At 40.5% G+C, this 72,089-nt stretch overlaps 4 protein-coding genes across 4 annotated transcripts in view; 1 reads left to right on the top strand and 3 right to left on the bottom strand.

The window, feature by feature from the left end:
- frmd5a (FERM domain containing 5a) overlaps positions 1-12,233 on the top strand; it is an 88,039-nt gene extending 75,806 nt beyond the window's left edge. The window contains exons 7-14 of the mRNA XM_030766239.1: positions 724-811; positions 1,054-1,142; positions 2,657-2,720; positions 2,866-2,957; positions 5,214-5,288; positions 6,643-6,711; positions 6,873-6,979; positions 11,641-12,233. Of these exons, the coding sequence (XP_030622099.1) occupies positions 724-811; positions 1,054-1,142; positions 2,657-2,720; positions 2,866-2,957; positions 5,214-5,288; positions 6,643-6,711; positions 6,873-6,979; positions 11,641-12,233 (1,177 nt within the window). The remainder of the gene's footprint in view (positions 1-723; positions 812-1,053; positions 1,143-2,656; positions 2,721-2,865; positions 2,958-5,213; positions 5,289-6,642; positions 6,712-6,872; positions 6,980-11,640) is intronic.
- Positions 12,234-18,472: 6,239 nt separating this feature from the next.
- Positions 18,473-33,141, bottom strand: blm (BLM RecQ like helicase). Its single transcript, XM_030765333.1, has 22 exons — positions 33,041-33,141; positions 31,953-32,701; positions 30,285-30,527; positions 28,751-28,889; positions 28,474-28,529; positions 27,979-28,099; positions 27,129-27,880; positions 26,672-26,848; positions 26,179-26,297; positions 25,950-26,063; positions 25,257-25,355; positions 24,931-25,079; positions 24,135-24,241; positions 23,692-23,852; positions 22,732-22,927; positions 22,254-22,444; positions 21,585-21,729; positions 21,130-21,329; positions 20,521-20,716; positions 19,892-20,014; positions 19,250-19,445; positions 18,473-18,677 (listed from the first exon to the last, which is right to left on the bottom strand). Exons 1-22 carry the CDS (start codon positions 33,139-33,141, stop codon positions 18,473-18,475), a joined length of 4,539 nt encoding a protein of 1,512 aa, XP_030621193.1.
- Positions 33,142-33,956: 815 nt separating this feature from the next.
- Positions 33,957-38,498, bottom strand: ctsh (cathepsin H). The gene is made up of 12 exons (XM_030765823.1): positions 38,361-38,498; positions 37,959-37,990; positions 37,683-37,788; positions 37,474-37,544; positions 37,271-37,375; positions 36,945-37,031; positions 36,687-36,742; positions 36,034-36,115; positions 35,593-35,661; positions 35,400-35,506; positions 34,477-34,602; positions 33,957-34,386 (listed from the first exon to the last, which is right to left on the bottom strand). Exons 1-12 carry the CDS (start codon positions 38,434-38,436, stop codon positions 34,317-34,319), a joined length of 987 nt encoding a protein of 328 aa, XP_030621683.1. The 5' UTR covers positions 38,437-38,498; the 3' UTR covers positions 33,957-34,316.
- A 3,748-nt stretch (positions 38,499-42,246) lies between these two features.
- Positions 42,247-69,327, bottom strand: rasgrf1 (Ras protein specific guanine nucleotide releasing factor 1). Its single transcript, XM_030765858.1, has 27 exons — positions 69,052-69,327; positions 62,078-62,184; positions 60,260-60,407; positions 59,297-59,389; positions 58,378-58,631; positions 57,883-57,962; positions 57,561-57,754; positions 56,910-57,019; positions 55,915-56,033; positions 55,261-55,421; positions 54,459-54,522; positions 53,847-53,989; positions 53,592-53,674; positions 52,899-53,147; positions 50,187-50,557; positions 49,699-49,818; positions 47,991-48,161; positions 47,779-47,885; positions 47,547-47,659; positions 45,930-45,990; positions 45,556-45,659; positions 45,201-45,285; positions 44,272-44,469; positions 43,681-43,760; positions 43,180-43,297; positions 42,715-42,783; positions 42,247-42,339 (listed from the first exon to the last, which is right to left on the bottom strand). Exons 1-27 carry the CDS (start codon positions 69,325-69,327, stop codon positions 42,247-42,249), a joined length of 3,771 nt encoding a protein of 1,256 aa, XP_030621718.1.
- Positions 69,328-72,089: the final 2,762 nt, after the last annotated feature.

Below are 72,089 nucleotides of genomic sequence, written 5' to 3'. Positions count from 1 at the left end.
GCCAAAGAGGCCCAGGTGACCCAGTGTGGGTTTTTCCAGTGTTGTATATTGAGATACATGTCAAGAGGCTCCTATTGCATGAAGCTATTGTATGTTGGATGGTCAACGTTGAATAATACATGAATTGGTAAATGAATCCCTGATCAATTATGCTAGAACAGTCTGGAAAGCTGATTAGGATTCTATGGTCAGCTCATCCAAGCCGAAATGCAAGATCTAGAGCTGTTGTTAGAAATCACATCCCAAGGATTTTATGTCTATAAATTAATCCTCAACATAAATAAAGGGCTTTAAAGAACTTTACATTTCCTTTGTATGTTGTAACATATTTAGATGTTTTAAAAAATGTGTCTATTAATGGCTCAGTGGTAATGGTATTAATGGCCCAGGGTTGAGGAGGGCATTTGATCTAAAGTTGCTCCCAGACATCTGACATGTAGAGAGATATGATCTGGATAAGAGGTATATGAATAAATATAATGCCTATTTACCAGTTTGTTTTTACATGCCCATACAGAGTCAGGGCAACATCTCTGAAAAGAACTCGAACTGACTTCAATATGCTATTATAAATATAATAATACACTCATAAAGGATATCTAATACAAAATGGGGACTGCAGTGTTTTGTCTGCAGTCTGTGGGTTAGAGAGAGAGAGAGGGAGAGAGAGATGTTGTATGGATCTGACTGTGTTTGAACAGATGTGTTATTTCTGTTTCATAGTGGGCAGAGTCCTGAAACGTCAGAGCGGAATTTCCTCCAGAAAGCCCAGATGCTGGAAACATACGGTGTGGATCCTCATCCGTGCAAGGTGACAAGTTGTCTCTCTCAAACACTCACATCCCACTCACTCACGCACTGTAGTCGACCCTCATATTGACACATCGAACTCTTCTTCGTAGTTTTGTGTAACGATCGCTTATCTTTGGAAATCGTGAGCTTGCAGGAGCCAGCTCCTCTCTTATTTGCTGGTTGGCTGTTATTAGGGCCATACTTGTTCATTCAGAGAGGGAGTTAAGTGTCTCTGTTATTCTAAAATATATTTTTTGACAGGACGTGTCTGGAAACCCAGCCTTTCTCGCCTTCACCCCATTTGGCTTTGTTGTGCTTCAGGGAAACAGGAGAGTACATTTTCTCAAATGGTGAGCGAAGCAGGATTTCCTGTTTACTGTTTTTCCTTCTTGATATTCAGTATTTCTCCTTTCAGCACAAACACGCGCACACACACACACACACACACACACACAGACACACACACAAACTTCACTCCATAAGGACAATAGAAGGTGAAATGATGACTCATTCATTCGGAGAGACAAAAGGCTACGTCTGAATCCCTGTATAAACAAATCACAGCTGGTTCTATTATATTGTACGTTATAGATCCAGTCAGTGGGGCCCGGCCATCTGGCTCTCTATGGGCTGTCTGAGCAGACAGGTGTCCAATTATGTCTCATCAGCTCAACCTGAGTCCAACCTGCCATGCCTGCTTAGTCACCTGGGCACCAACTGTTTGTGCACCAAATGCACTCAAAGTGGACAGGGACAAGCCGCACCTTGTTACACAGTCTTGTTCTCTCTGCATGCAGTACCTTGGCTGCTTTATTCATAGCCAAGTCGGCTTTGGGTCATATGCTTATCTAGGCAAAGGGCTCAGAGAACCACTGCTCTTAGAACATTCTACAAATTGACCAGATTTAAGCTCCTGTCAGTAGATAAACAGGCTTGCACTCATCAGGACTATTATACACATAGATTTCTTTAGTGGGAGGATTGGGAAATTGAGAAGATCAAATATATTCCATTTTTGATCTTCCTAATTTTTGGTGTCCAGCTACTCATTATCCGGTAAGTCTCTTTCTCACAGAGAAGCGAATTTAGTTGGTTTGAGTGAAGCTGCTACAGGTGTTCCAAGACTAATTAAGCCAGAAGCTGCATTTTCCTCACTGGCAGTATGAGAATCAATACGAGAGAAAATGTTTCTGTTGAAGCGTGCTCTTCATCTCACTCTAATCATAAGCACATAACTGTCTAACGGTCAGTGAACAGTTAAACAACATGAAATTTAAAAGATTTAAAAGATTTAAGTGAGCCCGCCCATGCAGCCATACCCAAATCAGTTCTCTTAAGCTCACAGCTGGGGTTTGAACCTTGAATCCCAGATGCAGGACACAGGATTGAAGTCCATACTCTAACACTCCTGTAGAAGAAATAATTGCACAGAAAGGGCCCACAGAGTTACCAGTGGGGTTTTTATTTTATCTCTTGTCTAGCATAGTAAGAAAATCTCAAACATATTCCTCACTGATATGAAAGGCTAGAATGAGACTAAAGGCTAGAATAAGACTGCTCCTCCTAACAGTGTAAGTTTTTCCTGACTGGAATCTGTATGTCTTGCGCTGCATTTGTTTGTTTGTGTTAGTCCTAAAATGCAGAGCAGCAAACAGCTCCACTCCCAAGTGTACCTCTGCCATGAATCAGTGTTCTGTCGGAGTAACATGGAGCACCAATGCGGCTTGTGTGATCTGCTGGCAGTTTTGATGAATATTTAAAGACATCACGGCTTTTCGTATACGTGGTATCACACTTACTCTCATTCTCTCACTCTTTTCTCTTTCTCTCTCTCTCTCTCTCTCTCTCTCCTTCTCTTGGACAGGAGCGAGGTGACCAAACTGAAGTTCGAAGGAAAGACATTCCATATATATGCAAATCAGAAAGAGGTTAGATCATGAATTATGAATGAATCAGCTGCTGGTGACTAAAACTACTGATCCCATGATAGCACTACCTGTAGACTGTTTGAATACTGCAATCTACTAGCTCTGTGTAAATATGCATTTTTTGTTTTGGCTCACCAATGGTTAGGACAAGAAGATTATCTTGACGTACTTTGCACCGACGCCTGAGGCATGTAAGCACTTATGGAAGTGTGGTGTGGAGAACCAAGCCTTCTACAAGTGAGTTTTTCTTTCAAAAACTGCTTCGAGGTTCTTCCACTTCAATTCACATATGCATTTCTCTCCCCACTAACAAATACAGTAGAGAGTAGTACTGAATTGCAAAAGTTCACTTGTCATTTTTTGTCCGAGGCTTCTAATTAAAGCCAGATTTCTTTGCAGCAGGACTTCTTGGTCTAATGGCTAGAGACGGTTCTTGTTCCAAAAACACTGATACTATTGCTTTCTCTTGACGTTGGAATGACAGAAAAACTGTATTGCAGAAGTTGGTGCCCTATAGGAAGTTCTGCATAGGGACGTGCCCCTTTTTCACATCTTCTTGGAACTTCAGCTCTTTACCGTTTAGATTAAGCTCAGGGACAGAAATGTTTAATAGTTGGCCTCGTAGAATTTGATTTATGTCATAACATAATCAGTATCTCATTTACTAGTGTGTCATATCTGAAAACTGATTCTGGAATGTTTTTGCTGATACTTCACCTCAGAGAGGGGAGTCATCTAATGGAGGAGGCGCGTGGAGGCGTGTGTCTGAGGTGACCTTTCTGTGAGGAATAGGAGAGGGGGAGAGAGAGAGAGAGAGAGAGAGAGAGAGAGAGAGAGAAATACTGGAGAGCTTCTGTAGGGTGAAGAGCAAAGCTGTTTCAGACATGACAGATAGTATATACCCTCTCTCCTTTCACCTTGGGGAGGTGTGTTAAAAGCAGGCCCCCACCACCACAATGACAACCACACACACACACACACACACACACACACACATACACACAGATACTTACGGCGGCATGGGGCAGCCTGTATCATAATGGATGAGCGGAGAGGTTGAAGGTTTCTGAGCAGAGAATGTGTTTTATCATGAGTGCTCAGGTGCAGCAGGGACCTGCAGCAAGAAGAAGGCTGGAGGAGGGAGGTAGGGAGGGAGAGAGAGTGAGAAAACGCAGAGACAGCTCAGCATGAGCTGAGGGATAAATGGTTTTTGGACAGTAAATCATGATGCTGTCTTTGTGGAAAGGTTTTAGTGTATTGAGTAGAGGTAGTAGGAGTGAGGCTTGTTTTGGAAGTCAGGGGCTGTCCAATCATTACTACGAAGCATAACGCACATATACACATAAATATTCTCCTTACATGCACACCCACACACACATACACACACTCACACACACACACACACACACACACACACACACACACACACACACACATTCACAAACACACAGATGCACAGACACACACACAGAACTATCATCCATTCCCTAGCAGACACACTCCCAGGTAGATATTTTTAGGTCTTTAATCAAATAAATCTTATTATTCCTTATTCATATTCCCAAAGATGATAATATCCATTCTAATGCCTTTCTCATAAATGAAAATTAAACTTCTCCTCTGGCAGTTGTAGAGCTGTGAGAAACTCTAGTGCGCTGAATAAGCCTCAGTCTAGTGCAGGGTTGGTACATCCAGGCTTCCTGCAGTCACAGGCTCCTGTGTGGAGGGAGGGGGAATGCATAATTGAAAGGCTGGGTGTTTGTTTCCAGTGACGGAATGGAGTTTGTTTGAAAACAGATTTTGTGCCTGACTGATAAGAACCCAGGAACAAAGTGTTCCCCAGAGATCCGTCCTGTCCTGTACTAAGAGCTAGAGCACCAGAATTTACATCTCTGTAGACTGAAGTGTGCAGATGGAGGTACACAGAAAGAGTAAAATGATAGAATAAATAAATAGTAAAAAAAAAAAAATTGGAAACATTCTACAGTATTTAAAAAGTAAGAAAAGTAATTCACCTTGTGCTACAAGACTTGAGTTCAGCATCTAAAATAGCACACAGGCTGAGACATAAAGACAGATGGAACAATAGTTCAGAAATACACATTATTATGAGCTGGGGATGCTGTGCATTTAAAAGTTGGAGGTAAATTGTTGAGGAGTGAGCAAAGACTTTTCTGCTTCAGAAAAGGAAAGTACAAGTGGATGTCAAATGTGTGTGAATGAAAAATTACTGTGGACTCATCTCCATTATAACTGTTATCTGCCGCCCCTTATCTGTTCAAGAGGGTATCTGTTATTGTTGGTGTTTTTGTCATTGTTTTCCTATGACTCAGCGAAAGATGTTTCATTTTGTAATAAATTGTTTGTTTGTTTTTTTCCTGATGTGTTTACTTCCTGGTTCTCTGATTTCCTGACATATTTCAAATGTTTAGTGTTTATAAATTATTATTCTCTTTTTAAAACCCACTGCATTCTGTCTCCTCTGTTGCTCAGGTTGGAGAAGTCGAGTCAGGTGCGCACAGTGTCCAGCAGCAACCTGTTTTTCAAGGGCAGTCGTTTCCGCTACAGGTGAGATCTGACAGCTGTGAAAAGGTCAATGCAGATAGAGGACAGCTGTAGAGAAATGAAGAAGCCTTTCAAGAAGGAATCAACCTGACTTACCTCCCCCACCACACACACACACAGACACACACACATACATACACACGTACACACATACACACACATACACACACTTGCACACACACACACACGCACACACACACACACACACTCACACACACACACACACATACACACACACATACATACACACACGCACACACATACACAGAGGCCTTGTCCTGGTTTGAATCTAGTCTCAGTACCTCAGTACCATGCCAGTACACAGGGAATTTAACATATAAATCTGTTACAATTGTGACTGATATTTTCAGACAATTTTGAATTTAATTTATTTTTCTTAAAATACTGAAGTTTGCGTAGTGAGGTTCACAGAAAGCAAAAAGTAAAATGACAGGATAAGTAAAGAGAGAAATAAAATGTGTCTTATAGAACAGAAATAATCTTAATCTTAACAGAAATACATCTTGAAACCTTTCAAAAAAATCTCAAAGCTGATGATTAGAAAGTCTAAATAAAGTGCCATTTTAAGGCAGATTGTTCGGGTCATAATATTTGCTGGTTTTGTTTTGTTGTGGCTATAATGTTTGACAGTTTAGAGGATTTAAGTGAGACCTCTTGCTACATGTTCCCCTTCTTCTCAGTAGGAGGTCAAATAGAGGGTGGTCAGGATTGAGCATCTCACTCATGAAACTGTCCTCATAAATAAATAAAGGACTTTTACGTTTGCTATGCAATAGTAAGTGACTCATAAAAGTGAATAATACAAAACAGACTGAAAATAGAGAAGGTACTTTTCTTTTTGTGCTTAGTAGTGGCTCTTTTGAAAGAGCAGTTTGTCTGTCCCGTGGGTCTCGGAGGCGAGTAAATTGAGTTTGAGAGAGGAGTGAAGAAGGTTAATCTAATCTCGGCACTAATCTTGGACTTGTGCAGAAGAGTATGGCCATCACTCACTGGCAGTCTGGACTTCATCTGCTCTCATCAGTTCAGTGGAAATGCCCAGAGGCTGATGGGACTCTTTGCGGAGCCAGTTTGCTTGTGTTAAATTAACTCTGAAGGGTGTTCACTGGAACACTTTTTAGTGTTTATAATTTACACTCATTAAAATAAATACAATTAAAGCAGTGCTCATAAATCAGTGGCTTCTCATAATTGCAGCAATGTGAGCAGTAGTGACTGTAAAACACCTGAAATTTTGCATACTCAGATTTGCTGTGTAATAGCAGGCATTAGTGAGAATATGTAGTACAGTTGATGCCAACATTAAAATAAACCCACTGTGATTTTTCTCCGATTACAGCGGACGGGTCGCTAAAGAGGTGATGGAACAGAGTGCAAAAATCAAACGAGATCCACCCGAAATACACAGGTACTGTTATGTGTGTGTTCGTGCGTGCGTGAGTGTGAGTGTGTTCGTTAAATTCTGTATATACTGGAATTTGTTGATGTAGTGTGTAGAGTGTGTTGTACTATATGGTCTGTCATGTACTGATGCATGTTTTCTCTGCGTGTGTGTATGTATGTCCTCAGAGCTGGCCTGGTGCCCAGCAGGAGCTGTCCATCCATCACTCATGGTCCAAGGCTCAGCAGCGTGCCACGGACCCGCAGGAGAGCAGTCCACATATCCATCATGGAAGGTGAGACTCTTTTACAATCCCTGAGCAGCCCTTGGAGCAAATTTCTCTCTCTCTCTCTCTCTCTCTCTCTCCCTCTCTCTCTAACACTTAAACAATCTTGCTCTCCCAGGAGCAAGCTTCACACAGAATCTGTTACTTCATTAAGAGATGCCTGGACCAAACACGGCAAGACCCAGGCTACTCTCACAGAAGCCACTCTGAACCGATGATGTTGCCTTTCAGATGTACTGTCTGTCCCAACATGTTCATTCCACACATTGTGTGCTACTGCTCCTGAATCCAGCGCCTTCAGGAAGAATTTACACACTTTTTTGCATTATCGACTGAATGCAAATTAGAAATAAAAAACTGCAATCAATCATTCATCACTCAAGTATTCAGACCCTTTATTCAGTGGCCTTTAGGTCCTTTGGCAGCAGTTACACCTGTGAGTCTTCTTTGCTTTACTTCTACCAACTTTGCACACCTGGATTTGGAAAGTTTCTCCCATTTTTCCTTTCAGATCTTGCTGAACTGCAATGTTCCTGCCACCACCATGCTTCACTCTGTGTTGTATTAGTTGTATTAGGTGGTGAGAGGTGCCTGGTTTCTGTTAGACATGGCAGTTGGCATGCAGCCCAAAGAGTTCAATTTTTATCTCTTCAGACCAGAGAATCTTTTTCGTCATGCTCTCAGAGTCCATAAAGTGCTATTTGGCAAATTCGGGGTGGGCTGTCATCTGTCTTTTGCTCAGGACTGGCTTCTGTCTTATATAGACAGGTGTGTGCCTCTCTGTATCATGGTCCAGTGATTTTGCCACAGGTGGACTACGGTCAAGTTCTGGTAGACGTCACAAGGTTGACCAAAAGAAACAGGATGCATCTGAGCTCAGTTTGAAGTGTCACAATAAAGGGTCTGAATACTTATGCAAAAAAGAGATTTCAGTTTTTTAAGTTTTATTAAATTTGCGAAAATTTATTTCTAAAAATGTATTATTTCTAAAAGTGTGTTTTCACTTTGTCATTATGGGGTATTGTTTGTTGATTAAATTAAGTCGATAATACAAGGAAGCGCAGAGAAATGAAAGGGGTCTGAATACTTTCTCTGAAAGAAGTATAAATGTTTTCTGCCACATTACCATGATGATCACTTAAATCACTGCTCATCTATCAAACCAGAGTGTGTGGTCTTAAACTAAAGTGTCTAGCAATGGCCCTTCACAGTCGTTATTGTGGTAGCTGTGCGTTCCACATAGAGAACAGCTGGATGCAATACATCTCAAAACCCAAGGTCAGGGGAAGAGTAGATGCGGCATGGAGAAGCAGTTGTGGAACACGTTCACGTACACTTTGATGCAGTATTGATTATGCCGCCTCCATTACTTTTCTGACTGAAAAGGGGTCTCTATAGAGCAACACACATGAGACTAGACAGTTTTCACAGAATGATTAACTGCATAACTGAACCTTGTCTTAAGTACTGCTCTTGGTTTGTGTGTAATACAGTTCTGTTTTAGTGTGTTGTGCACTTAAAATTTCAAAACATCTCATAATTATCTGCAAAAGAAGAACACAAGACTATAATTTTAATATGGAGGTGATACTGAGTGGCTGTTGGGAATCCTTGCTAAGGAACTCCTTCACTTTTTCCACATTGGTAGTGTGTATACACATACACACACACACACACACACACACACACACACACACTGTAACTTGAGCATGGCTCTCTCAACAGTGAGAGGAGTGGAGTGCCAGGTGTCTGTGTCAGTCAGACCACTCTATTTCAGTTTCTCTCTCTCTCTCTCCCCCTCTGCTATAAATGTTATGGACAAGCAAGTTAGCCACTAGCAAGGGTATACCCCACCCATTCCACCTGCCCTCAGCCTACACCTCTAAACCTCCTGATCACTGAGACTCTACACCAGTAGCACCATCTCAGAAACAAAATCAACAGCTGACACAGCCAGACAAACAGACATACTACTACGGTGGAGTAGATGGGGTTTGCTCTTCACCTGCTCTGCAATAGGCTAGATCCATGTCTCCATGTGTACTGTCAGGTTTTGGGTCAGGTAGATCTGATGTGGAGAGATAAGAGATTGAGAAGATGGTGATGGAGTTTTGAAAGGCAGTGCTGCTGAGAGAGGCTGAGGGAGAGGTCTGCGTTTCCCATGTGCTGACACCGTGTCTTTAAGGAGTATTAATACCCCTTTTCTGAAAATAGTCAGGGCCTTCCTCTCCTTGTATGTCACTTGCGGTGTGAGGCGGGGCAGGTGCTGGGTGGGGCTTGGTGTTGTGTGTGAGGACCGTGGCTGAGCAAGAGGACACTGTCTCCTGCTTCTTTTTTATGCTCACTGCCTATAGCACCTGGAACCACAGCCCTGCTAAAGCTAGAAGGGACCACTACCTGAACACATTTACACACACACACACACACACACATACACATACACACACAAAAGCATACACATACACTCACGAGCGCTAAGGATCCAGACCAGTGCGAAGAAGGTTTGCTCTTTAAGGCCGTCACCATGGTGAAGTGCCTGATCCGCATTACCACGCGGGTGAACGTGCACCTGCGTATGATCAACCACTGTTATCGGGATGTGAAAGTGCGTGTGCTGAGTCTTGGGCCTCGTATGCTAGGCAAAGCTCTGGGTGTCCTGCCACTTTACCCAGCTCTGGCTGCACACCAGGAGCAGGCTGGGGCATCTTCTCTATCTGCCAAACCGATCAGTACAGCCTATATGCCGCCTAGCACCCCCACAGGTAAAGCCCTGTGTGTGTGTGTGTGTGTGTGTGTGTGTGTGTGTGTGTGTGGTGTGTGGTGTGTGTGTGTGTGTGCACGTGTGTGTGGTGTGTGCGTGCATGTGTTACAGTACATGTCAAACATGATGAGCATCTTAAATCACATGCTGACCATTAAATCTGACAGAATGGTGAACGCTGGTGCACCTCACCATGTCTTTGCTTTAAATGATTGATGTTCACAGGCTGGGAGAGAAAAGCCTTTGATATCCTTTCTTTAAGCTTGGATTCTGAAGTAAAGACACTTGTTTGAAATCTTTGGATTGCTTTGCTTTGCTTTGTTTTGAGTCCGACGTCCCCTCATGTAGCTTTTATTTTAAAATCTTTTTTCTTTTTTCAGGTTTAAAGAATTTTGTTTGTTTATGTGAGTGGTTTTGGTCAGTCATATCAGACATTTGTGGTCAGTGAGGCAGAACATTTGGCATTTGATACGTTGCTGTTGTTGTTGTTTATCATGGATTTTGAAAAATTAAGGCTGACTGACAATATTCTGAATATTTTGCAGAAGTAGTGCAAAAAGTATTTTTTGCATTGTACCATTAAAACATGTAGAAGTTTTGTAATAGCATTTAGTACTCTGCTGTGCTAGTTAGCAAGCTACTTAGCATTTGCCCAAAATGACCTGAGATAAATGGTGCTTTTGAAATTTCTGTCAGCTCCAGTAAACCAATCATAATTCCTGTCTGCGTTTTGCTCTTTTGGAGGCCATTTTAATGTTGTGAATGAGGGGCTCAAGCATAAGCAATAATAACATGCTATTTTGTGAGGAGATGAAATCCAAATCCTCTCTTCATCAGAATGACGGTATTAAATGTCTGCAAGGACTCTCACAGGAATCCTCAACTCAGCGAAAGCTCATATTTTTCACCCTCTCTGCTGTGTCCACTTCGCATTCTTGAGCAAAAAGGGCATGCAAAGTTATGTGTGGATTATTTACGTTTTAATATGCTGTGGATGTCCAAAAAACCCTTTGCTGCTCTGATAACCCAGGACTGTGTGCGCTAGTTTACAGTAGCCACATACTCTTCTAGAGAGTTCTGTTGTAATTTCTGGTCAGTTGATTATTATTTTGTTGATTTTTTTAAAGTCCATGTTGTGATTGGACAATTAAGAACTCCTCTCTGTAGCCTACATTCCAGTATTTAATGAGTTCCAACAGATAATGTGATGATTAAATTTGATTTGTTGATGCTGAGTGTTGATAATTTGTACTGAACTGCTAATTGTTAAACCAAGCTCTGTCAATTAACAACTTGAAGATCAGAGTTGTTTAGGCTGAGAGTAGAAACCACCGTGTCTGTCGGAGGAGTAAATAAGATCAGGGATGAAGTGCTTTCTCTCCACATTAGCGCCTCCCTTTCCCAAGGTCAGATCAAATCGCTCCCTTCAAGTTCTCTTAACTGTGGGGCATCTGTGATCAGGTTTCTGATAGCAGTCCAGCACTGGCAGTCCACACCTTTCTGTTTTAGACCTCTTATCTTTGAAATCGAATTGTTCAGTCAAAGTAAAAAATGTCTTGTCAAATAAAATTGTCTCTGTAGCAACTGTGTGTGATTTATCAGGATTTGCTATGGTTTAAGAGAGTGGACGTTCGTCTTTTGAATGAAAAACTTTTGTGCTTCTTTCTCTTGCTGTATTCTGTTAAAAGGCACACGGTTCCCTATCAAATGAATTTATAACTGCACTTAATGTTTATGACTGCTTTAACCCACTCTGCTATAGAGATATCAGCTTTTAGCACATTTTCAATGACAGAAATGTTGTCATTTGCGCAGTTCCACTCTTTTCAAAATAATTCAGAATTTAAATTGTTACTTCTCATTTTTTGTTCTCTTCTTCTCTCTCACTTGCTTTCCCTTTCCTGTCCAGGCTTGGAGTCCCTGCGTGACAGCGCCCACTCCACACCTGTGCGCTCCGTTTCCCACGGCGAATCTTTCATACCGCGCTCCCGTAGCCAGGCAACGGACGCTAGCGATGGGGCAGCAGTAATTTCGGATGAGACCTACAGCCCCTCAGACAGCGTGCTGCCCACCCCTGTGGCCGACCATAGCTTGGAGCTCGCCGTCTCGCGCCAGATTAACGGCGCCCCCTGCAGCATCGAGGAGGAGATTGAGCCGGAGGCCGGTACGCCCTCGGCGGGCGAGGCGGGAGATTTGGGAGCGGACGGTCGAGCGTCGGGCCCCGCGGCAGGCTCGGGCGGGGCTACGGCGCTCAGCGAAGCGGAACAGGTGAATAAGTTTGTTTTAAGTGTCCTCCGTCTGCTTCTTGTGACCATTGGACTCCTTTTTGTTTTGCTCCTCCTCCTCATCATCCTCACTGAGTCCGACCTTGACGTTGCATTCTTACGTGATATCCGTCAGACCCCCGAGTTTGAACAGTTCCATTACGAATACTTTTGTCCCCTCAGGCGATGGTTTGCCTGCAAGCTTCGTTGGGTGGGCGGGCTGCTCATTAACAAGTGAAGTATGAGGCGGTACTGTTCGTAGGCCTGTTCGTACGGGGGAACTTGACAAGACGATTAAACGCAACGGAGAGATGGAGGGCGTGGCGACGTCCCCAAAAACATGAACCCAGCTTCTCTCATGCCACCACTGCTGAAGCGCCCTGGACCACCAGGCCAGGAGCGACCTCCTCTCCTCCTCCTCCATTTTCAGGGTTTGTTTTTTGCTACGTTTTTTTTTTTTTTTCCTTTTTTTTTTGCTCCCCTCTCCTGTTTGCGTTTTTTACGTCTTCCCCCTTTGATCTTTTTTTCGGTTTATTTTTATAAAGACAAAAGACATTTTTCCATGGTTTTTTTTTCCTTCCCTTTTTTTTGGAATTTCGGGTCATTTCAGGTATTTTATTTTTACAGAAACGAATTAAGAACAAAGAAAGAAATCTACATAAGACTTCAAAGAAACCGATGAACACTCTGCTCCTTAATAAGGATGATAATATTTTATTGCAACAAAAGGAAGTTGCCTTCATTTACTTATTTATTGCATTTAACATTAATAATAATTATGTTTTTTGTAAGCAAATGTGAAGGGTAGAGAACAGGAAAGCCACAAAGCTTGTTGGTGCAGTAAAGTAAAACGAAGAGTGTGTGTGAAGTGAAGCCTAGTGTACAACCAAGGCCTTTAGGTTCGTAAATCTTAACCGTCCATCTTTTCAACGTTAACCAGACGGCTAAATGTAAGCTGCTCTATGCGAAAACTCCAAATATGAGGAAACCATTGATCAGATCTGCTTTGAGAGTGAAATTGTACACAGTGAGAGATTGTGCAAGTTGTTTGAAAAGAGGAATATTAACAGAAAGATTGCTGAGGGGGAAACCTTGCTTCAGTAAAAGCTCTCGGTCTTGTGAGAGCAATTGTTTTGTATTTGGTGATTGATTTGAGAATTGACTCATGTTTTTTAGGACTATAATTATGTTTAAGCGGTAGAAAGCTGTGAAGTAGAATTCGAATTGTTAAAAAAATATGATTAAAGATATGCTGAAGTGAACCAGTAACAATGGTGAAACGTCATGTGATTCAGTAGTATCAGTATGTTAGAGAAACTGTCATGGCTGACCTCATAAAACCACCTAGAATCCATAGATCCAGTCTAGCTAGATGTGCAATATTGTAAAATTATGGGGATTTTTCTTGTTTAGTTTTTTTGTTTTGTTTGTTTTTTAAACAGATACATAAAAGAATATTTTGCAAGCGTGCTTTTTCATTTTCTTTTGATCCATTTTTTTTAATGTGTTAATTGAGCTAGGACTTGAAAGATATCTTGTGTAAAGAGAGAATCATTTGTTTTCCTTGTCTAATTTACTCTTATGTTTATATCATGTGGATATCATGCTACTGTTAGACTTAACAATAACAATGCTGTACTTTTTGTACAAAGTAGTTAGTTTCCTAATAGATTGACAGTTTTTTTCCATGTATATTCTTACAGGACTCAAATGTTATTTTGTTATTGAAAATTAAATTATACCTTTTTTAGCTCTGTGTTTCAGGTGAGGTCTAGAATTTATGGAATAATTGGTGGGGGAGACACAAGAAGGATTTTTTTTCTTATCCAGCTCCATAACCTGGTCACTCTGTATCTTATCCTGTCAGTAGTACTACAGCCTCCTCTGTACTTGAGTAGAGGTTTGATACATTGGAGACACTGTAAATATTGTTGTTTGAAGATTACAGGTACCGACCATCACAAACAGACACTGACCTATACAAAGACCTTGTACATTTCTGTATTCCCAGTGTAAGTGTCACAGGCAATATTAACAATGAACAGTCTTTGCTGGATGTTTAAAGCTTGAAAAGGTGGTTCCTGCCCAAAGTTTAATATCTTCACTCCAATGAGTGTTGGACTGGTTTAAAAAAAAAAAAAGGTCTGTGTCTAGACCCCCCCCTCCCACCAAACCTGGAATAGGTGAGTGTCTGTATGTATGTGTGTGTTTGTGTGTGCTTGAAAAAGATTGTTAGAGATGAAAAGATCGAAGCTGATAATGTAATGGTGGTAAAACACTGAGAGATGTTGATGGAAAGTCTTATTTTTTTGTGAAGAGGAGAAAAGAATGGTATATGTGAGGCTTCAGGAAGGTTCGTTTAGCATCAAATCCAAAAAAAAAGGACAGCCAAGGGAACCTACACATCAACGTGACGCTGTTTAGAATCAAAATGCCAGACTTCTACACTAAGACTTCTCTGAATCTGCTCCACTTATGTATCATAGCGCTGAGTAAGGAATTCTGGCATAATCAGACCACTGTGCCTTCTGACCATGATTTCCACGTTAACCATACGTGTGCTCTGGGCACTGGCTACCAGCTTTTGTCTGAACAGCTGCAGAACCTCGCACTGAGGTCTGCTGTGGTCTGGCTAGGTCAGTACAATAGACAGATAATTACTGAAAGTTCAGTAGTTGCATATTCTTACAGTAGTGAATGCAAACAGTACTTATTTGGGCACTTGTTTTTTGGTGGATGGATGCTGCAATTTCTTCATTACGCTGTCAGACATTTGTAGACTGTTCACTGTCAGTTAGTTACAGTTGCTTGTATAATGTAAATGGTTGTTTCTTTGGCAAAGCCATGCAGTGTCTTGTATGATCTTTGAGATGGCAGTTTTCAGTTCTCAGTAACTCGAGAGAAAAACGTTTGAGGAACAATGTTATTGGATTCATGAATATTATATGGAAGTGGCATTTCAACAGTTAAGAGTTAGGGTGTGGTAACACTCGAGGCAAAAAAGGTCTGAAAATGTATAAGACAATTTTGCATGCTTCTTACTTTGAAAAAAAAAAAAGTATCCATGCATGCATTTTCAACATCTCTTATGTGCCAGAAATTAACAGTAACAGTGTAATGGCAAAGCTGGTTGTGAATTTCTTTCCTATGACCTGACGGGGACAGTCTGGTTTTGGCAATACAATGACAACAGTGTTCATTGGTTTAATCTGTTCAGTTGTTTTTATGTTTTACGTAATGATCATACATATTATTGTCATAACTTATACAAAAGTCAGATTAGCTTCACCGTGACCCGTGTAATAACGGTTATGTAATATACAAAGTGAAGAAAGCAGCATTGTGAGTTGACGATCTACACTCTTAATTCAACAGCATTATGTAGCCTCCAGGGGCCGTCATGGAAACAGCCAATACAGCAGGCAGCACCACACTAAGAGCAATAATCAGTTGAACTGTAACATAAAATGGATCTGCACAAGAAATATTCATGTCTCTTTATATTGTGAGGGGTACTGTGTTACTGAAAAGCCAGGGTCAGACTACCTGAATATTTTCTGATTGTGGGAAATTTAGTTTTCATATCATTAATACTGGAACTGGTTGAAGTTTCAAAAGGTTTTTATTTCTACAGATTTACTCTCGGAGTTATTGTCAATATGTGCTACATATCTGTATAAATCTCAACCACTTTTACTTGAGTTTATCAGTTTTTTTGTTGTACTTGCATTTTGTTTATGTTTTGCCTCCCTCCCGCTTCAAAAAACGATTTATCTCTGAGAACCAAACCAAAATGACAGTAAGTGAAGGGAATGACATAAATGGTGTAAAGTCACAATACTCACTGTCTTTTTCAATCCACAAACCTACAGTAAAATCAGCAAAAAATGTTTCTTTGTTTCCTATTCTTAAACCTTCTCAGCAGCTCTCTTTAACTCCTCAGAATCGTAAAAGCAACGCGATCTGACATGTTGCCACTTAAATCCCTTTTTTTCTGTTTGTTTTTGTTTTTGTTTTAGGCAATTATGTTTTCATTGCGTTATTTAAAGTAGTCTTTCTCCTGGAAACTGGTTGTTGTGTTTTATTTGTTTGCTGGATGTTCTGTGCTTCTGGCTGAAGCTGTTGTGAAAAGAAAGAGAACTGCCTTCAAACGTGTTTGGACATCTGCCATATGCCACTGAGACACAAGTTGGCAATCATTCTACGGTTGTGCGTTCTCAAATGCTTTAGAAAACTGCATTGCAGATATCTCTACACTGTACTGGCATCACAAACCAAACTAAACGGTAGTGAGCGTTAACTAATACGACATTATTAATGTAAAGCATTCCAGCAGACTGTATTCCCACTAAAAATACATCCTGTGAAGTGAGTACTGAGGCTATTTTGAGATGGTGGGAAATAAAAAGGCAGATCTCTGAGACTTAAATGGAGTGGCCAAAACAAGGCTCTCTTTTGCCTGTCAGTATACTGTAACATAAGCTGTGGAGATTTTGACACTGATCTTGCTGTTTAGAATAGCCCTAACTTAAACTACTTTGGCAATGAGGGTATCACATAGATGTGGCTCGGCCACTCTCTTCTCCAATCTTGATACCAAATCAGCAAGAGCTCACAAAATGGTGATGTGATGGCCACATAATGGTTGTAGGTCTGGTGTCCTGTCATGTTTGGAAGGGCAGTTGTACTAAGAGGCACTCTTACATTCACGGGTAACAGGATTGAAACACCTGCTCTCCTATTGGACTTAAGCCTTCGCCAGGCGCTCAGTAACGCAGATCATTGCACTTATATGGAAGACAGATATACAGGAACCATCTTTCTGAAGGCCCAAGGGCCCAGTGGCCTTTCCTAGCTCAGTAGACCAGTGACCACCCCAGTAAAACTCTGTAAGGCACACAGCATGTAATCACCATGGTCGCCAGTAGTTTGCCTGAAGCTGATTCTTACCGTGCCCAAAGAATTCAAACCCTTTTTTTTCTCTAGTAGGAATGTATAGATATATGTTTTATTTGGATCATAGCCTAAACAGGCTCGCTGTGAGTGACCCCACCCCAAACCTTTCAGATCTTTCTTGGTCAGGCCACAGCAGAGCTGAAACAGAGCGAGGGAGGACAGGGAACTGTAACCGGCTTTGTGTACTATACCGTGCTTTCTGTCTGTTTTCCAGCTCCCAGCCACCTCTGCTGCACAGCTATGAATTTACATAGAGATATGTACTCAAGCATAGATGTGCCTGTAGATGTGTTATGTTTATTTTTTTTCTTTGCATTCTGCATCTTATAAAACTTGGAATTGGAGGTTGCTGTTTAGTTAACTAAATATATAAATAGATAAACAAATATATTCTAAATTTTTGTGCCAAAAATCAGTTCCCGTTGAGTCTGATTCATTCCAAAACCATCTTTGTACTGTAGGAGAACCTTCCGTCTGAAACAGTATGAAATATTGTTTCTCTGATAGTCCCTTGTAACTGGTGCCATGGAAATATTCAAACTTGAAATAAACATTGAAAAAAATGTGTTTAAGAGGTATACCATTGTCTCTGTGCTTCAATGAGTTCTCACTGTGTCTAATTCTTAACCTCAGCAGTTTATATAACCACAAGTACCTAACAGCACAGGCGATATCTTTATGCTTCATACACTTCATTACACATTCAAAGTATATATTTTAGATTTTGCCATACACTGCCCCCTTGAGGTGAACCTGATACACAGCAAGTAACAATGATCATACTGATTCAAAGACAGCTCTGAGTTTAATAGTGTTTAAAAGTCCCTGTACATTCTGTACAAAACCAGTGGAACCATAGAAGACAGTAGGAAAAACAGAAAAGGAATCATTAAGACAAAACAAGTCCAACTACCACATAATACAAAAACATTTCTAAAACAATTTTTATTGACATACAGCAAACATCTATAAATAAAACAGTAAAGAAAAGTCTTCCTTCATTTTACAAATGTACAGATAACTGAGGTACGGTGGCAGAAAAACAAAAACAAAAATGAATCCACTGAGCCATAGCCCAGTTAAGACCTAAAGGGACTGGTATCAGGAGAGAAAGGGGTAGGTCTTGGATTTGGTCACTCCAGGTGCAAGCTCAGATTAGGGTCACTCTGAGGGAAGAGTCAGTCCAGGTGTGTGTGGGGTGGGATGAGGGTTACTCTGAAGAGAGGGTCAGTCCAGGTGTGTGTGGGGTGGGATGAGGGTTACTCTGAAGACAGGGTCAGTCCAGGTGTGTGTGGGGTGGGATGAGGGTTACTCTGAAGAGAGGGTAGGTCCAGGTGTGTGTGGGGTGGGATGAGGGTTACTCTGAAGAGAGGGCCAGTCCAGGTGTGTGTGGGGTGGGATGAGGGTTATTCTGGGGAGAGGGTCAGTCCAGGTGTTTGTGGGCTGGGATGAGGGTTACACTGATGGAAGAGTCAGTCCAGGTGTGTGTGGTCTGGGATGAGGGTTACTCTGGGGGGAGGGTCAGTCCAGGTGTGAGAAGGCTGGTTTTAGGAATGGTCGTGGGTTGTACTGAGGTGTAGGTAAAGACATAAAGCCTGGCCTTCTTCCTGTTGGTCCTGTGGGTGCAGATTTGGAGTTCCTCTGTCCCCTTCCAGAGCCCTGGCCTCCACCTTTAGCACCCCTTCTATAACTGCCTCCAGACGAGGACCACGTGTTCCCGTTGTACCTATTATAATAACAAACCTGAGTGTGAGTGTTTGAAACAGAGCTAAAATGTTAGCTGATGCATTTTCACATTATGTCTGTGGTGTTTAAAGAGTAAAAAAAAAAAAAGAAAAAAAAGTCAGAGAGAAAATGGTCTTAAATTTTATGCATAAGCACTTTAGCTGAAAAGCTTTTTTTTTCTTTCTTTTTAAACAAAACTGACTAACACTGTGAGAACCCACACACAAACTGCTGTCACACTTTAAGGAAGGTGTCTTCAGAAAGTGCTAGTGGTGTTGTGGGGAAAAAAAAAGAAAAAAAGCTTTAGCTGAAGAGCATTTTTTTAAACAAAACTGACTAAAACTGTGACACAACAAACGGCAGTCACGCTGTAAGGAAGCCGTCTTCGTCAGGCACTGCTGGTGGCGTTCTGAAAAGAAATCTGCTTTAGCTGAGTAGCATTTTTTAGGCATGGTAAACCGTTGTGAAAATCCACACACGTTTGCCATTCTGCCCATACACGTCTCCACGCCATGCGAGTGGTGCTGAGAAAGAAAACATTTCCCTAATACGGAGCAGTCGTATCATACACACCCTTTAGAGGAGTTCTGACTGGAGGATCCTCTCTGTCTTTTGGGTTTCCTGGAAAAGGGAGCCTTCTTTCTCTTCGCCCCCCTGCCGCTGTTTTCGAAATACGCTGATGACATTCCATCATCATCAACATCTTCCTCATTGTCACCATTACCTCGTGTGGTGTCTATCCATCCAGAACTCTCTGTCTGTTCCTCCACTGTGAGGGATGAAAGATCAAACTCTTATCATTGAAAATACCATATAAGTACTTTTGCATGGCATGATGGGATTTGGGAAGGCAGGAATGACAGAAAGGTCACTATTACATTCTTACTTTTGCATTCCAATGGCCACTAGAGCTAGTGTTTCAAGGCTCTCATGACTGGTTGACTTAGCTGGAAACAATGAGAGTATACAAGGACATGATTTGGCTAGCTCTAATCTTGACCCTATTACTGTCATTGTTTCAAGCTGTTTGCAGACACTGATGTTAGGGATCTCAGCCATCACAGCCAATGGAACACAATAAAACCTCGCTTTGATTGTTTTCAGGTAAGAATATGATGGTGGAAAAATAATTTTAAAAAGGACTGTTAAAAAAGCCAAAAGATGTCAGTTATAAAGAAGAGTGTGTATGTGTGTGTGTAAAACGTAGCTCCTCACCAGGCAGCTGCCACTCAGAGTATTTCTGCAGCAGCTCAATCAGCTCAGCTCCATACTTCTCCAGTTTGTCTTCAGTCACGCCATCAATCTGTAGCAGAACCTCTGGATCAGCAGACAACGTCTCTGCAACGCAAACACACAAATACACACCCCTCAGCACAGCTCCGAGAGCTTTATATCAGAGCCAAAATGAACGTAGGCAGCAAAACAACAGGGCACTGTAAGCAAGATGGTATAGCAGTCAGAGAGTCGTAAGACTGAGTCCAGTACATGTTGGAGGAGAAACTGGATGATCCCTGAAGGCAACAGCCAGTCCAAGTTTCCCCTCACACTGAAGACTGTTACTGCTGCCACTGAGCAAGGCAACTAAAGTAAAGGACTGGTCCCAAGGTGTGCAACTTCTCAGATTCATAAATCTCAATTTAAGTCACACAGTTATATGGTAAATGCATATGTTAAAACAAATTGAAGAACGATGCCATTCCATGAAAATACTTAGGAGCCATACATAACCACTAGCTTATCAGATCACTGTTATGACAAATATTTCCTTAGGGTTAAACCATTCAAATGCAGTAGCAAGTCAGTGTGAGGTGAAGGCAGTTAACTTTGAGGGACCTGTGTCTTACCTGCAATCTTTTTCAGAGTCGCTGTGGAGAAGATATTGTAGTAATGGATGCCAAACACTTTGCCCAGTTTCTTGCACAGGCTGTTGAGTTCTTCCAGGCACTTCTTGACCATCTCCTCCCTCTTCGACATGTTCTTTGTCACAGCGGCTTTGTGTTTCCTGATGCTGGATGCGCTCTCTGTTTCATGGAACTCTACCTGCACCGGAAAAAAAAAGTCTTTTAGTGGACTCCTGGTGACAGAATCGCGTACTGGAAGCACGTGGGTTATAACTGGTTTACCAGTCACTTTCAAACAGAGAATCTCTATTCAGAATGCACTTTAGCCCAAACCTTGTCTAACAAATCATCTAGCATCAATGATACTTTCTTTGTTCATCACCGTTACCAAATCTTTCCAAAACAACAAAGGCAACATACACTACAGTGAAGAGACGCCCACCTTAAACACATCAAAACACCAAAATAAACATCAAAAAACCAGTTGAAGTTGTTGAGGGGAATAGTATATGGAAAAAAAAAACAACAACTATTTCTTGGTGAGATGCACATGCCCTACTCTTTGGTCAATGCATTCCTCATATAACAGGTATGAGAGAAGCTCTGTCTAACCTGCATGCTTCCACTGAGGACACTCATGGCTTTGGGCCCAGCAGAGATGTACGCTACAGCCTGGCCGTTATTAGTGATGTACAGATCCTCCATCAGCACGCAGTCCAATACCAGCTTCTTAAAGAGCCGCTCAGCATTGTGTCTGGAGTACGCTGCCCCTATCCCAAACATCCCTGACTGGACACGAGCACTTTTGGAGCCTGTTGGGAGAAGTGTTGTACACCTTTTTGTAAAATGGAACAGACAACGCGTCACCTGTCACTGTCCCCACTAACTTTGGACTTCAGATTACCATTTGAAAGTAGATGACAATTAACACTACAAAGATGGGTAGACATTCTCTCCTCCACACAGACTGAGAATCTGATAGGAAATAAATCTTAAATCTATGGTTTTCATATTATCGTCAATCCTCACCATCATTACGTAACACTGGGCTCTAGCAGACTACTTACCCAGAAAAATGTCGACCAGCATATTTAGAGTGAGTCGGTTTTGCTGGGAGGACCGTCCATATCGGCCTCCAACTTTCTCGCAGTTCTCCTGTACAAACCGTACAACCTTCTTCACGTCCTCCGTTACATTTCTTGCCTTGTAACGCTAAAAACAGAAAACGGAGGGCAAGATGAATATATATTATAAACACACATTCTCAACTGCATCAAACAAACAAATAAAATCCAGTGGTTTGGCACATCTTAAAACCCATCTTTATAAAACACCTTGACTGTACACATTATGTCCTCCACTCACTACACTGCTCTATGTTGCCATTTTCTATATTTTTCTTTTTATTTGCTATATTGTTTTCTATAGATACTTGTTGTTTATTGACTGTATGACTGCAGAGTCTATGCACTTACTGTATTTGATGTCCAACACTGTAAGAGATTCTGTTAATTTGCTTTGTACCAATTACCAGCATAGAACTGATCTAGTGTCTTGTGTTACAATCATTTTTCTGTATATGTAAGCATCTATTAAATGAAAGAGTGTAAAAATGTGAACAGATTTATTCTAAGCTAATGCCCAACATGAGTGAAAAAAGTACACATTGCTCATGTAGCCACAGCATGATAGTCAGGGTAAAAAGAGCTGTAATGTTGACGTGATAAATGTCTTACGTTGGGTCTGGCACAGTTATCACACGAGACCTCTGGATTCTGCTTGCAGAAATTTGTGTTAAACCTGTGTTCTCCAAAGTACGCGAGCAGCTGAATCCTCCTGCACTCCGTCACGTTTTCACAGAAATGAACCATGCTGTGCAGGTTGTTGATGTGAGTGGCCTTGGAGTGATGGTCACCGTCCTTATCCACTGTTATTCCACAGAGACAGGTCAGTTATTTGAGTTCACTTAGATCTATCACACAAAAACCTGCTTCACTTTTGGTTTAAGAACTACACAGTCATTTCTCTGATCTCACGTGGATTCCCTGTTGAAGAGACCACAGACCACTGACCTAATATTCGTATCTGATATTAAACATTTGACATACGACAGTGAAAACCAATGATGAAACTCTTTCAGAGCCAACCGTCAAAAGCACGCATTGGCATGAAATGAGCAGCAGTCTTGAGAACAGAGTGCGGCGTGGTACGTACTGGCAATCAGCCTCTTGATGCGGATGACATCTGTGTATGAGTAGAAGAGGACACAGTGGGAGACTTCTCCGTCTCTGCCCGCTCTGCCTGACTCCTGGTAGTAGCCCTCCACAGACTTGGGCAGACTGGCATGGATCACATAGCGCACGTCAGGTTTATCAATGCCCATCCCAAAGGCAATGGTGGCACAGATCACCTGTGATACAGACAAATCAAACAGAGTCCGTCTATCACTCTGAGACATCAATATTAAGCAGTGGTTAGGGAGCAACACATCAGAAACCCTGGCCTTTAATTCACTTCAACAGTACTGCATTTTAAAATGTAAAACTAGAGTTAAGAATAAATAGCCACTTACTAGCTCATCAGACTTAAGAGGCATGCACCTTTTTAAAACATGTATTTAAGAGATTATATATCAGAATAACCAGGTAAGAAGGCAAATGGAGGCGTAACGGTATGCAAGACTGAGACTGTGGATGTTTACATCACGCTTTCGGTCTCAGTTTCAGAACTGTTACACCTTTAAAGGCAAAGGTCCCAAAAAGACCCTTTATCACTTTATATTGACTGAAACATAATTTCCAAACAGGAGTGATGTTACATGAAACCACAGGAGAAATGTTTCATTATTTAAAGCAAAGATCCACTGTTTTTTTTTTGTTTGTTTTTCATTTTTTGGCAATGTAAAGTCTGGCTCAATGATTTAATGATTTAATGATAAAAGGCAGGGTGAGATCTTGACCCTTTTATCAGAACTCAGCATATCAAAACTCAGCTATTCTAGGCAGTGGAATTCATTAAAACCCAAGTACTATAACCAATGGCATTAATCAAACCTTTGTAAGAACATACCAGTGAATGAAAGAAGAAGAAATTGGCACTTCACTTCAGCTTATATTAAAAACAGAGCACTTTTCTCTGATGCAGCTTCATTCGAACATGCTAGACCATCCTCACCTGACAGCCGTCCTGGTTAATCCATTTGTTCTGGACGTATTCTCTGTCAGAGTCATTGAGCCCAGCGTGGTAAGAGAGTGCTGCAATGCCTGCCCTCTGCAGACTGTCGGCCAGTGAGTCACAGTCATTCCGAGACAGACAGTACACTATTCCGGAATCTCCTACCAACACAGACCACACATAGATATTAAATAAAGAAACGAAGATAGAAATTTAAAATAAATTCATGCAATAAATAACTAAATAAATATATAAATATATAATATAATAACTAATTTACACAATCAATTTGACTTTTATGGAACAAGCAAAATCAGGTGGCCAAAACTACCAATGATAAAAAAAAAAAAAAGAAACACAGGTCAAAAGAATAAAAATGAATTAAAAAAATGATTTTGAAACACTTATGGAGGCCCCAGATTTTTGCACAGAGAAAAACGTACGCGGATAATGTTTCTTGATCCAAACGATGCAGTCCTCACCAACCTTCTTGGGTTTTTTAGGTAAGATGGTGTACTTGAGGTTGTGTCTGTTAAAGCTCATTGTGAATCTGTTAGAATGTAAAGAGATATCAGAGAAGCTGACAGAAATTTGACCACAGTGCTCCCACACAGAGCAAGCAGAACATGCCCACAGTATCCACCGTGGAGTGAAGTGACACAAAGCAGTTAAAAGAGACGCAGCAGGATGTTACTGTTTACCACAAACATACAACAGCTGACGTGCACCGTGGGGCGCAAATCAATTCAGTATTTTGGAACTGACTGCTATCTAGCATCTGGCCATCTGATGACAGGATATCTATCAGACCGACTGAGGAAAATCTGACTTGCATCGAACTAAACTCACTTCCTGCCATCAAAGTCAAGAGCGAAAAGTGATTTTGCTTCAATGCAAATCAAGATCCTAAATTGAGCACAACTCTGGTGTGCATGCGAACTGTCTATAAACTAAGGGCTATGTCCTCTCTCATATAGTGAAGCCTAATCTGTAAGCTCACAGAGCAGTTCAATCTGTGGTAATACGTCACTTGCTTTAGACTTATAAAAAAACAAATGCTATCCACAGAGCTAACAGTGGTCCACCTTCAGACCTAAGCTAAAATGCAACTCACTCATGAGGTATAAGGGGTTTCAGCCTAACACTTCAGAAGTTGTGAGGATTTAAACTTGACTTTCACTCTTTTCTTTAAAGCCCACACACACGTTAATGTGTGTGTTTAGTGAAGCCAGCACTTACACCTGAGGGCGGGTCATAGCCAGCTGGTTGAGAATGTCTTTTTGAACACGTGGTGTGGCGGTGGCTGTCAGAGCCATGATGGGAACTTTGGGAAACTTCTGCCGTAGCTCATGCATCCTCTTATAATCTGGCCGAAAGTCATGACCCCACTGAGACAGACACAGACAAAGACAAAAACATCATTCCACACACCAGGCTTTACGTTTTACAAACAGAAAGTTAGTGGAGTTAACAGAAAAATGATGACAGTGATTGGTCAGCATCTTCACACTGGTACCACCCTTCCACACATACACAGCGGATGTAAACTCTGTCAGGATACACACCTGGCTGACACAGTGGGCCTCGTCAATGACAAAGCGAGCAAGGAGACCTCTCTCGTACAGATTCTGCAGGGCACTGATCATCCTCCCACTGGCACAGATCTACACAACATCAGATCAGCACAGTCCAGTCAGCTTTCACAAAGATCAACAGCACAGATCTACACAACATCAGATCAGCACAGTCCAGTCAGCTTTCACAAAGATCAACAGCACAGATCTACACATCAGATCAGCATAGTCCAGTCAGCTTTCACAAAGATCAGCAGCACAGATCTACACAACATCAGATCAGCACAGCCCAGTCAGCTTTCACAAAGATCAACAGCACAGATCTACACAACATCAGATCAGCACAGCCCAGTCAGCGTTCACAAAGATCAACAGCACAGATCTACACAACATCAGATCAGCACAGCCCAGTCAGCTTTCACAAAGATCAACAGCACAGATCTGCACAACATCAGATCAGCACAGCCCAGTCAGCGTTCACAAAGATCAACAGCAATCTATAATGAGGGGTGCTACTTCTCTCAGCTTAAGCATATCCAATTCTACTAAACCACAGGACACATAGGCATCACTTTTTTCTTTAGTGAAGACAGCTAGATAGACAGACAGACAATATAATGGACTTTACTGATTTGAGTATTGATTTACATGCGGCCAGTTGAGGGCCTTTAATTCAGCACATACCTTCTCGGGAGTGGCATAGAGCAGTTTGATGATTGGATCTTTCTTTGACAGCTGCATATAGATGCGTGCAGCTTCACTGTCACTCTTGTCCCCTGATAAACTTGTGGCAGGAATCTGAAACACCAAGGACATCACGTCTTAGATCAGCTGCAGAACTGAATATTGGCTGATGAAATTTTGTACAGCTGAAACATAAATGTCATTTATAATCAAGGAAACAATGTCCTACATCCAATGTGGTGAGTTTCTGCACTTGGTCAACGATCAGGGAACGCAGGGGTGAGATCACTACACTAACCCCAGGTGACACACAGGCAGGCAGCTGATAACACAAGCTTTTGCCCCCTCCTGCAACACCCAAAATTACATTCAGAATACAACATGCATTCAAAATACACAGACTCAATCCCTGGACACCAGCCCACAATATCACTGCTCAGTAGCGAGACTGAATCGAGTCTATTCTTTGAAAATAACAAAAGATACTGACGGAAACCAATGGATCATAAAAACTTGAGACTGTTAATGAAGGATGTGTCATAGTTTATTGGTTGGGTGCTGTATTATGATGATGGCTAACTTTTAGAGCATACTCTGCCCAAGCTAGGGTTTTTTTTTCCTTCTGTTGTGCAAAGATAACTTGGACGTTCCTTTAGATAAGAAAACCCGTGATAAATCAGTGGATGTATGTAAGTTTCTGTGTAAGAACACACACTCCCAACCTGTCGGCATCAGGACAAATGTGTCTTCACCCAGCAGCGTGGCATTTATGGCCTCCAGCTGGTTAAAGCGGAACTGATGAAGACCGAATCTTTTATGGAAAATCTTCATCATCTCTGAAGAGTGTGGGAAGGTGAAGCCTCTAAAACGGTCATGAGCTGGGTTTCTAAAACTGGGCTCTGCAGAAGAAAATGGATCATCATTTCTTCATTCATTCATCTGTCCATCCCTCGGTGCATATTAACACGAGGAAAGGAATATTAGCAGAAGAGATGAAAAAAAAGGCCATTCAGAGTTATTGAGGATTATGACTATTTCATAATGTAGGCACCATACAGACAAGGTATCATTCACTAATTATTTTTTACATGAGCAATATCCACTAGATGGCGAAAAGAGGACAGAACATTCAAATGTATTGAGGAGAAAGGGCACTGTGAAGTTTGGACACACACTGACCAGGAGAAGGGGGTTTATTTGGTTTGATTGCTGGGGAAGGGGTTGCCGTCACGTTCCTCTCCCATGATTTAGTTACGGGTCCTCCTTCACGGATCGGCTGAGCAACTGGACTGGTGATCCTGTTCGATTTGGATGCGCTTGGAGCATCATCAAAGTAGTCTGGGATGTCTGTGTCATCAAAGTCATCAATATCAAAGTCATCAACGAAGAAGTCATCAGGTTCCGTTTCCGTTCGCGAGTCAGTATGGGCGGAGTCCAGCGTACTGCTGTCCGCTTTGATCTCCACACTCTTTCTCCCTGCATGTGCTGGCCTCTTTGGTGAATAAAAGAGATCCGTCTGCTTTAGATCCAGGCTCTGACTGCTGGACGGGTTGAAGGGCAAGCTTGAATAGGAGCCCGATACAGACACAGCGTTACTGCGGTCAAGGCTTGATTCATTTCTCTTGGGATTGGAAGAGGAGCCATTTGGCTTCCAGGACCCATTCAGGGTCTCTGCGCCGCTGATCACGCAGTCAGAGTCTTCAAAAACACTGCTGTCATAATCAACAGAGATAACAGAGCCCACGGACTTCCGAAACTGAAAACTTCGCTTGGCACCCTCTCCTTTGTCCGTAGTCTGAATGGTAGCGGCTGGCACGAGAGCTGGAGTAGTGAAAGTGAAGCTTGAGCTGGCCGGCCTTGCCGACTCGGGGGTTGCCACTTTGTCTGACTGAGATGTTCTTGAAAGTGCACTGTTGGCAAGAATCCTTTTCCTTTAAGGAAAGGAGAAACTTTTAAGTGTAACAAAGAGCTATGACTACAAAGGAAAAAAAAGAAGTTATTTCTGATATGCAGACAAAGCTCCAGTTACCTTTGTGCCCTCTGTAGCAGTAACTCTGTCCCACAGGCCAAGGCAATGAGCTCATGCTCTGGGATACTGTCCACCAGACGGCATATAGACTCCATTATAGAGAAGAGTGCATCCTCTGATCCTGATTAAACAAACCATTCCAGAGAGCGACATGTAACCCACATTTATTTGTTTAGAAGACACTTTTATCCAAAGAAACGTGGTAAACAACAAAAGTGCAGGATTCCTGAAAGCACAAATGCATAACAAGGTCCTAAGATCTAAATTAAAGTATTTATTGCACAAAGGGGCAAGATTACTTCAATGCTTACGCTGTATGACAATAATCCAAAGCTGAGCTGAGATTCAGGACTAAACAATACGATGTGAAATAATGAGAACAGTCACATGAAATCAGATCACCAGTTTCAGGAGTAAAACACAATATAAGTGCATAAACAAACAATGCTAATAATACCAGGTGTTCTTTGAAAAGTTATGAATTATTACACATACCTCTCACATCTTTAGCACTAACATCACACACTCCATGCAGAGTAGAACCAGACTCTCTTGGTGATACAGAACCAACATCAGCACAGCTCCCAGAGTCCCCTTTGCTGTCAGCGGGATAGATAAGTGTTTGCTTAAGACTACAGTTCTACGTTCTGTATGTGTGTGTGTGTGTGTACACAATTCTCATGTGCATATCAAACCAATGTTTCTCCTAAAAACAGAGGTTCACTGAACAGTGTAAAGGTTCTCAAAAGTCACTTTAACTTGAGTGTGTTACCTCTTCAGTGAGACTGATGGACTTGGGTTCTCAGAGACAGGGGATGGAGGAATAAAGTCCACATCATCTTCTAAAAAGTTCTGACTCTCATTATCATCTATGTTTACTACATCAGACTCCGTCCATGCCTTCTGATTATCTGCAAAACAGAATGCTTCACTCGGTAACTCAAATACGTGTGTATACATGTACATCATTCAGTTATATGGTATCTGTTAAAGGTGAAACGGTTCTGAAACCGAGACCGAAACTGTGATACAAACATTCACATCCCCCCGCCCTCTCCACCCCCCTAAACCCCAACTCCAGGGTTCTTACACATTTTCCATTTCAAAATTCCATACTTTTCCAGACTCAAATTTCCAGACTTTCTCGGTGGATTTTTCAGACCATATTTGAGATTTGAGTACAAATAGCTAGATGTTTATTATGTAAATAATTGGTTTTAAAATCCAGCTATTAACATGCATGTTAGATTCTGACTATGTTGCCAAATTATTGCCAGAGGATTGTAGCTAGGTACTGTAGCTCATAGAAATCAATTAACACCAAACCCAAACAAGTTCAATGCACAGCATTTTATTCAAGTTGCCATGCTAAACAGTGCAATGGTATTCAGTTTTTGTCGGGTAAATTCAAATAACTGTATACCTTCAACTCCTACAGTAACAGAGGGGAAGTTCATGTACAATTCACCAGGGAACTACAAAAGACAACTAAAGTCCATTGACTTTGCTTCATTGGCTGTTAGATGGAGTAAAACACAAAACATACTTGCAAACACTGTGTAACAAATTACTATAAATAAAGTCAAATAATTATTAGTAATCATACATTAAAAGAATGCCTTTTATTAAAGTACTGTGTGAACCTCTGTGGGACTGTGAAGAGGCCTGCACACACACACACACACACACACACAGGTATGACTCGTACTGCCATGGCTAGGCTATACCCTAGCCTCAAAGTTTCTTCATTTCATTGATTTTCTTTTCAATGTCTTTGTCATATTTCATTAGCTCTTGTTCTTTATCTTTTGCAGCTTTCCTGAGGGCATTTGATTTCACAAGCACAGAGATATTGTCAGTGGCTTCTGCTTCAACCGCAAGTTCATCTGCAGACGTCAGAAGTGCATTTATGTTGGTCTGAAGCTTTCTTCTCTTAATCTTGAGTTGGTTCACCTCATCCTGTACTACCTTCTGTTTCTGTGTTTGTTGTGTGTGCTCCCTCTTCTTTTCCTCAACAAGCTACATGTGGTATCTCTGTCTTGCACAGCCAGCAGACTGTAGTGGTTCTTTGGTCATCCCTACATTAGCTACATAGTGCAGGTGGTCTACTATTACCTGCTGGGCAATCAAGGCTCTCTCCTTCATGTTTGTGACAGTGATGTTCTTATTAATAGAGAACCCTCTTTCTACAGAAGCCTGGCCATGAGACAGCAGGAGAACCTTTTGGACAATTTCTCACAGATCTTTAAATGGATGCTCTCTGGCCAGCTGTGCATGGAAGAAGGTGTCCAGTCTGGAGTGGGCACCAGTGGGCCACTGTGTGGCACCCTCGCTCGTTTTGCAGATGACAGCAAAGTCCCTGAACTGGTTGAAGATTGCGTCACACTTGTTCTCTCTGATCTGTCCAGCACTGGAGACGATCTGCAGGCACAGCCTTAGCTGTTTCTCACAAAGGTCTACCTTCTCTTTTATCTTCTGTGGATCCAGCCATGCCAGGTTTCTCACCTGTGTGTATCTCAGGGGGCATTTCTCCAGCAGCTTTGTCACAGCTGTAATAAGGAACTCCTTGGTCTCTTGTCTAATTGCGAGGACATCTCACTCAGAAACCCTCTTCCTCACCCTAAATTCTTGAAAGTGGTTTGTCTGCAACAAATTCTATGTTGATAAGGGAGGCATCTTTGTGATTTGTTTGATCTTTGAAGTCTTCTGGGGAAGAGAGTCTTCACCCTCTTAAGTGTATCATCTTCACAGGGTCAGGCCTATACAGTGGATCCGTATACAGTATATAGATCATGGCTATATGTTGTGCTTTATCTCATATATTCCCCCTGAAAATGGTGCTGTATTGTTATGACCGTAGTTGTTACAGATCCAGTGTGACGTGTGACTGGTGGTACCACGTGCAATGTGTTGGAAGGCCTGACCGCGTGAAGTCCTACAGCTGTGTAGCATGCCGATTTTGAGCTCCCCCTCCCCTCCCTTTTTGATCTTTAAAGTTCTTGTTAAAGTTATAGCAATATTAACGCTATTGTTTAAGTTAATAAGCTGTACAGATTTTTGCTACTTTGACATTATTTTATGTCATTTACATAATTAGTATCACGTAGCGTTTGTCACAAAACATTAAAACACTTAACTGTAAATGAATGCAATGTTTTTGCTTATATCATTACATGTATATCAGACTATACAATGGTACTAAATGGTATATTTATTTTACATTTGTGGAAAAAATGTTTTGGTTATACTTGAGATGGGCAGATGGTTTGGGTGGTGGGTCAGACCTTTTCTTCCAAGTTACAGTGGGGTCACATATTCTGACGACAGCTATCAAAATATGTGACCCCTTGTGTCTAAGTCCAGCTGTTAACCAAAGTGATGAAAATGTTTCGGTTATACATGAGATGGGCAGATGAGTCACCTGAAATGGTTTGGGTGGTGTGTCAGACCTTTTCTCCCAAATTACAGTGGGGTCACATATTCTGACGACAGCTATCAAAATATGTGACCCCCTGTGCCTAGGTCCAGCTGTTGACCAGAGTGATGACAGTTTTTTGGTCATTCATGGGAGGGTAGAAGTTGTCAATTGCCAGTTTGCATTGTTTATAAGATCGTGCAAGTTTATAAGTTTACATGTAAATTCATAATAAATGAAAAGAAATTTAATTTTTTGCACATTTTTTTTTTTCATTGCACCGAAACCGAAACCGAACCGTGACTTCAAAACCGAGGTATGTACCAAACCGTGACTTTGGCGTACCGTTACACCCCTAGTATCTGTACATTTTAGATTTATTATATACACATGCACATGAAATTGTATACTAGTTGCTATCTAGAACTTCCATGCAGCAGCCAAAATATTCTCTGTGCTACCTAGAAAAGGTCATCAGATTACACATTTGCACAGCATTGTCCCACAACTCAACAGTGTTAGGTGACATGGAGAAACAGATTAAAGAATGGGGGGTTACCTGCTGCAAACACGCCATCTCCCTCAGTCTTTTCGTCTACAGATCCACATTCAAGATCCTCTCCCTCACTGTCACTCATCAAGGACTGGGGTGGGACTGAACGGCGTCTTTTTGTCAGCTTAACGGGTGAATCCTCAGGTTCCAATTCATCAGGCACAGCACGTATGTTGTTGGAGACATTTCGAGGGGTTTCAGAGACAACCTCTACGTCTTCTGTTGCAAAGGACTGCGGTCCATGAGAATTTCTGTTCCCGTCAGTGTTCTTAAAGTTAACTGACTGACCTTTTGGAGAGGTGTCTTTGACCACTTCAGTTGGTTTCTTTCCCAAAGTTCCAGGGCTTTGTAACACTGCTCTTCCCTTTACTGGCGTTTCAAAATCATCTAAATCATCCCAGTCATCAGTGTGGATAACAAGCGAGCTGTCTGATTCCACCGTTTTGTTGCTACTGTTCTTTGTGGAGAGGATGTCCGCATTGGGAAAAGTTTTAACAGGACTGGGCTTGCGCACTGCAAATGGGTTAGACGCTGGGTTAATTCCCTGCGTCTTGGTTTTGGGCTTAGTTGTGAAGGTGTTGACTTTTGCAAGGGGTCTTTCAGGCTTGGTTGAAAATGTCAAAGGAGGCTGAGTTATTTTGGTGTTGTCAGGAATATTGACACTCCTGTTTGCTAAGACATTTGGACCAGTTACCTTCGAGGGAACTTCCACTTTACTAATGCCTGATGCAGACTTCTTTCTGAAACAAAATGTCCTGAAACAGAAAAAGCGAAAAAACACTTCAACAAACTTGAACCGCAGTGAGCCAAAAAGGATTTTAAAAAGCATATCTTTAAAAAGCATATCATATCTGGACTTGACATGAACTTTAACACGTATATCTATCTAATGACAAGACAAACCGCGTGAAGTGACATAGCGAAGCTGATTGGAAAGCGCGACCAAGGCTGGCAGACTACTCGGCTGGCGGATTTGACAAAATGAGTTGACTAGTTAGCACAGATAACAGATGAAAAATAAGTCAACCAGCTTGAAGTAGCAGTACAATGTGAAATGTCACTTTTAGACTTTGAGTTTCAGATTACAGACGTACCCAGCGTTTGGTTTCGAAAGGGACAGCTTGCTCTGCGCTCCAGCATTGTTGTTGTGTCGCTCTAGTTGCTCCTTCAGATTATTCAAAGGAACACTCGGCATTATGAGAAAAAAAAAGTTTTAAAACGGTAAAATTCAGCGAACAAGCATAGAAGAGAATTGTTTAACTCTCTTTTAATACCTGAAGCTGTTGCTCTCTACGTAGTTGAGCGAGTCAGTCTCTCTGGCGCGCTATCTCTTACCCACGTCTCATTCTTAGCTGTTAGCTAACTGTCTATTTGTTGCTTTCATTTTAACTCAGTACTGTAACTAGCAAAACGACGTGTAGATGTTGCAAAATGAACACACGTGCAATAGACAAACTTAGCTAAATGTCAGTAGAACTGGCGCTTTACATTTAGCTCGTATGCTATGCAAATCCTAAGTACGACAATACTGTCAGCTACGATTTAGTCAAATGTTTACCGCGTCTTTTAAAGTCACTCGCCGATTGGATGAAACAGGAGACTGCTTCCGGTTATTTATCTTCTTCGTTGGTGGATACGAAATGTTGGCACGCCATTTTACGTCTCAAACATCGCCACACACAGTACGGAGCATAGGTTGGAAGTAAGCGTCTGTAGATATTTAATAAAACCCATTCAGTGACTTATGTGTACTTTTGGTCCTCAAGGCTCATATACTTTCATAACTGCTGATCTGGCCCTGCTAAAGACCCAGGGAATATTTAACTGGCTGAAAAAATAACACATTTTAAATTTAAACCGTCACGGTATCCTCAAAAACTTGCTCTGACAGGACACATGCGCAGTGAAAATGTGACGCTTGTGATATATGTATTTATTCAAATCTTTATTCATGTATTTATTTACTCATACACTCAAATATTTATTCACTTAAAAAATCATGCCAAGACATTAAAATGATCAGTTTGTGCAAACATATTTTCAACAACAAACATAAATTTATGACAAATGTTATTGAATCCTTTGAAAGTCATACATCGTGCACTGAGTTAAATTCACATGAATCAGTGATTAAAAAGGAAATCCATGTAAACTGACAGTTTGACAGCCATGTCAGTTATTGTGAACAGGTTTCAATTACATGTTTTGAGATTTAAAAAAAACCCTTGTGATTCCCTTATTCAGTTAAGTGTCCCATTTAATACCTGTAAATTTATTTACTTCAAAATTTTAGAGAAAGTAAACTTTAAAAAGAGTTCTTGAAAAAAAGTATCACTTCTTCAGTTAGGTTGTCTTTGAGTTTTCACCAGTTCACACCAAAGGATATGAAGAGCAAGCTGCCAGCCCACACATGTTCTTTCCACGTTCAATGTAGAAGTATCTGGAAAAATATTAGAGACTCTCTTATTCTTTACCACTGTTAAGAACATTACACTCTAAGGCAACAACATTTCAGAAAAGCGTAACATACCCATCCACTCCCCAACTGGTTCCCCATGAATTCTTCACAATCCAGTAGGGTGTGCCGTTTTCTTCACTGTACCCCACAGCCAACACTGCATGATTCACCTTGTCTGTGGTGTTGTGACACACAGTACTAGAGAAACAAGGGTTATCTTAATGTCATGTCGGAATTATCATACAGCTACTGAGGACAACAAATTCCATATACCTCTTTCATATCCAGGATTTGGATAGATAGATAGATAGACAGATAGACAGACAGACAGACAGACAGACAGACAGATAGATAGATAGATAGATAGATAGATAGATAGATAGATAGATAGATAGATAGATAGATAGATAGATAGATAGATAGATAGACAGATTTTTAAATTTTTATTTCAACCTTAGATTAAATTGTGTCTTTCCATTGCTAACCAAGATCATATTACTGAGCTCTGGCACTGTATATGTTATGATCTAATATTTTTGAAAAGTTCTCTCTCTGTATTGTATTTTATAGTTGATATTTGTGTAACTAAGTATAATTCCTGTCTATAGACCACTGATGAAAATGAACTGTTTTTATCATGAGCTTACTCACCCAACGGTGGAATAACAATGGTATAATAACATACAGAAATGACAGTTATGAACAGTACCAATGACCACTGTTTACTGTTGGCTCCTTTTGGATAAGGGCCATTAGTAAATTGTCCTCTCTTGACAGAAACGTTTCCTGGAGTTGCACAGAGCCTATTTCAGAGCTATTTTACATTCATTAACACCTACACTATTACAGTCACTCACGAGCGTGTTCCGTTTTCAAATGACTCATATAACTGCATTTACACATCCATTATATTAAACACTGAAAGTTGTTTAAATGATCCAAACTAATAACACTCATCAAATGAGCAGAGCACACATGGTCATGATCACTCTTACCTACTGTACACTCCTCCTTTGTAGTGCATGAAGTCAGAGGTGACCTCATAAGCAAAGCTAACAGGGTTGAGTCTGGCTACCGCATCCACCATGCCCATCTCATCATACTGTCATAAAACATAAACAACAGTCAGTAAGCTGAGACTGAGTTCATCCGATCCACAGCTATAGAGGAAGATTTATGTTCACTTACCAGTGTTATGTTAACAACATCTTTCACAAAAGCAGCAGCCAGTTTAGGGTTAAACTTACAGGGGCCATCCTGAAAGAATAAAGAAATACAAAGCCCAGTCTGACGACCATTCCCATTTCTTAATTCAGCTCACTCTCTTACCCTTGGTGACCTACAAGTATTTCTACGTTAATTGCTGACTTGGGAGAAAGTGACGTCAGACATCGTCCCGTGGACACATGTGAATCCTGGTCATAAGATCAGGCTGTGTTAGAGATCCAAGGCTTCTGGAACCCCTTTAGGGTTAAGTGCTTTGCCTAAGCATACATCTGGAAAGAGCTGCAAAGCTACGAAATCAAACCCAAAACCTGTGTTTCCCTTACGTCCTACCATTAAAACCCCACTGCCCCCCAAAAGACCACATCTAAGTTAATGAACACAAACAGATGGAAGTTTTCTTACCTGAGCAGTATAAGGGTAATCATCCTCTGTCATCAGTCCCTTGTTATACAGGATGTATTCAAACGCCTGACTAGGGAGTCCTCTGAAAGACACAGAGCGGTATTCATATGAAAACACAGTGCAGGTTCACATGAGTGGTGTTCATATGGAAACACAGTGCAGGTTCATATGAGTGGTGTTCATATGTAAACACAGTGCAGGTTCACATGAGTGGTGTTCATATGTAAACACAGTGCAGGTTCACATGAGTGGTGTTCATATGAAAACACAGTGCAGGTTCATATGAGCGATGTTCATATGGAAACACAGTGCAAGTTCATATGAGTGGTGTTCATATGAAAACACAGTGCATGTTCAATACCCCTCAGAAAACATGGCTTACATTGTTACACGGATTTGTGTAAAATGAAGTGTTTAATGAAGTCTAAGAGTGTAAGAGAGTAAATGGACGTATGAGAGAGTTTGAAATCAGCATCCTCTCCTAAGAGACTGTGAGAATCTAAGCGTTAATGTACATACTCAGAATAAATCTGAAAAGAGCTCAACTCCAGGAAATTTTACACCAAGACATAAAAAAATTGGTACAAAATTACATGTAAAGTCATTCTACTCCTGTCACAAATAAACAGACTGTTATGTCATATCAGACTTACCCTGAACAGCCATGATTATTGAAGTCTCCTGCACAATCCACCAACTGCTGCTCTGCCTTTAAAACACAATGCAGTAAAAAAATAAGTGATGAAGTACAGTCAAGTATTTCTCAGTTCAATACATGCAGCATTCTTTCACACACTTTATTCACACATTCATTCACACGCTATATGACCAGTATGACACATGTTTTACATGAGTATGCAAGTTCTCAAGACGGATGAAATAGGAAGTAAGAAACAGGACCCATTCCTCACCAACTCAAGAAGTTTTCCTGTGGCAATGGCTGTGACAGACTCCAGGCAGCCTGTTGTAGAGAAGGTCCAGCAGCTTCCACATGGCCCCTGAAATGACATGACCATCATCTTTAGACACAATTCATTCATAATCCATAATCCATTCATAATCCATAATCCATTCATAATCCATAAACTTCAGTATGAAGTATAAACTTCATACTGAAGTTTATACAGATATTTTTTCGCTATATATACTAACAAGGCCACATGTTTGAAACAAATTTCAAGATGTTTACAATGGAAGAGGTCATTGCAGATTAGCTGCAGTAAATAGTGTTGAATACCTGGTTCTTTACAGGGGTCACAAAGTTTCCCTTCTTCCTCCAGTCAACTGAATCTGGGTAAGGTCCATTGTTACTCACATGACTTCCTTTTGTGGCAGAGCAGTTCTGACAAAATTTAAAATGAGGGAGAATTAACTGTTTCTACACTGAGGGTGATATACTCTCTCAATTATGAGGAAATCAATGTAAAACCATTATGATACCTGAGGCTCTGTCAAGAGGAAGTGTTTTTTGAATTCAGCAAAAGTCATATCTGAGAACTGGTTCAGTCCCACTGTATCAAATTCCATAGAGAAAATTTGCATTATCATATTTGTTTCATACACACAGGTTATTAATTCAAGCAGCTCCTCTGAATATGTATAACAACGAGATTACGTAGTACTTCAGAAAGTATTAAAAAAAAACATACTTGTAAATTTGTGATCTCCTGCATTGTGGAGGTCAATTTTCCTCTTATTCTCTGTAAACGTTTGCAGTCGCCGGTAATACTCATTCATGTCATACTCTCTGTTATACTGTTAGAAAAATACGCAACATAATGGGAAATTCAACGAGTTTAGCATCCATCCTCTCTGATGGAGACGCTAGCTCAAAATAAAGGACTTTGTTACTTCCTTGTGTTGTCCTGCAGAAAGTAGGCTGTGAAAGGTTTTGCCAGTAAAGTATCATAATGTCTTAGTCTTACCTGAGACATCCAAGATTTGAACTGATATTCCTCTGTAACAAACACATAAAGAGTAAATGATTACACGTATAGGTTACATTTCTTCAATCGGCTGAACAAAACTGGACCGATGCTTTATTTGGTAGATTTCTTTCGCTGATCAGCGAATCACTTTAACTCATTCGGCCATTACAAAAAAAAAAAAAAAAAAAAAAAAAAACCCATAAAAAACAATGATCCAAAATCTGGTCAAGCATAGGTCTATACAACTAAACGGTCAACACATTTCTGTATCTTAAACATTTAGGGACTGGCCGACGGGTTCGCGAGTTTATTGTAGGCTACTTCCACCGTTCAAAAACGAAACCACAGATTTTTAAAGGCAATAGATTTCATAACTCGTTCGAATTCTTAAAAACTCACCTTCCTCTGAGAACAGAGGCAATGAATAGGCATTACGCACAACTGCAAGTATTAAAACTAATACAACTGGTTCCATGTTGAATATTAAACTCAATATGCAGAGTCAGTCTCGCCGGTGTATGAGTACAACTCACATGATCGTCAGTTGTCGCCTTACTTGTACAAAGCCAATGAACGCTATTTGTTCTTGATGGCCTCAAGTTGTTTCCGTTATGGTAATATAAACAGCTGTCACGTGTTGTCTTGTGCAATAATAAATATCTGAGGACCTATCGGGAGCAAAATTAACATAACTTGTCTGCAGGGGTGGACAGTGACGAAGTACATTCACTTGAGTACTGTACTTACATTTTTCGAGTATCTGTACCTTGTTGTCTTTTTGGGAGGGCGGGGGTGAGGGACTTATGACTTTTACTCCAATACATTTGAAAGACAAATATTGTACTTTTCATTCCACTACATTTCTATGAAGGTTCTCGTTACTCATTACTTTGAAGCATAGCCTTGCAGTCAGCTGATGAATTTTCTTTTCTAAAATGCGATAGGCCATATTGTGTTCGTCAACAGGAGAAAAAACAATCACAGTAAACTACTCCAACGTCAGTCAAGTGCGTGCTTCTTTTTTTAACAATTGAACTTAGCTGTTTCATTTATGGCTGCTACTACGGCAGATGAAGATGATAAAGATAAAGGTTCATCACCAGAGCACTCATAGCCATATCTTAAGTCCATGTTTGAGATCTTTGAAATCAACTGGGTTTCGAGCTAACTCCTTCCCGTGCGCGTTCGCGCGCCTTACTTTTTTCGTAGCTGGCTGTGATGCAGTGCTCACTGCTCACTTACAATCATATTCGCCGCAGTAGATATGAGATGCGACTTGAAAATCGCGATTAATATGTTTGTGAATGTGTGACGAATCTGGTGACAGAGGCAGACGACAACTGCAAGTTAACAACTGCTACTGTTAGCTGTTAGCAATGAACGCTATTTGTCCTGAGGCCCCCCTGTCCTGCAGGTTGTTGTTTTAATTCTTCGTCACTACAGTTAATTGAGCTAATCAAAGGCTTAATGATTAATTGATCAGTAAGGTGTGTCAGTCCTGATTTAAAGCGAAGATGTGCAGCACAGGGGGACCTCAGGACTGGAGAGAATCTCTGCTCTAGCTTATAAGTAGGCCTTATCATTTAAAAAAATCTTATAAAAACATTTTGTAAAAATCTGAATTATACTGATATTCATAAAATCATAAAATGCTAGTGAATTGTAGTAACCCAAAATATTTGCATTTTCATTTTTCTATTAAACTACTTCTCTTTTTTCAGAGCAATGTCTGTACTGAGTTAAGGAACCTCTAGTTTCAAGATCCCAAAAAAGAAAGAAAAAAGGAAGAAAGAAAGAAAGAAAGAACAAAAGAAAGAAGAAATACACAAGGAGACAAAATCCCCCTGAGATAGAATAGATTTATTAGCAAGAGGTAATCAGGAAACATACAATTTATTTATTTATTTATTTTTGTACAAAAACTGGAAATATTTCTCAAGCTGTGGAAATAAACTTAAGGGTTGAAAGATAATTCTCATACCACTGGGTATTGCTAACAGCAAAACGTTTTGTTTGTTTGTTTATATATCATTTATAAGAGTATGTGCACGTAGATGTGTATACACTATGTATATCTCGCTCTCTCTGCATGTGTTTTATATATATATATATATATATATATATATATATATATATATACACACACACACACACACACACACATACATACATATATATGTATATGTATATATATGTGTGTGTGTTTATATATATATATACACACACATACATACATACATATATACACACATATACATATATATGTATATATATGTATAATCTTGTTGTAAAGTTTCTGGCTGATACAGTGTTGCATGCCTGCCACTTGAGCATAAAGAGTGTTTTCTAGACTGTACATAGTAAAAATACATACAAATATTCACAGAATAAGCACTACGTTACTATATTCCTGCTACCAGAATTATTATAGACAGGATTACAGTATATGCAAAACACTTTGAAGTTGTCCTCTACCTCTAGGTCATGGTTTTTCAAAATCACAAATCATTTCAGCATCGAGTGTGTAAGCTTAGGATACAATGCTTTAAAGAGGTGTGTGCTTCGCACTAGTACACATTTAGAAAGATGTAAGGGCCGCATATACAAAATGTACAGAATACTTTTCTGTGTGGTGAATTGACAATGTTTGTACAAAATATGTTTCAGTTTTTGTTTTTTGTTTTTTGTTTGTTTGTTTGTTTTTGTTTTTTCATTTTCTGCCAAGGATGCAGAACCCCATTTGTTTATTCTAGGACTACAAAAATACCCTTTGTATGCTGCAGGCGGTGTCACTCATTCACTTAATTTGATCATACTCTTTAACAACAATGCATTTTACAAAGTGATATACAGTCACGTTCCACAATCACGGGAACAGCAAGAGGAACAAGGATTGTCTACTAATATACAATAGCTGGATAGTGTTGTATGGAGAAGATTTTTTAACAATAACTGATTAATCTTGTAAATAGAGATTTTTATCTGGTCCAATCCTCCCTCCCTGTCCTCTCTCTCTCTTTCTCTGCCTCTCACACTTGCTCATCCTCAGACCTAATAACAGTGAAAATGTGGTTCAGCAGCAGGAACAAAGTAAAGGTAAACAATCACGTGACAGTGCTTTTCCAAATAATCATTACATTTAATGCCAATGGTTTAAAAAGGGTATGTCCCTTTTGAGTAGAGAATTTAAATTTTCTGCGTCCATCTAACCCCGTAGGAAATTAACATGTGTAAGTTCTCGTAAATGAACAAACAAATGAATGAATAAATAAATAAATAAACAAATAAATAAATGTACTGTTGTGATGTTAAATTATAACTGGGTTTCTGTGTTGTTTACAGAGGTATGACACATCATACATTAAATTGTGTATCACGTTCCTACCTCTGTTGAAATACTTTCTTTTTGGAGCATGATCCATCCTTTTTTAGTCCTTATGGAGGGTGAAACTTTTCAGTGGGAAAGAGAGGTGCAGGCTGATCCATTTATCAGGCCAGCCCTGTGCTCTGGCTACATAGGCAAAACCTGCCTCAGTGCTCACTGTGATGAAGTAGGCCAATTGTGTCTGTCCTTTGAACACAGAGGTATGAACCTCTCCTGTGTTTTGCTGCCTGTGCATTGCTAAGGCCAAAAAAGTGGTTGATTCCACCCTCCAAAATACCAAAATTACTGGGGCATAAGCTGGTTTTTAGTGGGCGTGTTGTTGCATTTTATATTCAAAAAAGGTGACAAATTGAGTATTTATATACTTGATTTTGTATGTTACAGTCATATATTATTTTTACATTGCTACATAGTATATAATTACCCCCACCCCCCACCCTTGGTCTAAATCAAATGACTGACTTAGATTTTTCCTTAGTGCAAAATGACTGATGCAAGTTAGGCTGTAATTAATTCATGACATTCCTGGGAAAAATCAATTTAAATTCCAAATCGCTTTAAATTAAGGAGCGACGCTTGGTTACAATACTGGTAAAATCAAAACAATAACAACAACAAAAAGAAAAACAAAAGAAAAACAATCTTTAGCATTTGTTGTTGACATTTTTGCTGTTACCATGGGGGAAACACAATAATATCCACAACAACATGAGGGATACAAATGAATATTTTCCTCAAATCTCTGTGAAATTGTGGAAAACTTCAGGCTTCATGGTAACTTCTAAAACAAGAGAGCACATACAATAGAAATATGAAATACGTTACCCCAACACAAGTTACTGATTTATGTATACACGACAGAGTTTCTATACATTGTGTAGACCTTGAAGGAAGCTTTTCTCAGTTGGGCACTTTAGGCTCAATTCTGAGCGAGGCTTCATACAGACCCTCTTCATCCATTACTGAGCTACTGTCCAGCAAGTACTGCGCTGTCTAGACAAATAACAGAATCAGAAATTATACATCACAAATAAATAATGCTGCTCTTAAAGAATGAGTCATGACTACGCCAACCGCCATCCATAGACAAGCCCTCTCATACATCAACAAATATCTACTGTCCATGACAAACAAAACATTATTTATTCAACTAAAACGGTTGTGACATTGGCATCTTTGTCACAGAAGGGCAAGTCCTCTGCTTCATAGCAATACACATTTAATCATATGAAATGGCTCTATTAAATCAGAAAAACAAACCCATTTTTTCTCTTGAAGATTTTCAGTAATGACATCATATCACAATATCAGTAATAACTGAACCATGAACAAAACCCAGTTTCATAATTGAAATGCAATGATAAATACCTTTGGCTGACAATCTATCTTGTAGGCTGTCTGCTGAAACTGCCTTATTTCTCTAATAATGTGAGAAATCTATGGAATGACAAATAAAAACAATTGTCAGTACAGAAACATCAGATAATCCAATTTCAATACAAATGTACTGTGGAGGTGTGCAATGTGGAAATACATTGGACAAATAGCTGTGTTTCTACTACACACTACAACAAACCAAATTTAAGGTGTCATTGTTCACTCTGTTTATACTTAAGCTCAAATCATTTAAAAAATACAGCTCTGTTTAAAACCATTGTGTGAGTCTAGACAAATTTTCATTTCATTTATCCAAAACCCTCAGCCTATCAGACTAAGGTCAAATGTATCTACAATGCAAAGAAAAAAAATGTAAGTTTTACATAGAAAATGTATTACAAACATATTTCTAAAATTTCTACGTCAGACACACTCTGTTTCAGACAGACTGCTTACCATCCTCATCTTGGAGAAGTTGACCAGGTTGTCCTCTGTGTAGTTGGGTGTCCCCTCCTCAATAAAAGCCAGATCAGTGAGGTACATTCCCAAATATGGCACACAGGGAGGGTCACAACTAACAGACACAATACAGGAGTTTAATCAACATATGCACAGGAGCTCTCTCTCTCTCTCTCTCTCACACACACACACACACACACACACACACACACACACACGCGTGCGCACACATACACATAGATCTATGAAAACTGTCAAGGTACATAATATGCAACCTGGTAGCTCCCTCTGATAAACACCTCTGATAAACTACACTACATTCAGGCCTGACAACATAGAAACACCCTGTTTTGCCAAAAAAGACATGTTCTGTCTTTTTTTCCGCACCGTCCTTAAGTGCATCTGTCTGTATATATATATGTGTGTGTGTGTGTGTGTGTGTGTGTGTGCATAGGCTTCAGAACAGACAGGTATATCACTCTGAATCTTTAGACTTACTTCTTCAAAGCCTCCCTCAGGTTTTTGAACCTTCCCTCAGATGAAACCAGCTTCTGCAGCTTGTCAATCACCGTTTTAGTCTGAACAACGAAATGAAAATCAATCACATGAAACATCCCTCTAAAATAAGAAAAAGGAGAAAACATATCCAATTCCACAGCAAATTTGCCAATGCTATATTAACTTTGAGAGAAACAAATTAACTCGGAGAGTGTTTAAACGTCACATTAGTGTAAGATAGTATACATAACAAATACTCTCAGAGTTAATTCAACAATGGAGCATTTGCTATGTACATTATATAGCCTTAAGTCAGGTATGATCTGTGATCAGATACATACATACAATTACAATTTACAATTTGGTATTTGGCAGACGCTTTTAGCCAAAGTGACTTACAATAAGACTTACAATACATACTCTTAACGACAGAAATCAGATGAAAGGAAGGCATGTTTGACAATGCCAGATTTATTATAGATACTAGGTTCACACAGCTATCCCATATACCCAGTATATCCTGATCAATGGCATTCTGAAGGCTGGCATGTGGGGAGGGAGCAGTGGTGTGTTTGGCTGGATCTGTCTCACCTGTTTTGACACTTTAAGCCAGGTCTTCTTCAGCCTGAAGATGGAGCTGCGGTTGAGAGAGGAGGTAATCTCCAACACAGCGTTGTAGTTATGGAGACAGCGGCAAATGTCAGCTACTGCCACCCACTTCTCCATCACTGCCACCCGGGTGTTGACGTCTTCGCAACGCAGGATCTCCGTGGCAATCAGATTACTTATCTTTGAAAGCCAGAGGCAAATTATTCAGAAAATATCTACTAGTTAAGAGTTTGTATGACAGTGGAGTTACAGAGACTTCATGCAACATTTGTGAATGCCTTTGTAAATGTGATATATTTACAAAGGCACCCACATGCATTATGTGATCACATGGATTATGAATTATTTGTAAAGGAGTTTTGAATTGTTTGCTTCAAAATGTTGTGAGGCATTTATATATTATAAGCACCTTCAAAAATGTGACATGACAGTTTATAGACATTTGTGAGGGCTTTATGAATGGCTTATAATCAACATTTTCCAACCTTCTGCACACTGAGTATCAGACATATTGTTGGGGAAACGATCTTTAATTACAAAAGTTTGGTCTACTGGCAAACCTTATGGCATGTCTTATGCTGTCCCTCATAACATTATCCTTTATATATATATATATATATCTTCATTAGGTTATTGTCATATATGACACCGTATGTGACCACTGGTCATGAATGTTCATATAGTTTTCATGTCACTTGTGTGAAGGTACTCACATGAATGATGTAGATATGCTTTATAACTTGGGTACAAAGATTTATAAGGCCATTATAGATGCTTCATAAATAATGCTTTCATGACTCTGATAAACAGGCACTCTGAAACTTCATCTCAGTAAAGTGTAACTGTTTCATCTGGCATTCTGTGGCGTTGTATAATGTTGATACATCTGTTGATATAATAAAAACACCTACATCATTGAAGTGTTTTGTGTTTTTCATAATGTACGGAGTCTTCTCATTCTTGTCATTCTTCATCCAGCCTTGGCCAAAAAACTCTCTGTGAAACAGTACAGAAAGACGAGAGTCACGAAGAGAATCACAAAGAAAGTTACATTACACAAGCTCACCTATTCACCTATTAACAGATGTACAAAAACGGCTGATAAATGTTAGCGTTAGTGTTGAATTTAGTGGGCTCACACAGAAAAATGCCTGCTTGCCGTCTCACTGACCATATACTCACACACCATAGTTACTGCATTATGAATGCAGTGGTATGAAACTATACGTCAGTCAAACTTGTCTCTGTCTTCGGCACAGCACTCACTCATATGGGATGACTCTGAACACGAGGTGGTCCAAAAGGGTGAGCTGTTCTGCAATCTCCAGGGCAGAATGATTCTCAAATGGCTCAGGTTTTTCTCCCTCCGCCTAGTAAAACACAAACCCAGCAAATGTCATAAAACGCTCCACACTGGCAGTCGAGACAACCTCAGAGCCAGGACAACCCTGTTTACAATGAGACTGGATTTGCTTTTTTCAAAAACAGGCCACATAAATAAGTCAACATTGTGAAAATGTGGTGATATACTATTGTATCCTCTATGACAGATTGAAACAGAGGGTCAAAATTTCACCCAGTGCTAAAACATGCATAATAAACAGGAGTGTTTGGGTGAGACCCATTAGGTGCCCACTCACCATCTGCATCACCTCCTCTAGGGTGATCTGGTTGTCTCCAGGGTCCTCCTGGGTAAGGGTCCTAACACAAGAAAACATTAATGTGTTCCATTATCACTTAACTGGCTTTTCCAGAAAAATCCTTTGCAAAACAGCCCTTAACCACAACAGTGAGAGTGTTCCAGGCTCCAATAAAGAGTCATTATGAAAAACATGCCGTCTGGTTTTTTGAGCCTGTACACACAGTTTGCACTCCAAGCCCAGACGTTTTTCTGCTTCTCACACATTTGCTCAAGCAATAGGAGAGGATTCAGGGATAAAAGGGAATTTCAAGTCCAGTCAATAAGCATAAGCCAGACGACATTCTGCTGTTCCAGATGAACCCAAATGCTGACATATCCAAATTGATGACCTTCCTAAATATGTGAAGTGTGTAGCCTGCTTATAAACAAAATATAAAGAAAACTCAGATTACAGTTATACACTTCACCAAGATGTGTAAAGCAGACATTTTAAATTCTTAAAGCTCTTCTTCTATTTCATTTGTTAAAAGATAACTCCTATTAACTCCTAAAAGATAAGCCCTATTAACAAATAAATAAAAGCAGATATCAATGGGTTTGCTGCATGTTAACTAAAATCATCTAGATTTTAACTAATAAACTTTGTTACCAAGAATCCTGTCCCTCTTCATATAATTAGCGGCGTAAGTGCCATAAAAACAATTTAAGGACTGGGACAAAATAATTTTGAGATTTGAGTTCAAGATATACAATCAACTGAGAAACACTCAAGTTATATTAAATTGAGATGGTAGAAAGAATCAGATTCACAAACAACAACAACAACAACAACAACAACAACCACAACAACAAATATCTGGGCAATCATGTTTACAATATGAGCCATCAGTGGCAGCTCAGACTGCTGCAGGAAGTTTAGCTGGAATATCTTGGTACACTTCTGAACCTTTCTAGTCTATTTTCATATCTTTTTGGGTCTGTCCCACTATTCAGCTATGCGCACGGACAGTGGCAGGTGTAAAGAAATATCTAGCAGGAGCAGACATTGAATAATTATTCCTGCTATTATGCCCTGGATTATATCAGACATCATACCAGACAAGAGTAAATACTTTCTGAAAAAGCTCTGACACTGGAGAGCTGTACTGCATAAATTTAGCAGAATGAGCCCACCAAAGAGTATCAGTATCAGATTATCAGAAAGAACTGTCATTATTTTAAATCTGAAGAAAGAGAACATTGTAAAATTTTTTGGGGGGGGGAAACTTGATGAGTATATGCACCAATAAGGGATGTGTAGCAGGCATTGATTGATGTCTGTAAGAAATGTGTATTCATGTAATAGTAATGTGATGTGGTGCCTTATTGTGCTTTTTTCAAATAATAAAGCAACTTAATAAAATGAATGCACAAAAACCTTCCAGTAAAATCTTGTCAGGAGCTACACTTCAGGCTTATTTTACATTCTACAGTATTACAATTACTCATGAGAGTAAACTCACTGCATTGACTATGATCTGTGTGTAGTCTGTGAAAAGAGTTAAAATATTTGACTGTAAAAGTTCATGTGACCCTGGCGTGTTTGCTGTGTAAGTGAGTTCTAGGAGTGTCCTACCTTATGATGTTGGCAGCTGCTTTCCTCTCCTGGGTCAGGAGCTCAGGATCATGCATCACCTCCTCTAGGAAACTGATCACCTTCATCTTCAGCTCAGAGTTGCTCTCAAAATCCTACAGGTTAAACACAGAGCAAAACAAAGAGTTAAACCCACCCAAACTGTCAAAACTGAAGACTTTTTATTTGTCCATACCAAACCACAGCACGATACAGTGTGACACACATTTCTCACCTGGGAGTGTTTGGACACCCAGTGCCTCAGGACATTGAGTACTCTGTTAGTGGCAGCTCTTCGGATAACAAACTCTTTGTCTCCGTTCCTCTGGTCAGTAGGGAAACCTTTAAACCAAGGAGAGGCCACTTTGACCATTAATGTGTCTGAAAATGCTAAAAGACAGCCTATGCTTCTGTGTCTGAGAGCTCTGTGGATGCAGTGTGTCATACCAGTGCTGGCCAGGGACATCCGACGGTATTTCTCCTTGGTTGGAGTGCCTTCGTTGGCACCAGCGGTGGCGATGGCGAAAGCCGAAGCAGCAGAAAGGGCGCTACGGTTATTGTCCAGCTCTCGGCAGGACGACATCACCATTCCATTATTGTAGGAGAACAGAGAGAATTCTATGTAGAAACATGATACAGGAATAAACACTATGCAAATTCCAGGCAGCATAAGTTGATAATAAATACAAAGACAAATTTTCCTGTGTGCTGTTGCTTCCTGTGACAGTTACATCAAGGATATGAAAATCCAGACAGTTAATTTAAAGATGTTTGTCACTGTATCATCTTTAAACAACTTTTTTTTTCAGCATCCATTTGTGTACCAACCCTCAGCTGAAGGACAGGGAAAGCTATATAAGTCACCTCTCTGATACAGACTAGAATGTCTGCAGGAGTGGTATGGTAGCAATCTGTTTGGACAGGCTTGCTTCCCCTTTAAAGTGCAGTGGCAAAGAAAAGGCTAGATTATCCCAAGCAGAAATAATCAAAGCGGCGACATTACCATCACAGTGGATAAGTTTTCTCTAATGACCTATAAAAATGTCACAAATATCAGCAACATGAAATGGTGTAAACTGACAGCTCAAAATGAAATTTCAGAAGCTCTCGCAGCTCTGTACTGAGTGCTCTGCTGTCGTAAAACATTAGGAATGTATGTAGATGGACATACTCGCAAAAGAAAAGGCATCAAATAAAGCATGACTTATACCAGGATTGTTATTCATGGTCTGTGCTGACAAGGCGACAAGCAATTGCGAATTATTTTTCAAATATAGACACAGGTCTCCAGCAGGAGGCAGCATGATACACAAAATCACCGAATGTGTCCCCAGCAAGCCACGGCGCAGCGCTTTGATTTTCAAGATGCTTGTGGCTAAAAATAGCTGCTAATATCAGTGAAAGACCAGTATTAAAGACATGCTCAGGGTATAGAGAATACCGCGGTTCACAGCACCAAATCACGATGTGTAGGGGTACATTTCTAAACGGTTATGCACAATGTAATTTTATTTTGGACAAAACACTGCTCGTGTTTGTCAGTAAGGCTGAACAGTGAACTCCCCCACACCTCCGCATTATTAGTCCATTATTGACCTTTGACCTTGGATTAAATCTAGACCAGAGAGTTAGGAGACAAAAGAATCCCTCGGCGTTGACAACACACTCAAACAACCCCTCGAATCGGGGGCGGCAAAAAAGAGAATACACGCTGATGGTTGCTATGGCACAAGTTTTCCAAACACCTACTCACGCCTCCTTTGGCGTTTCCCTGTATTTTTTTTCCTATCTTCACCCACAGAACAAATGAGATTTTGCATGAATCGTGTCTTGTGAGGCTTCCATCTCTGCTCTCAGAATGAATCTAGTCATACACTAATATATAGTCTCTGCTTCAAGATGCATGAACATCTCAATCATAAAGCAAAAATCACATAAGCCCCCCCCCCCCCTTCCCCAAAAATATTAAATATTTCAGAAAAAAGAAAAATCTAATAACAGACCTGTTCCGCCATTTTGGAATTGTTGAGCAATGCTAGTTTTTGGCTGATAAAAGGGGGCAGGTGGCCTGACAGTGTGGGACATAGGTGCCCTGGTTTCATGTAACTGACCAATACCCTTAGACTTCGTCTGTCTAAGGCAGAACATACAGTACCTGAGGAGTTTTTGCATTTGACATTTTTAGGTGTAGTGGGCGACTTGGTGGGGGATGCCTCGGCTTCAGCCTCGTCGCTCTGGAGCTGGTCGTTATCACTCTCTTCCCTCACTGAATTGTCTAGAGAGAGAGCGAAAGTCAAGAATTAGACCAGAACCGCTTTCAGTCATAAGCTTTTTAACTTAGTCCTAAGACAATTCAAACAGAAATACGTCTCAGTATAGCAGAGAGCTTTCCCCAGCTATTAGGAGGGTTATTATGAAGTTAATGCCAAATGTTATGGCAGTATTAATGCAAGGACGTTCCATTCTAAGAATGCTTAATTAGAACAATAAATGTCAAAGCTTTACAATAAAACCTCTCAGAACACTGCAGTACTAAGGGACCACTGAGAACTTAGAGAATCCACCTCTAACATTACAAATGTTCAGATAACTTCTCTCAAAATTGAACTTGTGCAACGGGAGCATGACATCTCAGACATTCACCTTGCTTTGAGAGTGAAGACTCCTCTGCTTTGTCCGCCTTCGCCTCTCCCTCATCAGGAATCTTGCTGGTGATAGGGCTGGACACGTAAAGCTTGTTAATGTCCAGTGTGGTCTTGCTGAAAGGAGACATGGACGTGTACATGCTTGCATAGCCATTGGAGGAGCAGCTAAGGGCAGCCAAATCCAGAGCTTTACCCCCTGTGATGATGGGGATATTGAGGGAGAGTTTGCGACGTCGGTTTGGGGACGAGGTCTTGGTGATGGCCAGAGGGGGAGGGGAGGAGAATTTGCGGCTGGCTCGGGGTGATTTGGGAGGTTCCCCATACAGAAGCTTGTTGTTCTGACTGCTGGCGAAGAACAGCTCCAGAGACCTGTGTGTTAATACAGAGAACATATCTATTCAAAGGCAGAGTCAATGCGCAATCAATTCAGATGAAAGGGTTGTTTTAAAGCCCTCAAGCTTGTTTCAGTCTCACAGCTCCAAAAGAACTGTCCAATCATCAATGCGGCTTCAGTAATGAGTATGACATTGTTTAAAGCAACCAAGAACAAACAGAAGAAAGATAACTCAACCCTTACCGCCCCTGTAGCATGGTCTCTATATTTGTCTCACTGAGGCTACAAATGGAAAGAGAGTTGTAGAAAAGCTTTTCCACACATACAGAGCCATCATGCCCCTTCCATCCTTCATGTCATGCTTCCCAAAAAACAGTGCCTCTTATGACAGTCCGGATGACCGCAGCATAGGAACTAATGCAGAGCTGCTGAACGGGGGTGGCCCAGGCAGGGAGAGAGAGAGAGAGATCTCTGGCTGCCCAGGAGTGGGTGCAGCAAGCAGAGAGGGAAGTGGGTATGTAGGTGGGCCCAGATGTCAAAATGCTTCTCTATATGTATTTCATCATTGAACAGGAGAGTGAGTCTGTGTTTGCATGTGCGTGTGCGTCTCCCTACTTCTAGCGAGCCAAGGGGAGACGAGCAAGGGGGTAACGTGGATATGCCGACGTGCGCACACTAAATATTTCATCTGGCGGATCCTCTGCAGACGACAGCAGGGTGGGGTCCTGCAGCAGAGTGGCCGGTTGCTAAGGTGACAGCGACAGAGCCCGCTGAGACGTTTTCCAGGCAGGCAGGCAGGCAGAGGAGGCTGGGCCCAATTACTGTTCTTTCCAGAAGCACAATACATGCACACACACACACACACACACACACTCGTGCGCACACGCACGCACACACACACACACGCACACATGCACACACGCACACACGCACACAGAGGCAACACATTGCACTAGCGTGACCTCTCACTAGTCTTTCTCAAACCTTCACCTCTTCTCTCTGACACATATGCACACACAAATACAGACACAGGCACTAACACACACACGTACACTGAGATGACAAAGATCAATGTGTCATCTCTTTCCTCATTTTTCTCTCTCTCTATGTTACTTTTCTTCTTCCTACTCTCTCTCATGTGCAAACATTCATTTATATACGTATTATACATTATTTTGTGAAAAGTATTCATGTGATAGAGAGAGAAAGAGTGTGTGTGTGTGTGTGTGTGTGTGTGTGTGTGTGTGTGTGTGTGACAGTCCACTCATGGAGCCCCCAGACAGGACAGCCTGTCAGGACTCGTTATTATCAAACACTCTAAAATCTCAGTCGTTCACCAGGGGAGCATGAGCCAACATCACACACCAAAAAGCTTTAACCCCATACATGTCACACTGTACTGCCACACACACACACACACACACACATGCATGCGCACACACACACACACACACACACACACACACACACACACACACACACACTCTTTCTCTCTCTATCACATGAATACTTTTCACAAAATAATGTATAATACGTATATAAATGAATGTTTGCACATGAGAGAGAGTAGTGAGCTCATTTTTCACCTCAACAAATGTGACTAAGGGACCATAAGTCATTTGGACACTAGACAGTAACCTGAGATCAAGAGAGAGTGTGAGACTTGGGGAGACTTGGGGAGTGTGAAATCTATTGGAGAGGAACTGGACCTCATCACTCACCGACCAGCTCCAAATGCAGATGGCGTACATCCACAGATTTACTGTTTATTACAATGGACGGATTGTATGGATTCAATATTTAGCTATGGGCTACTGTAAGAATGTATTCAATGGCACTACAACGTTTGGTTCAACAGCCCGTGACACTGAAAAGAGGACAGCCAGTGACATGAGCCAGCCAAAGTCGCAGGAGCTGAGGCTCACAGACCAGACTCAAATGAAAATGGCTTTATTTTGTCATGACACCACAATAAAGATCTGCTAATTTAAAAAACAAGCTACTATACTGTACTACCTCATCCCTCCCTTTGGTGGTAGCGGTTGGTTGCATAAGGAGTAGTGTTTGAATAACAGGCTGTCCCTGGGTTCATTCACAGTTTGGGGTGTGTGTGGTATAACTAAGGACTACCAAACTACCCCACTGCCCAGCTTCCTTATACCTTAGCTGGTTGGCCCAATTTCTACTGCAGGGGATTATGCAGCAAAATTTCCAAATCTCCAAAACTTCCAAACACCTACGTTGTTTTAATTATTCGCAATAGGGGCTATTTTAGACAACTGCATTTACTCTAGTGAATGTGGATATTATGAGCACAAACAAATGTTTGAACTCACAATTAACACTGCTAGAATTCATATAACCCCGTTGGCTCACCGGGCAGGGATGGCACTGATGGGCTTCTTATAGATGGTGATGAGTTTGTCCAGAACCACATCGGCAGTAGTGAAGACCCGGTAAGAGTGGAGAAAGGTATTGAGAAAATCAATGGACAGGAACCGCAGGTCGGTCAGTCTCTCTAGCAGTCGCTCCACGCTGGCGTAGCGGATCTGTAGCACTTTGCATGAATTCATCATCTTACTGAAGCGAATGTCCACATCATCGCAGTAAAGACTGGCATCAGACCTGCTCATCACATGACAGGAGACAAGCAACAATACCTTAGTTTATTTCTTGATTTCATTCATTCATTCATTCTTTTTTTTCTCTTTTTTTTCTTTTTTTTTTTTTTTTTACAAAATTTCAGACACGCATCAAACTAAACACCACACTACCAAAACTACTAAATTTTTCTTGTCCTTTTTTTAAATGATCATTTTAAATATATTTTAAAGAATATTCATCCTACAGTTACAAACAATATAACTGTAAATACATGATATCTTATTACAAAAAAGGAGGCAAAATTAGTCAGTTAGCAAATAAGTAGCCAAATAATTTTCCTGCGCTAACTAGCATGCAAACTGCATTCAGGGACACTCTAGACTACCGCCTAATGTAGTCAGAGCAGATTCAGATGGCTGACTGTGATGTTGACCTTTGTGGTGTGTAAGTGTAAGCAAGCCTTACTTGATCATCTGGGGCACAGTGACTTTAGAATTCTCCTCAAAGGCATTCATCATCAGTCCGTTGCAGCGAATGTTGTCTATGCACTGTGGGAGAGAAGGAAGGAGAGAGAGAGTAAGAGAGAGGGAGAGAAAGAGAAATAAGGTGTAAGTAAAGGCTAGCGACTGGATGGGAAGAGAAGGAGGGTCATGTAGACCCCTCTAGGCTGTGTGCTTGGTGGTAGATCACTAAAGGGAGACGTGATGCGTGAAGACGTGCCTGGCTGATGTCACTGGTCCAGGCTGACTTCTCTTGCCGTGAGGAGGCCACCAGGATGATGGTGAAGGACTGGCTGTCTTTGGGCTCTACCACAATCTTAAAGTCCAGGTGTTCCATGTCCTGACCACTCTTGTCTGATTTGGCTATGGAGTAAAAAGAAACAAAAGGAAGAAAAATGAGGGAAAATCAGGATTGAATTAAGTTGGGAAAAGTTTAAAGTCATTGATATTCAGGTTTTGCAATAATCATAACATGACGCCTAACATGATTACTACAGTTCTGTAAGTGTTCATTTTAAAAGGCTATAAACGTAGTTTACATATTCATGTTTTCTTTCTTACATAAGCATGTCTCAGTAATTATACGATCCACATTTACTAGGCTGTGAATGTTGTGAATGTCCTATTTTAGATAACTGTAAAGACTGAGGTGTTTATGGCTGTAAGATGCAAGTCTGTGTACGACTTTTTTTCAGATCAAATAGGACAATCAATACAAATGTGTCCTTTATTGTACCATTACTTTAATACCAGAGCTTTTGAGTCGTTCTTTAATAGTATAAAGAGTGCGTTGTGGAAGGCAGAGTGAGAGACAAAATGGCGTTATACTCACACTCGTCATCTGTGCCCTCTGGCTCTTCTATCAGAGTGCAGTCGATAAGTGACACCACACCATTCTGACATCCAGAGACAACAAAGAGGTCAGACGCATACAAACGGGTACACTGACAATCTGCTGCCATCAAATAATCAATACGCTTTACACTAAAACACTTATTAAGGAGTGGGGGATGTACTGCTGAAATTTCCCCCAAGACCAGGGAACAACGCGAGGTGATCGAAAGCACCAAATTACGGTCAGCCGAGGACTATTATTACCTTTTCCAAGAACGCTGAAACCATTTCATTGATCAATCCAGAGCCCCGTAGTACGTTAAGTCACCTTCAGGGACTTTGTTAAGATATTATTAATAGCTAAGGAATTTCTTGCGTTTATAGTGTAACATTTACTTTAGGTCTACAGTAGAATGCTTTTTTTTTCAGTTCAATACCTATGCTGTAAGATCAGTTCTGCTGCTTAACAAACATTGCATGTTGGACACAACACTTTTAAGCATTCAAAGTCCAAAATCTTAAAACACATCTAAAATGAAAAGTAATGTGCATTTGTCATACGTTGTCATACTATAAATATGTCCATTAGGTCCAATGTGTAATCACTCCACTGCTTGTATTTCCTTTTTGAGTGTCTTTTTTTTCTTTTCTTTTCTTTTCTTTTTTTTTTTTTTTTTTTTTTTACAACTCTTCATTTTGTCACGTGTACTAACATGAACAGGCCATTAAACGAATAAACAATAAGGTTATATGCTTGGTTCTGTGAACCTCAATGGAAAGTTCTGGAAGCCTAGACTAACCTTGGTGAGGTGAAGTTTTCCTCCAGAGCCTCTGGTGCAGATGATCAGATGCTTAGAGAATAGAAAACACTGTCTTTCCCCCTCTTTCTTAAGAGAGAGAGAACCGAGGCGCCCACGGGTAATCTTACCCTTCTCGCTCATCGGCACCTGGATGAGGGATCCTGTAAAGAGGAGAAGGGTGTCAGAGGGTAACTGACAAGTTCTTCTACCTTCTCCTTTCAAACTCACACGTGGGGATACACGCAATCCGACAATTTCTCTATCGGATTCTCCCCATCGCTGCATATCCCGCTGAGGATCTGTGACATTTGCAATCCCTGACTCATCATCAGATCAGGCTGTAATTACACTTGGAAATGAAAGTGAGAGTCAGCCCCAACTTCCAGCACATGCTGTACCTCAGAGGCTGAGGAGGATTAGGTTAGTTCAATCCTTTTGGGGGTTAACAGTCTTTGCCTTAATGCAGGCAGAGAAAGGGGCTCCTATGGAGGGCTGGGAGCAATGACAATGAAAGAAAGTGACAGTCGAGACAAGAGAAGAATAGGAGGAGAATGGGAAAGATCCACCTCTGTGATGTGGGCCCTTATCAGGGATCTCTGGGTTCTTTGTGGGGAACTCAGGTGGAGATGGGTGCAGACAAATGAGAGGGCTTACCTTGCCTGACAAACGTTTGGCTGGTGTCCAGGAGAATCTCACAGCCCTCCACAATCATACGCTCTATGGCAAGGTTCTTCCTAATGTTCTCTGTCTCGCTCACCTCGTCGTGCATGATTCTGGCGGACAGCAATAGCAATTCAAAGAATAAATATGTTGTCAAACACATTACTTTTTTTTAATTACATTCAAATATGATTTGAAAATGGCATTTTGTATATTAAAATACACACACGTAAGATTTAATTATTGCCATTTCACAACCACAGTAGGAAACAAACTTTCAAAATACAACTTAGTTGGATGGTTTCTGAGATGAAAATCCTCACGCTTAACTAATTTAATCCAGTCCTATGCTAAATCCATCCACAGAAATCATTTATTCTATATTCTGATTCTATAACTATGAGAAATTAATCACAAAGTCCAATGTGTATGTCTATGAAGCTCATATATGATGTTTAAGAAGAGAGTTGATATGCAGTTAGTGATGTGATATGATGATCATATGGTGATCATACTTGTTCCTCAGGCTGGTTAATCTGACTAATCTGACTGGTTAACATACTCTGTGCTGGCTGTCACACAGTCAGTTTGTGAATATTGATTTTCCAGTCTAAGATCTCCTTGAGTTCACTGCAGAGTTACTTTACACCAGTTCACTCTGACATTGTTACAGTGAGAAGAGAGGAGTGTTTTTAAATAATTGCATAAATACTTGCTTTCGTAACTGCGTTTACTGTGATGAGTGCGATTTACATTTAAAAACAGTAAAAAGCGATTCTGTAATCCAGAGTTAACACTCTTAAGAGTTGATTTTGCCCACAAAAGATTAAGACTGGTCATTGAATAAATTATTACTATTCAGAAATGATCATCTGTCTGGTGTCTAACCCTGGAGAAACAGGCCCTCTGTGTTCATTTACCATGGCAGAATAGATCATGAAGTGAGCTGCGGTGTGTTGTGTGGATTGTGAATTGTAATGGTGAGATACCTGGACAGCTCCTCCAGTTTGGACTTGGCAAATTCCAGGCTGTTCCTCTCCACATGTTCATGAGGAGTGTGTGCTAAGAGCTCGTGCAGTGTCAGAATATAGCGAGGGATCTGCACCAAAGAAAGATGGACAGTTATTTTATCAGTTCATTACATTTACATTTTTTTTCTTAAGACACAAACACACACACAGACACACACACACTGAAATACAAACAGACTCAAATAATGCTGTACTCTGTGCGGTATTTTCACAGAGAAGGATCAGCAGGGAGCACTACACACACAGCCACAGTCATCAGCACAAATTTATTACCTACGCAGCACAGCCCAAAGTATGCCCCAGTGGAGCTGCACGCAGGCAAACCGCACGCCTTGCCAGAAGAAAGCCATTATAACACTCTGTGTGTCTCACAAACAACCACTTTAAGTAGCAGTGAAAAAGCACAACGGGGACACTGTGGACACACAGTCATGAGAGACTAACGGCTGCCGTCTACAGGGCTGCACAACACACCCAAGATATGGAGAACATTTTTTTTTTTTTAAAATGCAAAGGAGATTGAAATTACCTCACGAAATTACCAGAACATTCTCGTTTAAAGCAGACGTTTGACATTGGTTGAGACCTAATGAAGAAGAGGAAGCTAACCTGGAACATGGGGTAGGTGAGGAAAGTTTCCAGGGTACGCTCCTCACAGTCAGGCTTGGCTTCGTACTGTTTGAGCAGCTTGTCAAAGTCACGATTCTGCTTGCAGTGGGCCAGGATCTGCAGACTGTACTGATGGTTACGGACAAATTCCTGGTAGATGTTCAGCATGGGCAAAAGGATGTCGAAGAGGTCAGCTGGAGAGAACAGAAGAGAGTTCAAAAGTTTACCATGACCGGCTCCACCTACACAAACTCAGGAACGTCAGCTGGCAGGTCTTTGTGTTATAGAGGATTTCTACAGATGCCCTGAGCAAAACACTCACCCAAGACTAATGTCGGCCAACTCGCTATCCGAGCCTTTAAACCCTGGTAGAATATCTGGTGTAGAAACATGATGGTTTCACTGAGGAAAAAATGAAAAAAAACAAAAAAAAAAACAGAAATCAAGACATTTCATTGTGTTGATTTTAACTCTCACTGTAGCCATCAAAGTAAGTTTAATAGTGTGTTTTATGGATCCATTTTGAACCTTCTCATAGCTGTCACAAAGGCGTGACAGTGTTTCTAAACTTCAGTTCTGGGGACAAAGTAAAAGAGTGCATATGTTCTCTATATTTCTATCATTTAGTAATCATCACACCTTTGCTTTCCAGAATTAGGTGAGTTTGTGCTTGGCCTGATGGATGCCTAAGAATTACATTAAGAGACACTGGTCCATAAACTACTTAGCAGGTTCAAATCTCGCCCCCAACCCCCACCCCTCTCTCTCTCTCTCTCTCTCTCCATCTTTTCTTGTTAACAAAGCCAAAGTGTCATACCTGTTGAGAAAAATGCTGCTGACATCATCATGAGTGATGGGCGGTTTCTTGGAGCTGGCTGCCATGCGAAGTGGCCGCAGGAAGTTGTTGACCAGGATGTGAAGCTGCTGGACATACTCGGCCTCAGCCTCGAGCATGCTGAAGACAACCTGGTTCCTCTTCCTCATGCTCTCAGCGTGGGGTGAGCGAATGTAGTCCTGAATGATCGTCTTCCACTTTCTCCTGCACATCCAACCACGCAGGAAACTCTGCACCTGTCACAGACAGAGAGAGGAAAATTGATATGGAGATTTTTTTCATTTGCTACCTAACATCCATTGATGTAACAGTGCAGGGAGGTAATCCACAACCTGAAGAGCCACACTCTTATGCGGTTTTGTGCTATCTTCAATCTAACACATCTGAATCCAATATCCAGATAACTCCTCAGGACTGACTGAGGTGTGTTGGTCTGCCTGTTACAGTAAGTAGTTATGAATGCCATATTGTGTATAGGTCAAAGCTCAGGGCAATATGCCACAGTGGGTAAGGTAGAACAGGATTAAAGAGAAAAATATTAACCCTACAGAGAGAGTTTTTCTATTAAATGATCTAATTTAGTCATTTTAAACAGCTTAGAAACATGGCAGTGGCTATCTGGAAATGGGTCACCAAGCTACAGCAATGCTGAGGGGGCTTTCATCACAAAAAGCATATGAAAGAGAAGGAAACGCATATATTTAGATGCGTGACTTGTTCAGGCACACTTTGATGGTTTGTGATAATTCTTGTGTTTTTCCTTCTTCTGTTTTAGAGCAGGGTAGTATAGATTGGCACAGGTTAGCAAGAGAATCATGGAAAAGTCTGTGTGTGTGTGTGTGTGTGTGTGTGAGAGAGAGAGAGAGAGAGAGAGAGAGAGAGGTATAAAAAGATGTCTCACTTTCTTGATTTTCTTGATCTCAGAGTCATCATCACTGGGTGCTGCTGTGGGGTTAGACTGGATTTTCTCATTGTCTTTGAGCAGCCCGGCAATCTGCCACAGAAAAAAAAAAAACAGAGTGAGAGAGTGAAACTTAACACCTCCATGACCAAAAGTTCAGCTCTTCCCAGTGTGTTAGTCAGAGGGGATCAGTGCTGGTGTACCCATGGACTAGTACCACTATCAAAACTTACTGATTCACTCAGATTACATCATTGGCCAAGAAGTGGTTTCCACTGGTTGCCAACACACTTAGTTCACCTCTGAATGTGTTACCTAGCACTGCAGGTTCAAAGGGAAATTTTTCAGGGAGGGTGGGACAGACACAATAGAGCTGGGAGCTGCCCCAGTGCAGCCTAAAGGTAAGTGTGTGTTCATTTATTTGGCTGTGCCCTGAAAGACTTTATTATCATGGTGTACAGAGCAGGGACACAACACGTATAATAGACCTGCCTTCATGCATATTCAGAGCACTGATTCACTTGGAACTCCACATTTGCACATTAAAGTAAAATGACTATTTGATCCGTCTGATGAAGTATACAGCAGGGATCACAGATCTATTGGATGGCTGTTTTATGAGTACAGATGCAAAGTGGAGTGCAAAGTAGTCCAGAGACCTGTCTTTCTGTGGCTGATTATGTCTCGTACCTCCAGTTTATTCTCTTTTTCTGAACAAAGACAGTTTAAAAAAAGAAAAAGAAAAAAAGCACACACACGCACAAAATATGGCTCAACCTCAGAGCAGATATTATCCAAGAAATATTTTACCCTTGAGTAGCATTCAGAATGAAACGTTATTGCTCTTTGAGGTAAATTTGCTGACATATTGCCCCTAAATTCTCAACAGGCATTAATATCAGGCGTTAACATTGAGAAGTAATGAACCTCTGGTGTGGCACTTGGTTTTACAACAAATGTTACCTCTGATTTTAGACGTTCAATCTCAATTTCCCCATCCTCTATCTGTTGTCGAAGTTGCTTAGCAACCGTTTTCTCGGTCTCCACGATCTGGAGTAGATGGAGGTACTTCTGCATGAGCGTCTCATGCTCTGTAGCCAGGTTTCTGTAACTGCACAGCGCGCGCGCACGCACACACACACACACACGCGCGCACACACACACGCACACACACACACACGCACACACACATGCATGCACATGATGTAGAGAAACAGAAAAAGCAATAATGTTCAATTAAATCTGAACACAACTCGTGTCTACCACATTTAATCATGCGTACAGACCCAGCTATTCAAAATGTATACACAAACACATATTAATGCAGACAAGTGCACATACAAACACACACAAAACACACATATGACCATAGATACTCACAAATGTAGGACATTCTGGTCAAACGGACACAGTAATTAAAAAAAAAAAAACAACAACAAAAAAACAACCGTACAGGTAAACGCATACATCAAGTCAAAGAGGCTGACTTGCTGCTGGAACATTGCAAATTCTAGCATTCTGCAACTAAATAGATGGGTTTGAGCACTGCTTATCTCAAACAGTATGCAAACCCAGACGCCTTCATGTTTGTGCACACAGATTTAGAAGTGCTTCGGGGTGCTGAAGAGATAAGCTGCCAAAATAGTCTTCCAGTTCAGACTGGAGCCTGAAAAAGGAGCCCCAAACCACATTCACCAATACAAACTGCTTCAAAACAACTGAGTTGCTTGTTTTACATTGATTCTAATAAACATCAACTTGTCTCATTTAATGTAAGTGAATTCCAATTTGGTATCTTGATGGTGTGTTACTGCTAGAGAACAAATGCTCCTGCTATAGTATTTTGTGGAAAATTTGTTTGTACAACTTTTCCTGGATTATCTCTGTTTGAATAGTAAAACCAGAAGCCATATGCATTTGCTCAGATTCACAGTGAAAGCTCATCATAGTGACTGAATGCCTTAAATTTAAATCAAAGAACTCTATTACAGTCATGACATATGCAAAGGACAATATATTAAACTATGAATTCTGCTGAAGGGTCACATACATAATTTTTTTTTAGAAAGGGTACACACTAAAACACAAATATTTTGCATGACAGCTTTTTTTGGACTGGATGTTAATGTATTACTACAATTAAGTAAAAACAGATCAACCAGCGGAGTGTTTAAAGTCAGTAAACACTTCTCGTATTTCACATAAACTGTAACCATATAGTGCCTTTTTTTTTTAAATAAATTGCTAAAGTAATATGTTCAAGTGTAATTTGTATAGCTTCATATATATGGGATAAACCAGTGTTTAAATAAAATCAGACAGCATACACATAAATGCTGCTGGCAGCATAGTATTACATCATGCTTACCTATCCTCTCCTTCAAACCCAAAAGTAACTACAGATAATGAGAAGTTGCATATCTGCAATGCATTGAAATCTTTTTGCAAACTTTTCTACAATAAAGCTTAGCATTCATTTTCCATGTCAGACAGTGCACAGAACTTTATTAATATCTGGCTTACACAAAACTTTTAATTGTCAAAGGAATGAATCATCTTTGTTCATATGATTTCATGAGATATTCCTTTTCACAATTTGCTTCTTAACAACCTCTGAAAAGACTAACATATCAACCTTGATACAACTAAATATCCAGTTTTACCCTCTATGAAAGAGGTCAGAAATCCAACAGTAATGTAAAACTTCCATGTTTTAGCACAAAGTGTATTAAAAAGCCCACAAAACCTTGCGTTTTCTCGCCAAAGGTGAGTTTAGATTACCTGGCATGTGTTATTGCTGCCACCCACTCATCACAGTCCTTCACATCCTCTGTGCGAAGCTCCAGAGCCTTCTGGTTCTCATGGTTGAAGTTGACTGTGAAATAGTACTGAAACATACAACCAGATAAGACAGAGGTTTTACTAACACAGATTAGACTGAAAATGCATGGCCTAGAAGTGGAAAGAGGGAGAATCAAGAGTGTAAAAGTCATTGAAAAACACACACACACACACACACACACATGCGATATATTCTAAAACCTAGATTCTGATATACTTTCATATTTGAGCAACGGACAGTAAATGGCATTTTTGCCTATACTGAAGTCAACAAAAATTCTCACAACTGGAAAATTAGAAAATTCTAAGCAATAGGGAACTGCATTAGTCAGCAGACATTTAACTAAAGATCTTTCTCTTATCTCATTGATGATGCTTTAATTAAAACCCCGGCATATGTGGGATCCCCATCCTTGTCCAGTGGATCAGACAAATCACATGGGCTTACTTAAGGAAACCTCCCAGTGCTTGTGACAGTCCATGTTCCCAAGCGAGAAAGCCATAAAACATGTAAGCTCGAGGCATGGTGCGTTACATAACTGTACGCTACCTGTTACCTAGCAACTCCTCTGTACGCTAGTGGCTAGGCGCCGCACTTCCCGCCACACTCCATTTTAGATACACAGGCCTTAGCTCTGAATTCCCAACAACCACCATTTCTGCTGCGTACAAGACCCTCTTTTAAGCCTTATTCACGCCATCTTAATCATAATCATGTCACACTTATTGTTTGATTACACCAAGAGTACATTTTTATCCACGTTGAGTGCTTAAAGGACATGAGCAAAGTCAGTTACTGACTTGACATGTATGTTCATAATCTTTTACAAATGATCCTGAAAGAAACACTTGGTCTTTAAAACAAAACAAAATGCAAATATATTCATAGCACAATTCTTTAAGAAAAGATTGTCCCTTTAGAGACAGACTGGTTTTGGCTGACTCTGTATTTGTGGTGCTCCTTGTTCATCAGGTAACTGTCACTACCATTTATAGTCTCTGATGAGATGCTGTACCTTACCAGGTATAACTATTCAAAGTATGGGTGTGTATGTGTTTAGCTTTACGTGGCATGGTCATGCCAAATATATCAAACTCTATTTGGAATGTTATTATGTTAGTGAAAATATGGTGTTTGTAAAATTAGTCAAGCTACAGTCCCTTGAAGGTAAAGATTTTAAATTTTTAATAAAGTTTTCTAATGCAAACAAAAGCAGTTGTATTGTAGCAGAAACATGATGTTTACAGCGAACAAAACCCACAATGCAAACCCGGATTCACTCATCCTTGATCATCTTTGGTGGAAACAAAAACCAGGTCATTCTAAACCCATTGAAAACAGAAGATCCAGAACTGCTCATTGCATTCTCTCTCTCTCTCTCTCTCTCTCTCTGTATAAGTGTGTGTGTGTGTGTGTATGTGTGTGTGTATGTATGTATGACTTATTGTCTTATCACTTCTTTAAACTGGTTCCAGTGAAAGACTTAACCTCTCCCGACACAAGGCTTTGACTTGTTACCACACAGCTCTTCTGAGAATGACGATCATTCCACAGACAAGCATTTTAGTTCTACTTCAAAATGTGAACAGAATATGAGGCTCAGTGTAAAACATGTAGAATAACCAGCCTGGTTGTCTGTGATGAATCAGCACATCTTGTTCCTGTTCAATGAGAGACAAAATGCATGTGTGATGTATTCTTCACAGAAGACAAAAAGGAGGTGGAGGGGGTGGTGGGTGGAGGGGTGTGTGTGTGTGTGTGTGTGTGGAGGGTGGGTGTTCTGAACAAATGCATGCACTTTACAAGCACTCTCTATGTCCATCCTCTCTAAGTCGGACAACATATCCCGTGGGTATATTTAAAGAACATTCGAACAGTTTTAACATGACTGACATCACCAGATGAAGCATCCTCTCTCTGGAGGCATGGTAATTTCTAGAACAGATCTGATGGTCTGTCTGCTGCTATCTTGGTATCAAGTCTTTGAGTCCTATGGCTCTCTCATAGTGACCTTTGTTCAGGTGGAGGGTAGATCTGCCCAGGGGAATGAAATCACCCCCTAATCTGAGCCCAACAGATGTCCAGCCAGAACCCATCAACCAACTGTTCATCACTATTCATGACAGGGTCTGCCTCCACCCTCGCACTCATCAGCTATTCATCCTTCTGTCAAAGAAAATCTATCCCTAATACCTATTCCTGCACCCAGGCATACACACATGTATTTTGATTTCTTTTTGTATTAAGACTTAAGTGAACAACTTGCTAAGAGTATACTCAATGCGTGCACACACACACACACACACACACACACACACACACACACACACACACACACACACGCACACACACACACACACAGTCATACAGCTTGCTTTCTGCTTACTGCTGAGTCATGCACCTTCAAACTCTTTTAACTGATTCACTAATGTCCCCTTCCCATGCAGAGTGAAAACCATGTCACTATCTGTATCAGACCAGATAACAGGCTTTTCTAACCAAAGCACAGTCAGGTTAAAACACTGTCCAATTCAGTCTATTTCACATATGACATGGTCTGCTATTTAAACAAAGGAAATATGATAAGCATTTTACAAAGCAAAATGATCACACCCAAATCTTAAGCTTTTATTGTTCTGATATGAAATAAATAAATAAACAAACAAACAAATAAATAAATTACACCTCTTACCTACCTCTCACAACATTATACCCATTTATCGCGCAGTGTTACAACCTCACAAGGGAATGGCTTCAAAAAAGTAACTGTGCTTATAACCATGAGTAACAAAACACTATATATCAATAACTTGCCTCCCCTTCCTAAGTTTCTTAAAAATGAGCACAAGGGCCTGTTATCATCTGTAACTTTTTTTAATAAAGTTCAGAAGTCTGACCTTAACAGTGCAACATTGGAAATATTACATATGCTGCAATTGTCACTTACTTTGGCTCCTTAAAAATGACTTGTTTTTCAACGTTCCACTCTCTGTCTAAGTACCACAAACCTCCGAATTGGAGTCCAAGAATAGACGGGGGGAAAAAAGTAGTACTGACTCCACACACACACACACACACACAAGTTGAGTCTGGCAAAAAATGTTTCTACTCCCTAAAGAGAGATAAGTGAAAAGATGAGTGATTTTCTATAAATGGACTCTGACCCCTCCAAGGTACAATGTACAATACAGAACAAATTTAGCACAAATAGCATTTGCATTAATAAGGGAAGCGCAATACACTGCTCACACCCCTGCTAATATCTCTCTCTCTCTCGCTCTCTCTCTCTCTCTCACACACACACACACACACACACACGCACCCATACACAAATGCCCACACAGATGCATGCACACACACAAACGTGAGCGCGTATGCGCGCTCGCGCACACACACACACACACGCACCCATATATGCATGCATGCACACCCCTGCACATGCACGCACACACACACACGCTCATCGGCCTCTTCCATCACACTTTTTCACATGCAAATAGGGGTTGCCATAGGAACCATGGGCTCAATTGCAGATATATTTTTTCCAAAAAAAAAAAAAGAACACATTCATGACAGAAAGTAGAACATTTCATCCAGGGATACTAGGGCAACAAGAGAGGGCAAAAGCTAGTGGCCTTGTATTTAAAAGAAAAGAAATGTGTCCTAAATATTTTAATGCATACCTCCTGTGCAACACCAACGGCCATGGAAACTATTCTCATATGTAATCCAATGGCACTCTTTACACTGAATGAACAAAATACCAGTCATTGGTAATCGACACAGCTACTCTATAAACTCTTAACATTAATTTACTGACGTAAAACAGCACCTTTGATTAATTTACTTAATGAAAAGTGGAAGATCAAGGGTTTCTATACTTAAACATTGAGAACTCCATGGTATGACTCAGAGGTAGACTGACTGTTATCTAAAAGCCTGCGATGATGCTCTCTGCGCTTGCTCTGTAAAGCTTTGTCCCCATGTGTGTCTGCTCCGAGCTGTCATATAACATCACAATTTAAAACAATAACTGCCCTCTCTTTTCATCCAAGCTTGACAAACCTGGAGTGTGTGTGCAACAGGTATATTTGTTGAGTAAATAAATCCTTAGCCAGTGTACTTACCACGTGTGTATAATTCCGTTCCTTTAAGGGACACAGACATGAATACACATGCACATATTAAAATGTGAATTTAACGACAATATAGCTCTGTAAGGTGAAATTGTCGATGCATATCTGAGAATCTGCTTGCATTCTTTAGTTGAGATCATTTATTGTACAGTGATCAGTGCTAACCCAAACCTCCAGAGAAAGGTATGGGAGCTGTTTGTGGGCACTTGGGTTGAAAATATGTTTAGAGCCATTTTTTCACTCATTTCACCTCCTCAGATATCTGCCAGCCATAAAAAAAGCAATATGATGACTAACCACAGATCTGTGTGGAAGCCCAAGGCATTTTTCTCTCCTTAGCCACAAATCTTACCCCCTGGTGGGTCTTCTAACTCTAACTTGAAGCTGGACGATTGTAAAACAAACCACGGAACCCTGTCAGACAAAGAAAATGGTACCAGTACTTTAACATTATAGCACACATGTTGCTGACCAACACTATCAATCTATAACTATTAATTATGCATTTTATCCCTTAACCATTGATTTGAATATTAGATATTTAGGGCTGAAAAGATCAATTAAAATGCACTGCTTTCCCACCACACAGTACCAACACAAGTATTTTATGATGTAAAACCGCATTGTTTACAATCTGCTTGTTCATGTTGAGTTCTGCACCTCATAATTGGTGCATACACCGGATCTATGTATATTATTGCAGATTAAATGAAATTTGAGTCTTGGGGTCACTATTTCAAAGAAAGACCTCACAACGGTTCATTGATCCTATATTTCACAGGACGAATGCAGATATTCAACAGATGGCATTAACAACTATTCGATTACAGTCTGTCTTTAAACTGGTAGGAAACTGGCTAAGTTAAACTTCATTAAATAGAATAAACGCATTAGGCTCTGAGGCTGAGGTATGAATTAATATCATTAAATGAGAGCTTTAAGTTGGTCTGAGGAATTTCGCATTTAAATGGAGAGAAACACATACTGTTGAGTAATATTTCTGAGGGTTTGTGTTGTTCAGAGGAAGATGGAGACACAGTATTAGAGCCAGTGCCGCATACTGCTTTGTCAGCACAGGGACAGCTGTTCACGGGAAGGGCCTGGGCTGCCATTGGATTGCAGCCCTACATAGAGAGGGACAGGCACTGCAGACCAAGACCAGACCTTGATCAAGACACATTATTGTATTCATTATCAAAGCCATCTTATAATGTGCATTTATACAGTGAATACTTCAACCGCCACTTCTGCAAATCAAACCTAATTTGTTTATGCCAACAGTTAGTCACTATGCTTTAGTTACAATCATCCTTCTTAAAAGTAGTTTGAGATGGAAGAAGATTTTTTCTTCAACCATGACGACACCTGAGGATCATGGTCTGTTTTGATGATGTGCAAAATAGTACAATGAAGTGATGGTGGATGTTGAGAACATCTTATTTTATGACATTTTATTTGAAAGTGTGTTTAAAAAAAAAAGGATTAAATTGACAATCAGGATTAAACTGAACACTTTGCCAATTGTGCAGGACCTGCATGGGTCTGTCCACCTTCTGCAAAAATGAGCAAAACAAAACACAAGCCAAACGACAAAACAAAGACACAAACACTATTGACTGATAATATTGATCATTATGTTGCGGAACCAATCGATAATTTGGTTTAGTTTTCGAATAAATTTAAAATAACGTCATGGAAGACAGGTATTATAAGAAAATGCGTGCTTCTTGCGGTGGCAATGGCCGCAATTGATGTAATCAAACACTGTGTCATTATTGGATTAGCCTTTCCCAAATTCTCGAGGAAACAAAAAACAGTCAATTCTTGTGAACGGCAGTTAATGTGAATGCAGATCATGCTAAAATCTTCAATAAGACATTGTAAATGTTCGAAAACTTTGTTTTAGACACCGCTGTGTTCTTAAGTATGGTTAGCAGACGCAGTTGCCAAGGTAGGATGCTATTAATATCAACGCGGGAATTAAATCAATACGTCAAACAGACGGTGATTTTACGCCAGTTTTCCGCATGATGGCGACTCTGAGATTTATAAAGTGCTTTCGCTGGCGTAATTCTCTCGCACGGAGAGAAAAACTGTGTCTTTAAAACTTGAAGGTTAATTGACAAGGCTCTGACCATATATGGGGATGCAATAATCAAGACTGTATTAAAAATCAATGTAATTGCGACCATTTAATGCCTGAAAACCACTGAAAAGACAAAAATGAGAAAGACTGAAAAATTCGTAATTCACATCAATATCTCATGTGAGACAGAAAATAACAACAATACGGTTATATCTATCAAACCATGTGAATTCAGCTGTGTGTGGGTAATTAATATACTTTATCCGATGCACAGATTACATAACATCAAATACGATGAGTATCATAAAGTAATCTAAACTGGATGTTACTGAGTTGAGTGATCATTGCATTTGGTTTTACATAAAATAGCTTAGAATGACACACAGGAATACTGAGGGAAAAGAACCGAATGTGCAGAAATCTACCAATATATTCCGCTGCATGTACTGCTGCGAAAACTGTTGGCTCTTTGCGCGCCTGTGTACCCTGCGTATGCGTACCATCTCATTCACGCATTAACTCACACTGAAGAAATAAAACTATAACCATCTCGTAACTGACTTGTCTTGTATTATTACGGCTCTCAGGTGGCTACCAACTTAGTTTAATAAGTCAGCGAGTGTCTCTAAAGCATAGATAATAGAGTTGTAGTAAAACCGCAGTGAAACTTGCAGTTCCTTTTGCTTCCTACCTGTTTTTCTAAACATTCCTTGGCTGACAGCGACGGTTTGGGTGACGGCGACCTGTCACACACACATCCCTCCAACAGGTATAATCCCGAGGGTCGAGAGCTGGACTCGCTCTCAAAATAAAAAAGCATATTTTGTAGTAAAGCAAACCACTTGGTATGCCATTTCGTGTTGTCGGAGCTTTTTTTGCTCAAGCAGCCTCGCCTTGTACCATCTTTCTTTGCCAAAAGACCCAAGTAGGTGACATGGCCATCATTAAGTCGAATTCCCTTCTGCATTTTTTGTTCAGAAGACGCTGGTTGGGGGAAAAGCGAGTGGATCCTTACATCTTCTCTGGATGCAGTCCCTAGACAGACGGGCACTTTCTTTGATTAGAGGCGAACTACCGCACGTTCTGCCCATCCACTGCAATCACCGCGTTGGCATGAAGTAGAGAAAAAGAGAGATGAAAATGAAGAATGTGAAAGTCTGTCATCCTGAATGTTTCGAGTTTATGTGTATTTCATCAGAAGACCATTTTCTTTCAGGCGAAACAAACCTTCAAAAGGACAAGAGGAATATTACAGTGCGCGAGTGCTGGTTTGTCGCGTTCTCACGTGAAATTCTCCAGAAACCAGTGCGCGCAGCGTTGAATGAGGCAGAGTCGTCACGTGATTGGACTTTGGGCGAGCGCATTTCAGAACCTCGGACAGAGAAAGAAGTGATAACCGTTAAAGACATTCCGACCACACATTCATCTTGACTTTCTATTCTCAAAGTATCAGCTTAGTAACAGGTATGCGACGTTTTCTTTTGGCTAACCATTCTTCCGAGGACAAAATACCTCTCATCCGCTTTAATCGCTACTGCAGATGATGTAACGATCTCACACGTGAGAGTGTGAGAATGTGAGAATTTTGAACGCTAACCTCATGTTCTATGGACAATGCAGATACCCCGTTTGGTTTGAGCATTGTACCCCGTTTGGTTTGAGCATTGTGTTGACAGTTTGGTGAATACTTCGATGCTTACTGGTTTTCAGTAAGAAAAAAGTTGAAGGAAAGAGCCAAGGGATACATTTATATGGAAAGCACATTTTTCTATAAACATAGAAAAGAGCATCTTTGATAAAATAGTTCATGAAGTATGCTTTCAAATGCTCAGCATTTGCTCAGTCAGCTTACTGCACCTGCCAAAGGGTAATTTAACAGTCTCAGGCATACTCTCATCTCCGAGTCTGACTGGTCCATAAATTCTCTCATAATTGATCGCTTTAATGATAATGCTAATTACGAGTAAATCTCGAATGGCTCGGTTTCCGCTCTGTTAACCAGTAAGAGACATTGTCCCGTGTCCCGACAATAAAGCACTGTATTTTGTTTCTGTCAATGTCGTTACGCTCTCAGTCCACTTTAAGATTTTGAGGCAATATATTAAAGTCTACTGACAGAAAACAGATGGTTTAAAGGGGAATATTGTCCTCTCTTGCTCTCGAGAGAAAGAGAGAGAGAGAGAGAGAAAATAGAATTATCACTTAAGCTGTATCATAGTCATGTTTTGATTAAAATGTATCAAAATGTTTGTTCACAATATTTGAAATGCTTGTCATACTTGTCATTGTGTTGATATTTAGGGATGTGGGTGTGAAAAGGAAAACAAACAAAACGAAAGTTCACTAGCACTAGTATAACGAGAATAAAGCACTAAACACTATTTCCACAGGGCAATATTTTGTGTAGGCGTAAGGAAATGACTATCTCCCTTTGTGGAAGGTCATAGTGCAGTCCAAACAACAGACAACTCATTGTGAGTTCCTGTATGTTGTATGTAGTTGTATATAAAGTAATACCTTGGTTCAGTAGGTGCATATCTACATAGGGAATGATGACATAGTAGGCAGGAATGTGGAAGTGCGTGTGTTGCACATCAAAGTGCTTATTCTGGCGGAATGAAAGGAAATCCATTCTCCTCACTTCACACATGATGTAGAGCTGAAGGTCTTAGCTGGAAACTCTCCCTTTTCCACTAAGACCACAGCCTCCCTTGGAGTATGCTTGTGTTAAACTTGCTAACTGATATTAAGATGTCATTTTTTTTAGCATAACTTCCTTCAGCCTCTCAAGAGGGTAAATTCATAAGACAATATTTTGTCATGTTAAAATTGTAAACATGATTACAATTGATAGAATAAATTATTTTCTTCTCTCTCTCTCTCTCTCTCTCTCTCTCTCACACACACACACACACACACACACACACACACACACACACTAAAATGGCAAACATTGCTATATAAGCTGACCTTTCTCCATACAATATTGTCCATCTTTCACTATTGTTCCGACTTCTATTCTAACCTTTAAATCCTGGGATGGATGGGACTTATTTTAAGTGCTTATTTTGAGTATTGTATGTTGCAATCAGACATCTGTCTGGTTCAGGAAATCTCACCTGCAGTTTCTCCATACTGAACAACCCCAAAGTAAAGCTTTCAGAGTGCTACTGCGTACCATATAGCCATCACATGATCCGAATAAAAGGAGCATTATTTTCAAGCAAGCATTTATAGTAACAGTTTTCTTGTTTCTAAGTGTTCGATTCCATGTGCCCAGGCAATGGCATTGCACCAGATATACTTTTAACTTTTTATTTATTTATTTATCTATTTATTTATTTTGTCTTCACAAAGTCATAAATTCACAACCTCATGTTAATACAATGTCATGTTAAAACCCTGCGCTAAACGAACTGGCTTAACCTGAAAGTACTGTTTGAACATTTCTGCAGTTTCCGTTTTTTTCTTTTTTTATTTTCTTCTATCTGCTCTTTGTTAACACCAAGGCTGTGATATTCAGCACTGAAAGCATAAATCCTGGAACAAATACTTACCTCAAGGGCACTTCTCTCTCAAAGCCCCCGTTTTTTCAGCTGTGCCTTTGCAGTGCCGACAGGGTCACAGATTCTTTCATATCTGCAAACATAAACCACAATGCATTCAGCAAGCTGATTAATGACAATCTTTTTGCAATCATTAACCCTGTGTCTGCTGTCGTTTTTGCTC

Source organism: Chanos chanos, chromosome 2 (assembly GCF_902362185.1).
Source record: "Chanos chanos chromosome 2, fChaCha1.1, whole genome shotgun sequence".
Lineage (NCBI taxonomy): Eukaryota > Metazoa > Chordata > Actinopteri > Gonorynchiformes > Chanidae > Chanos > Chanos chanos.
This window is presented reverse-complemented; position numbering and strand designations above follow the sequence as displayed.

Coding starts and splice junctions, on each gene's coding strand:
- blm (XM_030765333.1), bottom strand. CDS start 33,141: ATGCCGAGTGTTCCTTTGAATAATCTGAAGGAGCAACTAGAGCGACAC. Junction 23,853..24,134: donor GATCAAGAAACATTATCCGC/GTACGTTTTTCT, acceptor CTGTGTTGGTAG/GAGATTCCGGAATAGTGTAC. Junction 22,928..23,691: donor TTAACCAGGACGGCTGTCAG/GTGAGGATGGTC, acceptor TCTGTATCACAG/GTGATCTGTGCCACCATTGC.
- ctsh (XM_030765823.1), bottom strand. CDS start 38,436: ATGGAACCAGTTGTATTAGTTTTAATACTTGCAGTTGTGCGTAATGCC. Junction 37,032..37,270: donor TGACCCCTGTAAAGAACCAG/GTATTCAACACT, acceptor ATGTCATTTCAG/GGGCCATGTGGAAGCTGCTG. Junction 34,387..34,476: donor ACCAGTTGGGGAGTGGATGG/GTATGTTACGCT, acceptor ATATTTTTCCAG/ATACTTCTACATTGAACGTG.
- rasgrf1 (XM_030765858.1), bottom strand. CDS start 69,327: ATGCAGAAGGGAATTCGACTTAATGATGGCCATGTCACCTACTTGGGT. Junction 62,185..69,051: donor AGGAATGTTTAGAAAAACAG/GTAGGAAGCAAA, acceptor TGTATGTTTCAG/TACTATTTCACAGTCAACTT. Junction 59,390..60,259: donor TTGAACGTCTAAAATCAGAG/GTAACATTTGTT, acceptor TTTCTGTGGCAG/ATTGCCGGGCTGCTCAAAGA.